At 47.5% G+C, this 71270-nt stretch overlaps 2 protein-coding genes and 1 long non-coding RNA gene across 9 annotated transcripts; 1 reads left to right on the forward strand and 2 right to left on the reverse strand.

Moving 5' to 3' along the window:
- Positions 1–5434: 5434 nt before the first annotated feature.
- On the reverse strand, positions 5435–18267 carry KCNN4 (potassium calcium-activated channel subfamily N member 4). 7 transcript variants are annotated; one of them, XM_023584902.3, is made up of 9 exons: positions 17508–18267; positions 14331–14426; positions 12707–13134; positions 10810–10941; positions 8503–8613; positions 8271–8389; positions 7801–7870; positions 6414–6575; positions 5435–5974 (listed from the first exon to the last, which is right to left on the reverse strand). In XM_023584902.3, exons 2-8 carry the CDS (start codon positions 14398–14400, stop codon positions 6417–6419), a joined length of 1089 nt encoding a protein of 362 aa, XP_023440670.1. In that variant the 5' UTR covers positions 14401–14426; positions 17508–18267; the 3' UTR covers positions 5435–5974; positions 6414–6416. The 7 variants fall into 7 exon arrangements, with proteins under 7 accessions (XP_023440670.1, XP_004479390.1, XP_071065396.1 ...); XM_004479333.3 differs by having other exon boundaries at positions 10810–10945; positions 17508–18262; XM_071209295.1 differs by lacking the exon at positions 17508–18267 and adding an exon at positions 15258–15281.
- Positions 18268–20742: 2475 nt separating this feature from the next.
- On the forward strand, positions 20743–44792 carry LOC111760805 (uncharacterized). Its single transcript, XR_011646370.1, has 3 exons — positions 20743–20880; positions 40420–40537; positions 41262–44792. It is a non-coding gene; the product is annotated as an uncharacterized lncRNA (long non-coding RNA).
- LYPD5 (LY6/PLAUR domain containing 5) lies at positions 22857–29495 on the reverse strand (the record flags this gene model as incomplete). The annotated part of the gene is made up of 4 exons (XM_058279129.2): positions 22857–27465; positions 27804–27950; positions 28545–28721; positions 29252–29495. Coding segments are annotated over 4 exons (828 nt in total), but the record flags the coding sequence as incomplete, so codon positions are not given.
- Positions 44793–71270: the final 26478 nt, after the last annotated feature.

Consider the following 71270-nt stretch of genomic DNA (forward strand, 5'->3'; position numbering starts at 1 on the left):
AGACTTGGCCCAATGGATAGGGCATCTGCCTACCACATGGTTGGTCCGTGGTTCAAACCCCGGGCCTCCTTGACCGTGTGGAGTTGGCCCATGCACAGTGCTGATGTGCGCAAGGAGTGCCCTGCCACGCAGGGATGTCCCTTCTATAGGGGACTCCCACACGCAAGGAATGTGCCCCGTAAGGAGAGAAGCGGTCACAGAAGAACACACAGTGAATAGACACAGAGAGCAGACAGCTGGGGGGGGGGGCGGGGGAGGGAGAGAGAAATAAATAAAAAATAAATCTTTAAAAAGAAAAAGAGGGAAACGGACTTGGCCCAGTGGTTAGGGCGTCCGTCTACCACATGGGAGGTCCGCGGTTCAAACCGCAGGCCTCCTTGACCCGTGTGCAGCTGGCCCATGCGCAGTGCTGATGCGCGCAAGGAGTGCCGTGCCATGCAGGGGTGTCCTCTGCGTAGGGGAGCCCCACTCACAAGGAGTGCACCCATAAGGAGAGCTGCCCAGCGCAAAAGAAAGAGCAGCCTGCCCAGGAATGGCGCCGCACACACTTCCCGTGCCGCTTACGACAACAGAAGCGGACAAAGAAACAAGATGCAGCAAATAGACACAGAGAACAGACAACCGGGGGAGGGGGCGGAATTAAATAAAGAAAGAAAGAAAGAAAGAAAAAGAAAAAGAGCCAGGACCTACTTTAAAGGTAGAGCTGAGAGGTGTGAGAGGAAGCATTAAGTTAGGCATGACTTAAAAGTTATCCTAATGGTTTAAGGCCTGCCAATCAAATAAAAGACTGGTGCCTTTTTACTAAGATAGTCTTGATGGGAAATTGACAAATTTTGAACTTCTTTCACCTTGAGATGCACATTGGACATCAAGTAAGTGGTCACAGTTCGTCAGAAAAGCCAGGGTTTGGAGATAAAGAATTTTTTCTGTCTTTTCATTATGGAATTTAAAAACCACACACAAAGTTCAAATGGTATTAAGAGCTCCCACATACCCATCACCTAGCTTTAACAGTCTTCTACAGCTTACCTGTTTCTTCTCTTTCCTCCCTCTCCCATCAAGCACACATTTTCCTGGAGTTGTTTTTCTAAGCAAATCCCAGATACTGTGTCATTTCATCCATATACAAGCATGCTGAATTTTGGGGTCATTAATGTGTAGCTGATCGTTAAAGCCCTGGGGTTTGCTGAGCTCATCCAGGCTGAAGGGTTGGAGAGAACAGAGACTAGGCCTTTGGGCCTCCCATATTTAGGGTCCCTGGGAAAGAGGGAGCATCCTAGAGAGCAGCTGAGGGGGAATGGCCAGTGAGGACACCAGGAAAGGCGGAAAATCTGGGAACCAAAGGATTCCCAGGAGAAGGTGATCGACCATGTCAGGTGCTCACGAGAAATTGAAAATCCTGAAGGGGATAGACTACTGGATGTGGCAACACGGAGGCCACTGGTGACTTGCCAACTGGATTTAGTGGAGCAATGGTGGGGTTGTAGAAGGTACAAGGAAAACGAGAGGAGAAGAAATACGTGTATAGACAATTCTTTTGAGAAGTTTTGTTCTAAAGGGGAATGGAGGGAAGGCTTTCTGCCCCCCAGTCTATTTAGGTTATGGAACCATATCAATATTGTATACAGATTTGGTAGGGAAAGTTTAAAAGAACTTATTTTTGTCTTTTTGTTGATATATAACTTAAATGCAGTAAAGTGCATAAAAGGCACAGATCTTAAGTATACAGGTCACTTTTTTTATTTTTATATATATTTTTAGGAGGTACTGGAGATTGATATAAGTGAAATGTTACAGCCTGGCCTATTTATTTATTTATTTATCTATCTATCTGTCTATCTAGCTATCTCCCCTTCTCTCCCCCCCGCCCCGCCCCAACAGCGGCACGGGAATCTGTGTTTCTTTTTTTGTTGCATTCATCTTGCTGTGTCAGCTCTCCATGTGTGCGGCACCATTCCTGGGCAGGCTGAACTTTGTTTCGCGCTGGGCGGCTCTCCTTACGGGGTGCACTCCTTGCGCGTGGGGCTACCCTTCACAGGGGACACCCCTGCGTGGCACGGCACTCCTTGCGCACATCAGCACTGTGCATGGGCCAGCTCCACACGGGTCAAGGAGGCCCGGGGTTTGAACCGCGGACCTCCCATGTGGTAGACGGACGCCCTAACCACTGGGCCAAGTCCACCGCCCTAGCCTGGCCTCTTGTGAGTCTGAATTCTTTAGCTCTTTATGTATGTGCAAGTCATCCAAGTTGCATGTAGCAGGAGTTCGTTCTAGAAGACCTTGCTTTTACAGGATTTCTGCATACTGGTTGCTTTACAGTATCTAAAAGATGCTGAATTTTAATTTGAGGATGTTTGGTGAAGAAATCTTGAACTTCAGGGATAATGGAGAATCAAAACTTTCTTAAAGTTCCAGGGGATGTTTTTAAGATGGGGAGAAATGACCGCGTGTTTGTATGGTAATGGGAATGATAGAGGGGAAATGTTTGTGACTTAGCAGCTGTGTTCTTGAGGTGACAAAGAATGGGAATAAGACCCAGGTAGAGAGAGGGGTTGGACTTGAATTGAAGAAGGGCCAGTTCATCCCTGGGAAAAGAAAGAAAGGTTTGACTGTTTAACACCCTCCCCAAATTGTCAGAACCACTCCTGGTTTTCTTATCTGTTGGCAGTTATTCTGTACAACATAAAAGCTCAAAGCTGTTCTTTGGACTGCTGTCTTGGTATTAATGATGATGGGGCCTCCTTTATAGACTGTAAAAAAGAACTGGGCGAATGGAGGTGGTTTGTTCAAAGTGATTAGGGTGAAAGAGGGAAGGGAGAGCAGGGAAAGTTCTGGCAAAGGACATTTGGGAGGGAAAAGGAGCCCAGTGTGGGGGGAACCGCCAGGGATGGGGGGTGTTAAAGAACCCCAAGGTGAGTCCTGTGGTGTATTGCCCTGGTGGAACCCTAACTCTGCAGGAAAAAGACCATGGGTGAATCGATTATGTGGCGCCCAAGACACAGATACACACAAGGGCGTGCAGCAGGGTTCCTTTTCCAGAAGCTCAAAACCAGGCAAAATGAATCAGTGGTGATAGAGGTCAGGATGGTGGTTCCCTGGGGCGAGGAGGGTCTTGACTGGGAAGGGCCTGGAGAGCTTTTGTAGCAACAAACATTCCAGCTTGAGCTGGGTGGTGATAACTCAGGTGAATCCATTTGCAAAAATTCATTGAGACTGAAGTATGCACTTTACTATATGTAAAATCTATCTCAATTATAGAGAAAAAGCTAGGCCTGGGGCTAGGCTTCGACCGGAGGCCAAGTGGGAGCCAAGGAAGGATTTTGAGCAAGGGAGGGTCCTGGTCAGGTCTACGTGCTAAGAAAGATCCTCAGGGGACGTGGGGGGTTCGTGAGCAGGGAGAGGCTAGACCCTGGCTCCAGTCTCAGCCCCTGACCAGCTGCATCACTCTGGGCAAGTCCCATCCTTCTCTGGGACCCCGGTTCCCCACCTATTCCGACCGTGGGAGTAGGGTAAGAGCAGAAGTAGTAGGAGAGAATTGTCACCAAGATTTCCCCGAGACTGGGCCCCTCAAGGACAGAGGCCCCTGGTTTGAGTTTGCAGCTGCAGAAGCACCTGGCGCAGGGCCTCCCGGAAATGTTGATTCAGTGAGAAAGGGAGTGTAAAAACGGCCGGAAAGGGGGTGTCGGATAGGAGTGCCTCAGAGGGGAATGGGGGTAGGGAGGCTGGGGCAGACCTGAGGTAATTTAGAAGGAATCTCGTGTGTTCACTTAGTTTCTTAGTCAAAAGCCCTAGAGGCTGATTCCTACCTTGTCTCAGCTGAAATCCACGAGTGTGGACGGTGAGGCGCTTCAGCCCACCCCAGGTGTTCAGGGTGCTTCTTAGCGAAGACACAAGAATGAGCAAAAAGTAAAACCTGGTGTGAGGATCTTGGTGTGCCTCAGTGGGCCAGTGGCCAAGTACGGGAGCTCAGCCAGGCTGCTTGAGTCCAATCCCAGCTCCCCCATCTCTCTCCTTGGCTTTGGGCAGGATTCTTATTTTCCCTGTGCCTCAGTTTCCTCATCTAAAATGGAACTTAACAATACCTCCTTGACCTCTTTTTGTGGGGCTTTCGTGAGATCATTGATATCAAGGGCTTTTAGCATGGTGCTTGGCCTGATAAATGTGATTGTGACGGGGACTGGCTTGTGGGACAGAGGGAGCCCATCTGAGGGCTTCCAAGAGGGCTTCCTTCCTGGAGGAGGTGACAGCTAAGCCAAGGCCTAGAGCAGGAGTAGGAAGGAGCTTGCCAGCTGAAGGGGCTGGGGCCAAGAAAAAGTGGTCCGGGAGGAGTGAGTTTGGTTGGGAATTTGGCACCACTGCTAGGAAGGCTTCCTGCTGTGGGAGGGTGCTGGCGAGGCCCTCACCTTTACTCCGTGGGGGGGCTGGCGTGGGGACAGCAAGGGCAGGAGCAAGTTTCCGGTGACAGTGGTAGAGGCCCCACTTTAGCTCCAGGGGCTGAGGGGCGAGGCCGCCTGTGGACTTTTAGGGAAATCCAAAGATAGCTCAGCAGAGGAGGATGACAGGCAGCCTGGGCTTCCCCGCCAAGCAGGGAAGTGAGGGTGAATCAGCCCCTCGTGCTGGAAAGAAGCCATCGTGGGAAGCCAGACCTGGGTTCGAGAGGCCCAAAGCCACTGTCGCTTCTGACTCAGCTCAGGCAGGCAGACAGGGAGGAGTCAGCAGTGGGCAGCTGGCTGTGAATCTGGGCCCTGCAGCTTCCCAGCTGGGGGGCCTCGGGCCAGGGCCGACTCCACTTGGAACCGCAGTTTCTCTATACAGTGGGGATGGGAGTGGGGTGGGGGAGTGGTTGTGGAGATTCATAAAAAGGGAGCACAGAGCTGGGTGCCCCTTCCCTTTCCCTTCTGAATTCCAGCAGACTCCTTGTGCCTGGATGTGAAATGGGTCCGCGGGATGCTTTGGGGCTCCTTTTAGTCTCTTGATGGGTGTGGTGTCATTTGGTGGCTGCACAAGTAGAGGGGAAAAGGGCATTAGAAGAAAAGGAAAAGGACAGCCAGGCATTGTATGTGAAAATCAATAACAGTAGTAAACATGATTATTGCTCACGTATTTGGTTCTTACTAAATGCCTGAACCTTTGTTACTTCCTGTTTTATTCTTCACAGCAGTTCTGTGGGGCTAGAGGCCCCATTTTACAGGTGAGGTTAAATGTTCAGAGTGGTGAAGCCCCTTGCCCAAGGGCACACAGACAGTGAGTAGCAGAGCCAGGATTTGGACCCCCGTCTGTCTGAATTAAGAGCCCTTGCTCTTAGCCTTAGAGCTGGGGCGGTGGGGGGATTGAGGAGGGGGTTGAGGTTCAGGGTTCAGAAAGGACAAGGTCCTCCCACTGGACCACCTACCTGTTGGGAATCTGGATGTATTTAGAAAGAAAAAGCAACGCCTGGCTTTGGTTTACTTTTATTACAAAGTATAAGAGCAGACAGAGACTGGTGGGCTGGACCCCTGACCCCCTACCAAATATTCTCTGCAGTTCTGGAAAATGGTGTCCTGCTTGCTCTCCCACCAGGGGGCGCTCCGTCCTGCTGCCTCAGGCCTGGTTCCTTCAGCTCTGCCGTCCAGCGGGGTAACTGAGGCTCTCCAGGCCTCTGGACTCTGGGCCTACAGCCCCCGCTTTCCCTGTGACCCAGGAAACACTGTCCCTAGGTACCCCACTTCTAACTGAAAGCTGGAGGTTGTCTTTAGCAGTGGCGAGTTTTTTTGATGGGGGTGTTTGTGACTGTTATTCCGTTTGGGGCCACAGGGTTGGGCCAAGGCTTCCCTCCTCTAGCAGCTGCCAGAGAGTCAGCGCGCCCCAAGGCGGGGCCCCTTCAGTCCTTGCACTTGAGGGTCTTTACTCCTGGAAAGGGCTGGGTCAGATGTGGCAGGGCGGGTTCCTTGACCTCACCACCTGGAGAAGTAGCCTGGTTCCTCTTCCATGGGTTCTGGAGAGAGAGAGACAGAATCATCTGGCAGGCCAGAAATCAGAGGGAGAGGGAGAGTGGGGACACGCCGAGGTGGGAGCAGAGAAGCCAGTGGGCAGAGGGGGAAGGAAGAGCGGGGGTATAGCCAGGCACCAAGGGACTGGGGTGCAGGTGGACATTCGGACAGAGGCTTAGGATGGATAGAGTCAGAGAGAGCACTCCCAGGAACACGCAGAGGCAGGGCAAGGAGAGAAAGGGGGAGAGGGCACCGAGGGTCTGGAGGAGAGAAGGAACCTTCCTTCATTGCACGCCCCACCAGAGCAGGGTCCTTTCCTCCAGACACAGCTGGAACGGAAGAGAAAGGGTGACCTTGTCTCCCCACACCGCTAGCCACGCAGGGTGCTGGCCATTGGCACTTCCTCCAGGATGTCTTCCTGCTCAAGTCCAGCCCCCCCCTCACCAGCTACGTGGCCTGCTGGCTGGGTTGTGGCCGTGGCCCCAGGGCAGCACTCAGCAGCTCCGACAGGGCGTCCAGCTTTCCTGCCAGTGCGTCAATCCGCTTTTCCAGGGCCTGGTGTGAGCTGCTTAGCCCCAACTGCAAGTCACACAGGATCATGTGCATCTGGGTGGCAAGAGAGGGTTGAGGTGTCAGGGGGCTGGGCTGGGACATGGGACCGACATTTACTAAGTCCCTCCAGGCCTGTGAGGATTATCCTTAATAGCACAATTTACCGACCATCTGCCATGTCTTAGCTACTTTGCCAGGTGCTTTTTCTTACATGGTTTATATTCCCCCCCACACACACACAAAGCCATAGGATGGGAATCCTGTTCCCATTTTACAGGTGAGGAAACAAGTCTGGAGCAGTTAAGTAACATGCCCAAGGCAGCGTCTAGGACAGAAGAGGGCCTGGAATGTCCTAGGTGCTCATTAAGTATTTGTGGCATCATGAATGCCTTATTACATTCTCAAACTAGATTCTGCCTCCTATGGGAAAGCTTTTGTATTTTTTTCTCTCTGGGAATTCTAGAATTCCCTGTTTTGGGCTTGATAATCTTCAGAGATTACAACTTGCTGCAGAACTGGGCCCCCACCTCCTCTGAGTCCTGGCATGCGATTTGGGGGCCTGCAGCTGTGGCTTGTTTACCATGTCATTGGTGCCAAGGGTCACTGTTTGAAGTGTCACGGACTAATGAGAAAAAGCAAAGGCCACTGGAAAAGCCAAAGGTGCTGTGAGCCAAACCAAGGTAGCATGGCATCCCTGCGCCTGAGTGCTGGTGGCACTGAGTGGTCCCAGGAGAAGAAAGGGGGGCAAGCTGAGTCATGCCAGCCTGCCTAGCAGAGAAGCACCTTTGGCTCTAGGCACCTTTTCACAAAGCAGCAGAGCTCCCCTTTCACTAAAACAATGTCCTCTCTCCCAGAATCACTGAATCACCTCACCAAATTGCCTCTGTTAATTTGAATTTTATTGGTTTAGCCATTTATATTTGAACTTGGTTTGTAAATTTGCTTTGGTTTTATTGTTGTGTGAGAGCCGTAGCTGGAAGGAATCTTATATCCGTTCACATGTAAGTAACTTGATAATAAAAATCCTTTAAAATCAAACACTAGGGTTCTTTGTGTAATTTTTTTTTTCAATTTAAAAGGTACCTTACCTGAGATAAACTCTGTAGTGCATCAATCATTCCCTCATTCATTTATTCCACCACATATATTTATGGAGTACCTATGTGTACCTGGCCTCTGCCAGTATTCCCCATTCTGGGGCCAGATTTTCGGACCAGATTTTCCTGCCAGCAGTCCCAACACCCTCCTTCCAGACCCCCTCCCACGGGATCGCTGGTACCTTGGAAATGTCCACCATGGAGTTCACTTGTTCCTGGAGCTTACGGTGTTTTAGCCGCACCCGGCGGAACCTGCGGGAAGAGAAAGCAGGGGTCAGTTCTCCTACAAGCCTGGTCCCCAGGTGTGGCCCTAGCTCAGGGGGAGAAGCAGGCATGGGAGACCCAAGCAGACACAGTGGGAAGAGTTGCCAGACAGCAGAAGAAGGGGTGGGAGGGGGAGACTGCACCCACAGTCCCATCTGCGGTGGGGACCCAAGGAGCCAGGCACACACAGCCGCACGGACCCACAGGCACGGGCACATGCCGAGTGACACCACCAGAGCCGCAGCGTCACCGTCAGGTCCAGGCGGACGTCTGTTCAGGGAGACCACACGGTCAGACCCACTGACGGTGTCCTGACCTGGGCCCGCAGCGGCGCGAGCGGGAGACGCGCACACAGGGCTACCGCGGGCGCGCGCGCAGTGGCCCTCACGCGCTGATGGCGGCCAGCAGGCTGCGCTGGTGCCTGCGGGCGGCCCCGGGCTCCTTCCGCCGCGTGTGTTTGTAGAACATCCAGGCCTCTTGCAGGACCCTGGCGGCCGACTCCTTCATCTGGAGGGGGTGGAGGGCGGCGTGTCAATGCAACTGGATCCCTAGGGCTCTGGGAGGAGGGGCCAGGGGCTGAGGAAGGGGCTGAGCTCTGGGTGCTGTGCGCCGGTCCTCACCTCTTTGGTGTACTGGATGTCCATCATGAAGTTGTGCACGTGCTTCTCTGCCTTGTTAAACTCCAGCTTCCGGGCCACCACGGCCACCAGCAGGGCTGTGCAGCAGACCCCCTATGGGCACAGTGGGTGCTGGGGCACGTGGGTTGGGGGACTCGGGGGGTTGGGGTCCAGGCCTGTGCACTACTTTCTCCTCCATCCCTCCCAGCAGCCGTGGAGGGCAGATGCAACCATCCCCCAGTTGACAGAGGAACAAACTGAGGCTCAGAGAGGGGAACCAGGGCCCCACAGCTAGTAAGCGGTGGGGCCAGGATCAGAAACCACCTATGTCTGAGTCCAAATCCTGTGGACAAAAAGTCTTCTTTCGTTAAGGGTGTGACTAGAGCAGAGCTGGCTCTGGGTAAGGGGCAGACCTCCAGCTCCAGCGGACCCCTTCCTCTCCACTGCTGTCATCTGGCTGGTCTTTAATTCCTGCCACTTTAATCGCCAAGGATATCCCTCCCCTCTCCCCACCCCAACGGCCTCTGCCCCAGCTCTGGCCCTGTCTTCTCCCTCCTGGACCATCTTCAGCCCCTACCCTGACCCCAGGCAGACCTAACACCCAGTTATAGACCCTGCGCCCCTCACTCTAATCTCCCTTTAGGCTCCCACTGGTTCAGTCTTCTTAGTCTGGTCTCCCAGGTCTAGGCCCCCCTCCCTGACAGCTCCTAACCCTGCCGAGCACCTTGGTCTGCAGGAGGCTTGGGAGGAGCCTGCCCCACGGACCTGACCTACATCACCTGCTCCCACTTAGGGGAACAGGGACTATCACCCCCCAGGTGACCAATGAGAAAATCGGGGATCCCTTCCTGCTCTCAAGGCCTTCAGTCCACCAAGGCCCCATCATATCCCCACTATCCTGCAACAGCAGCTCCCTCTTCCTCTGAGGCTCCCTCCTCCCCCGTGTTTCAGCTCTTGACTGCTCAGAACAGTTTACTAATTTCACGCATGGGCTCTGGGGAGCTCATAGGTTCCAGCTCTGAGCAAGTAATTTAATCTCTCAGGGCCTCAGTTTCTCATCTGTAAAATGGGCAGGCCCTCAGAACATTACTATATGGATTCCATGGGTTCACATCTGGAGTGCGTTTAGAACAGGAACCAGTAACAGAGACATGCTCAATAAACCTGGCTAGTATTCCATGACATCCAGGAGCCGACTGTGAGCTCTTGTGCAAACCGGCCCTGCTCTCTAGGGCTCAGTTCCTCCTTTTGTCAATTAAGGGAGGAGGCCACTGGTAGCCCTGAGGGTCCCTGACCCTTTGGGAGTATCCCCCAGACCTGGTCTCTACCCCTCTTCCCTAGCCCCAGAGACTCATCACTTTGGGGAGGTGGGAGTCACATTGCCCTGCCACCCATCCGTCACCTGTGGGCCCAGGGCTTGGGATTCAACATATCCTTTCTCTTTGGTTTTCCTGGGACAATATCAGGGCTGGGGGCTGGCACCTCAGGACCCTGAGGGAGAGGGCAACCAGATCTTGTGGGGAGGTAAAGGCCAAGGCATTAGGTCTGGGTCCTGGTGGGGGATAGAGGCTGGTTGGCAGGGGAGCTTGAGGCCTGGGTCTGTGGAGGGAAGGGGGTGGATGTCTGGATTCAGGAGGAAGCACTGTGGGGAGGAGGCTTGCGTCTAGTTCTAGGGACCCTCTGCTTCAATCCTTGAGGGCACAGGAACTGGGGTGGGTGTGACTGGATGCCTGAGACCAATACCAATAACAGCTCCCCAACCCCCCACTCACCGAGCACTTTCTATGTGCCACCTATTTTTTGAAGCCCTTCACATGGTTTAGTTCACTTAATCTTCTTAGCAACCCCAAAAGGAATTCACTAGTATTGTTTCCTCTACGAGGAAACTGAGGCACAAAGAGATTACGCAGCTTGCCAGTGAGGAAGAGGCAGATGCAGGATCGGAAGCCACGCAGGCTGGCCCCATGGACTCTATGGCCTTACAGGGGGTGGGGGTGGGAGACTGGATTCCTGGATCCTGGAGGAGCCCAGGCCTGGGAAACCAGGTGCCTGAGTCCTAGACGACGTCCAGGGTGGAAGACAGGGTGCTTGCGTCTTGATGGGGCTGGGGGCTAGATGCCTGGATTCTGGAAGGACATGGGCCTGGGAAGTCAGGGGCCTAGATCGCTGAGGAGGATGAGGGCTGGGGTCTCAGGTTCCAGAGAGAGCAAGGACGTGGGGGTCAGCTGCAGGAGTCTTGAAATGGGGCTAGTTGAATAGAGGGATGAGCAGTGGGGGCAGGCATGGGACCCCTGAGAGGCCTGTACTCACCATGACGCCAGTGCAGAGGCAGACAATTTTGCCCCACATCGTGCCCGGCACCACGTCCCCATAGCCAATGGTCAGGAATGTGATGGGGATCAGCCACAGTGTGTCAGAAAGGTGCCCGGTGGAATTAACTGTCTGCCTAGGGAGAAGGCGGAGTTAGTTATGCTTACTACTCTCTCCCTCCTCACAGCTTCAAGAAACACCCAGACAAAAAGCCAGTAAGTTCTGGGCTTTGGAGAGCCTGTCTGGCCTCCTCCCTTTGCTGTGTGACCTGGGCAAAATGCTCAACCTCTCTGGGCTGTGGGATTTGACTCTGAGTCTAACCAATTCCCAAGCTTAGCTGCTTTTGGCCCTGCCACGAAGGATGCTTCTTTCACAGTATGTGGTTAAGGGAATAAGAGGGCGCTGAAACCTAGTCTAAAGTCTGCTCGTCAAAAACAAACAAACAAAAAAACACCACCAACCCCCTTCCCCCAAAACAACAACAACAACAACAAAAAAAAACCAAAACCTAACAAAAGCCAAAGTCCACTTGTCAGACCCTGGCTTCTGTATCTATCCAGAGGAAGGGGTACCTTTTCCAATGTCCAAAAAGAGGTGGTCCTATCAGAACTAACACGGTGGGATTTTAAAAGGCTTGGTGGGAGTCTGCCTTCCTTTCCCCTCGCTTCATAGAAAGGAACATTAATTGCAGCCATGGAAGGAATTTAAGATCAATATTTGTCTAAATTCGGTCCACAGACTCCATACATCAGGATCTGCAGGGAAAGCTTCATTTCTGGGCCCCATTTCAGCCCCAATGATGTAGAATCTCTGAGCGTGGGGCCGGAATCTGCATTGTTTAGGACCCCCCACCACTCCCAGTTCTGAAGTCCATTCAGGTTTGAGGACTTCTGCCTTGGGATTGCAAACTTTCACTTCCTCCCCATTCTTCCATTTTTTCAGATGAGAACTTTAGTAAGGGGATCATTCATTGATCCTGATCCTGACCAATTTCCCAATTGGGGAAACTGAGGTTCTGGGAGGTGAAGGAGTTTAAAAATCACAGAAGATTAGACTTGCCAGGAAGATTTAAAGATGGTGACATTTGACATCCATTTTACAGATGAGTAAATGGAGGCTCAGAGAAGGTGAAGCAGTCACGCAGAGAGGTGGGAGAGAGATCTCAAGCCAGATCTTCTCATCCTCCCCTCAGGAACCCTTTGCCAGATGTGCTAACCCTCAGGTTCTCCAACTTGAGCAGGCCTCAGCATCATCTGGGGGGCTTGTTGAATCACGGCTGGGTCACCCCCTCTAGGGTTTCAGATTCAGTAGGTCTGGGTGGGACCTGAGAAACTGCATGTGCAACCTTTGCAGCAAGTTCCCAGGTGATGCTGCAGTCCCTGAACCGTACTCTGAGAACCACTGGTGAAGATTACCCCTATTTCTTTCTCTGCAACAGAGCGAAATTGAGGTCCTGAAAGGGCACGGGCCCAGCCCCCGGTCACACAGGGTCTAGCAGGAAACCTGGAATCCGGTCCCTATTCCCTGCGGCCCCGAACCACTCCCATCTTAGGGGGCACGGCTAGCACCTACAGCGCTGATGTGCTAAGTCTGAAAAGGTGCCCCTTCCTGGAAGGCAGATGCACCTCCTCCCAGGTCCCAGCCACTGGGTCTGAAGATTGAGCAAATGCAGGAGGGGCCCAGGACCCAGAAGGGAGGGGTCCTCCTGGGGTCTGTGTGTGCCAGACCCGAGGCTGCAGGTGGCGGGAGGGCTGGGGCTGCGCGGGTGGCTCCTTCCTCCCGGTGGGTGAGGTGTGAGCAAATCTCAGCCGGGAGGAAGAGGAGGGTGGAAGTGTGAGCTTTCTCGACCCGCGCACAGGGTCCGGCAGCTGGCTGGCTGCGTCTCCAGCACCCTCACCTTTCGGCCACGGACAGCACCCAGGCGGTGGTCAGCCAGAGGCCAAGAGTGAGGCTGAGCAGCAGGCGGCCGGGGTGCGTGTTCATGTACAGCTTGGCCACGAACCAGTGGCGGAAGCGGACCTGGTTGAGGGCGCCGATGCTGCGGTAGGACGCGTTGAGCAGGACGCCGCTGCGCAGGAGCACGGCGCGGGGCACCAGGTACAGGCGAAGCAGCATGGCCAGCGACAGCAGCGACTCGCCCTCGCCCAGGAAGCCGGGCCAGGACTGCGCCTCGCCGCGCGCCTGCCCCGAGCCCAGCGCGCACGGCGGGCCCCGCACCGGCGCGGGGTGCAGCCCGCACACCACCAGCTCCAGCACGATCTGCGCCGCCTGCCGCCGGGTCAGCGCCACGCGCCAGTCCTGCAGCCCGTTGTCGGTCATGAAGAGCTGCGGGGAGGGGGCCCAGGGGGCCCGGGGGACCGTCAGGCCGCCCCGGCCCGCGCGGGGAGATAGAGAGGGCGGGGCGCCCGCGGGCCGGGGGCGGGGAGGGAGATAGCGCAGCGGCAGGGGCGGGTGCCGAGATCCTCTAGCCCAGGAACACTTATTGAGCACCTACTGTGTCCCTGGCATTGTCCCCTAGGCTGAGGATGGGCAGTTAACAAAACAGAAAACCCTGCCCCGTGGAGCTCACATTTCACATCCTACTGCCATTTGGGGCCTGCCTAGGACTGGTAAGAAGGTTGGCAATACCAATAGCTGCCATTTATTGGGCCCTTTGGATGGGCCAGGAACTGCTGTGTCCTCTTCACATGGCGTGACTCAGTGAATGCTCACAACACAGACATTGACATTATTCTTACCCCCATTTTATAGACGAGAAAACCAAGGCCCAGAAAGGTTAAGAGCCTGGCTCCGGGGGGGCCGTGGCACAGCTGAGGTACACACCTCGGCCACCTAACTGCTGGAGTAACTGTTATTAATGAGGAGGGTAATGTGTACTTTTGCTGAGCGCCTCTTATCTGCCAGGCACCTGCTTGGTCAATATTCCCATTTTATGTGCGAAAGTATGAGGGGATGGGGCAAGGGGTGTGGGGCAGCGGGATCTGGAGAGATGGGAAATGGGAGATGGGGTGGGAGGGAAAGGTGTGGGGAGCTGAGTGTCTGGGTGAGACCAGGGCTATGGGTGGGAAGGGTTCTTGGGTGGAGGTGGGTATCGTCATGGAGGTGGAGGGCAGGAGTGGGGGGGGGGACCTGCGGGCACTTAGGCTGCTTGAATCTGGGGTGGGTGGAGACCCAGGGAGGGAGGACAGACCTGGGAGGCTGGGCCTGGCACGAGGCTGCCTGGGGGCCCAGTGGACAGATACCTGGGGTGGAAGCAGGGGAGCTGGAAGGACGGGGCAGTGTGCAAGGAGAAGCTGGGGGCTGCAGGTGGAAGAGAGACTGGGGCTGCTCCAGGGGGCCCTGTCTTTCTGTGGTTCGTCCCATCCAGGTGGGTGAGGGTGTGGGCACTATTTCGGGGTGGAGGAACCTCATTACTCAGCCCGAGAGGAGGAGGAGGATGGAAAGTGTGAGCTGATGGGGTGGGTTGGGGGCTGGTGGGGGGGGGGAGCAAGGAAGGGGCTCAAAAGTGGGGTCTCCCCTACCTGGACTTCTTTGGCGTGAAAGGCCACGATAAGGCAAAGGAGCAAGAAGGTGGAAATGCTGATCATACATTTAACCAGGAACAGGTAGAGCGCCCACTGTTGGGAGGGACAGAGAAAAGGAGTAAGAGCCCAGGTTTCCACCTGCTTGGTCCCCTCCACCTTCCTTCAAAACCTCTGGCCCTTCTCGAATGCCAGTTTCCTAGCCTCCTTCCCCATCGAAACCCTCCTGATGTCCCAGGTCTAAGTCTCAAAACCATCATCTGGTCCTCAAGGAGAGTGCCCTATTCCTCCCCACTCAGACAACACTGTCCCACGTGCCACCCTCCTCCTCAGCTCTTCTCGTGAGATCCACACCCCTCAAGGGAATCCTTGAAACTCCCATTTCTTCTCATTCCCAGTCTCCTTCCCCATTAAAAATAGTTACCAGGCAGGGGGCTGCCATCTTGAAGCAGACATCTGACCTCTGGAGGGTGCGCCCTTCCCTTCCCACCCAGATAACCCTGCCCTAGAAAACAACTTCCACCCACCCCGCCCCAATTCCAGGAGAGCCTGGACACCATCACTCAGCCCTCAGTGACACCCGTCCCTTGCTCTCATCTGGGGCTGCGCGCCTGAGCCGTCAGCCCGGCTCTGAGCAGACACCCCAGGCCTGCCTCCTGCGCCCCCTCCCCTCCCTTCTGCCTCTCTCCTAGCTCTAAGCCCAGGGCAGATCTGGCCGGAAACACAGGGCCTCCAGAAACCACGGAGAAATGTTTTTTTTCCTCCCTTTGTGTGGCAATACCTTGAAGGAATCTAGAATTCTCGAGGGAGGGATTTAGAAGGCCTGGGACTCCTGATTCCCCTAAGAAGAGGTGTGAAGGGGATCCCTGCCCAGGGGGTATTTTCAGGGGGTGGGGGCCGCCTGGGCTGCCAGGCTGAGTCCAGCACCTGTTTCTCCTAAGAGGCTGCCAGCTTCCCTGGCCAGGCCGGAGCCCCGCCTCTGAGCAGGGGAAGAGGGCCAGCTTCCTGTCCCAGGGGGCCGGCCCCCCTGCCCCCTCCGCGAACAATGCGCCTCTTGTCCCCAGCGCTCCCCCGGCCCTGCGTCCTTCTTTGGCTCCCCGTTCCCTGTCTCTTTCTCCATTCTGTCCCAACCTCAGCCCCTTAGACATGACCCCCTCCCCTCTTGCTTCTCCGGTGTCCCCTCTACTTTTCCAATCCCTCTTCTCCCAAGCCACAGACCTGTCTGCACTTGGGCACCCACTCCTGTCTGGGTTTCCCTGCTTCTGGGGGTGCTTCTGTTCATGTCTGTTTCTGTTCTCAGGGTCACTGCTCCTGCTGGACTTGCTCTCTGTGGACGTCTCTCTCGCTCTTTCTCTTTCTCCACGCCTGTGCCTCTGTCTCTCTGCCCCCTCAGTCTGCCTCCCTGTACCTCTCTCTCCCGCACGTGCTCGTGCCTGTATTTCTGTGCAAATCCCAGGGCTTGGGACCGGCCTTTCCTGCAGCCCCTCCCCCAGCGAGCAGGTATCTGGGTCCCTGAAAATGAGTCCAAGCCTGTATCTCTGTGTAAATCCCAGGGCTTGGGATCTGCCTCTCCTCCGGCCCCTCCCCCAGCAGGTATCTGGGTCCCTGAAAATGAGTCCATTAGGTTGGGATGGAGGCGGGGAGCGGGCACGGCTGTGATCAAAGCAGGCAGGGGAAGGAGGCTGAGAGGCACCCTTAGGCTCATGGATTTCAACCCTAGTTTATAGATGGGGAAACTGAGGCTCAGAAAGCTGCAGCAGCTCCCCCTAGATGCCACTGATGGAGGCAGTGACCTGGGAGGCAGTGGAGGGAAGGCAGAAATGAGAGGTGGGAAGGGGAGAGAGGGGAGAGGGGAGGGAGGGCCCTGGTCGCCCCTCTGCCCGCCAGGGCCCCCGTGTCCCCACCTTCCCCGCTGGGCGAGGTGCTAGAGCGTGGGAGCGGCGGGTCGGCCCGGCTCTGCTTCCTGTTGGCATGGGCTTCGGCGGCCCCACCCCCATGCCCGCTGCCCTCGCCTTGGCCGGCCTGGACAGAGGAAGCTGGAAGCTGGCCTGCCCTGACTCTCCATGTGGCTCCCGGTCACTTCAGGGCTGCCTGCCACCCCCAAATCCAAACCTAAGCCTCCCTCCTCCTGGAGTCTTCCCCACCGTCCTCAACCCAGGGCCCCCTCGGGCGCACTTCCCCGGGGAGGACTCCAACCCCTCCTTCCCTGTTGAGCAATTCTGTTCTCCCCTGGAGGCACTGAGCAGGACGCTTTTGGACGCTTGTCCTCCGTCTGCCCCATCATTGCCCTGCTCAGGGCCGGAACGTGCTGCGTGCCTGCCGGGACCTGCCCTGGCTCCACCTGTCCTGTCCCTCCCCACTCCCCACTGTACTCAAAGGCACCTTCCTCCCCCCCAAAGACCTGAGCCCCCTTCTCCCTCAGACCCAGGAGTCCGGACGCCCACTTCTGTCCTCCCCAAGGACACAGGAGTCCAGACCCCCCAATGCCCTCCTCCCTTGGGACACAGGAGTCTAGAGCACTATAAAGACCGCTACAGGAGAGCACATCGATTCTGGGGAGAGGGAGCTCCTTGATGATGGAGCTGGGGGCGGGGAGGCCTTCTTTCCCACTTCCTGCCCCCACCCCCAGCCGGTTTCTTCGGGCTCTGCCCTTTGCCTCGGCAGCAGTGGGTAAACGTTGGAGGCTAGATAAGGACCGAGGAGCCACCCGCCTAGCGAAAGAAGTTATCTTTTGCCCCTCCCTTCTTTCACCAAACTTGGGGCTCCCTCTCCCCTAGTCCACTCTTGGAAGACGCAAGTATCTGATCAACCAGCCCCTGGCCTTCAGATGTCTGATCGCAACACCTTCAAAGACCGAGGCACTGTGACCCTCTTCCCCTCTCCTAGTGTCTGCTCCCTCAGGCCGGGGGTCCCAGCCTCCAGCGTCTACTCGCTCAGGACCCAGGAGCCTAAGCCTCTGGCATTCAACTTCCTCAGGACTTAGAAGTCCGGACGCCCAGCCCCCTCCTGCCTCAGACCAGCAGCAGTCCCACCCCTGTCCCCTCTTCTGTCAGACCCCCTGGGTCCAGGTTCTCAGGCCCCTCCTCCCTCAGACCCAGCAGCCCCAGCCCCCTCCTCCCTCAGACCCAGCAGTCCCAGCCCCAGCCCCCTCCTCCCTCGGACCAGCGCTCCACTCACCGGGCACCCGCCGAACCACAGCATCTCCGCGTGCAGCACCATGAGTCCGATGCCAAGTCCCGCCAGCGCCAGCGCCCAGCCCGCCAACCACGTCTCCTGCTCCAGCAGGCGCTTTCGCCGCCGCAGGGCCCTGAGGCCCGGCACCAGCTCCACGCCCATGGCCCCCAGGGTCTTGGGGCTCAGCCAGCTTCCTGCCCAGGCTCCCCCACCTCGCAGCACACAAAGGGCAGCCACGGTGGCTTGCAGGTCGCCAGCCTGCCCTGCTCGCTCTGGGCTCTTGCTCGGAGGAACAGCGGAGCACCGTGCCCTCTGGAGGGTGGTGACGGCTGGGCAGGGCGGGGAGGGGCCGGGGAGGCCCCTGGGCAGGGGGGAGGCTCCCCAACCCCCCCGCCCAGGCTAAGGAGGGGCTGGGGTGTATCTTGGGGCAGAGCAAGGAAGCGGCATCCATCCACATGGACAGAGCCACACACAGACACACAACGGGCTTTGTCACACACAACGGCCCTGAGACACACCTACACTCAGCCACACCCAGACACCACACAACACCGAGTGATGCACCCTCACACTCATCATGGCAGGAATTGAGCCGAACACACACAGCCACACAACACAACCTACTCAGAGTGACTCACAACTCCCGGCAAGCTCTGAAACCGACAGCCACACCCAGACACCACACACATGGTGTGACACACGCGGGCACTCAGCAAGGCTGCCAGCATCCCGGGGCACACACGGCCACCTGAAGATTTCATTCAAAATTGGCACATTACACAGACAGCCACACCCAAACACCAAACACGGGATTGTATAAATCGTGGGCACACAAACACAACATATACCTAGTGATACGCAAATGTACAATATGCATTGACAGATAGATGCCCAAAGGACACGTGCGACACACCATGGAAACAACACATTCACGGTGTCCCGAGCACCACACACCCATGGCGTGATACCTGACACACGCAGACACGTGACATTTAGGCACACCTGTGACAGCAGTCTCAAAGCACCCAGCACAGGGTAATGCACAACAGCACAGGGCAGCTCAAGTAGTGATGCACGGAGAATGATTCACAACACACATTGATTACCCAGGCACACAACATACCCTGGTGCAAAACGCGATTCAGGTTTATAGTCATAGAACGATACAACCTCAGACACAACCAGAGACCTGTGATGTACGTGACACCCACGGAAACCCATGCAACACCTGCCCCAAGTAGGACATCCTAATGTATTGGTACGACTCACAGAACGTGGACCCCAATGTCCAAATGCAACACATGCAGAGTAAAACATGCCCTATCGCCCCCAACCCTCAAGCCACACCCCAACGCCAGGTACAAGACCCACACAGTATGGCACATTATGTGTTCCAACATGCATGGCCACACACATAACAGCATTATACACAAGGACGTGGTGACACAAAACACAACGTCTCCTAACACCACTCTCCGCAAACACCACGCCTCACATATCCAGCAGCTGTGGCCCGCTGACAGCTGACACTTGGCGCTGCAGTCACGCCACACTCAATGCGAGGGCACCCACCAGCACAATGTCACACAAACACACACCCCAGTGGTGGGCACCCAGACCTTCTTGGCAGGAAAGAGACATCCACCCCGGGTGGACAGCCACCCTGACGTGAGACTCAGGGTCACATCGCTGAGTGACACACACTACACAAAGAAGGGCCACCACACATGCTGACACAGAAAACAGCAAATGCGAAGCAGATGGCTGCACGGTGCCTCCCTGGGTGACACTACGCAGAAGGGGACGGCACGCTCCGACACAAAAGTAACACACTGATCTGTACACCATGCGTTTGGACACAAAACCCTCCTATAGCAACACACAGAAATGCACCGACACAAAATACCTCACAATCGAGAGCGACCCGCCCAGCCTCACACGCGAGTCTCATGATGCGGGGGGTGGTCTCACGGACAGCCCCCACCCCCCTGTCATATGTCATGCAGGAACGTGGACCCACCAGCCCCAAGGCAAGGAGACACGCACGGGCCTGGCAACACACCAACACAACCCAGAGACACCAAACCACACACCCAGTGTCACAAACAGTCACACCCAGTGACAAAAACACAACCAGTGTGGGGGCCCTGCCCCATGTCACACCCAGGACGTCCGGGTGAGATGGCGCAGAGTGATGGAGACCCGTGGGGCGTCCCCACACGTGCCAGCCCTGTGTCCACCTGAGAAGGCGCTGCCACCGGCGCCCACCCACTGCCCGCCTGGCGCCGCCTCTCTCTGCCCCTCTGGTTCTCTGGGCCTCGCCCTGGACTCCCTGCTCAGTCCCCATCTGTCTTTGTCTGCTTTTCTCTCCCTGAGCCCTTGTCTCTTCTGGGTCTCTCAGTCCACAGTTGTCTCTGTGTGTCTGCCTCTCGTTGGGTCTCCGTGTCTCTCTCACTGTCTTCTCCATCCTGTCGGGTTCCTGCTCTCCCTCTCTCCCTCCACTTCACTGCCTCTGCCTCCCTGTCTGTCTCTCTGTGTTCCTCCTCGCCCGCCTGTTTTCTTGTTTCTCTGTCGCTTGCTCTCTGGCTCTCTCCATCCTCTGCTCCCTTTTCTGTCTCATTCTCTCTCTCTAATGTGCTGTCCTTCTGTCTCTGGTTCTCTCTGGCTCTGTCTCATTCTTTCAGCATCCAGGTCTCCCTTAGGCTTTCTCTCTCTCTCTCTCTCTCTCCCGCTCTCTCGCTCTCTCGCTCTCTCTCTTACTCTCTCTCGCTCGTCTCTGCCCCACATTTGCTCCTCTGTCCCTCTCTCCTGCTCACTGTCTGAGGACACTCTTGCCCCATCCAGGTCTGCTCGGGGGGTGGGGCAGGACAGGAGGGCCGGGACGACACTGTGGAGGCCCCCACGACTCGTAGCCCTGCCACGGCGCCCCCAACCCGCGCTCCCAGCCCCGTGCCCAGGAGCCCTGCCACGGCGCCCCCAACCCGCGCTCCCAGCCCCGTGCCCAGGAGCCCTGCCACGGCGCCCCCAACCCGCGCTCCCAGCCCCATGCCCGGGAGCCCTGCTGCGGCGCCCCCTGACCCACGCCTCCAGCCCGGGAGCCCTGCCACGGTGCCCCCGGCCCCAGCTCCCAGCCTCGTGCCCAGGGCGAGCGCTGGGAGGAGCTGACCAGCTACTCGGAGAGGGCCAGGGGCAAACTGAGAGATCGTGAATGAGACCCAGAGGGAAAGAGGCAGGGAGACAGAGAGCGGGAAAGAGACGGTGAGAGGGAGTGAGGGAGCCAGGGGAGTGTGGAATGGGAGACAAAGATAATCAAAAAATCAGAGACGGAGAAAGAGAGCCAGAGGTGAAGGGAAAGCGGAAGACAGAATTCAGACATGTAAGTTAGAGCAGAGAGAATTTTTCTCTCCAAACACACCACAACTAAAAAAGAAAATGGGAGCGCAGGCTGGGGATGGCAGGTGCCGGGGGTGGAGTGGGGGGTGGGGGGTGACAGTGGGCACAGAGGGAAGGGCACCTGCCTCTGAACTGAGGTTCTGGGCTGTGGGGGTCAGTTGGTCGGGCAACGGCTCCAGAGCCAGCTCCCTCCAGCCCAGGGAGGGGCCGAGCCAGGGGTTGGGGGTGACTCAGGGCCCCGGAGCTTCCTGTGACTCAGCCTTGGTCTCAACCCCGCAGTGGGGGGCGGGGGGAGAGGGGCATCTGCAGAAGGGAGGCAGGGGGCTAGCCAAGGACCTCGGGCTGGGTCTGCCCCGGAGGAGGGGCTGCGGCCGCTGCTTGGGACTTGGGGGGAGGGGGGACTGGGGGCCTGGACTTCTGGGTCTGAAGGACAGAGGGGTGGGAGTCCTGGGGCTGGGAGAAGGGCCTGGGGGCTGCATTCCTGGGTCTGAGGGAGGAGGGACAGGGGATCAAGTCCTGGGTCCTGGGAGGCCAAAGGACTTGCTTCCAGAGTCCCTGGGGCTTCTCCCTGGCCTCATCCCAGCTGCCCCACCTTCGTCCCAGCCCCATCTCCGGGCCTGGAAAGGACCCAGGTGCCTTGGGGCCCCGCCAGAGGGGCCAAGGACAAAGGGTTGTTCAACTGGCCTGGGTGGTGGAGAGGAGTGAAGAAGGGGGTGTCTCAGGAGGAAAGGTCACTTGTCGCCCGGAGCTTGTTTGGGGGAAGGCGGGGCCGAGCCCTGGGGAAGACAACTTGTAAGTCTGTGGCAGCCAATTCTCCACTGCCTTCTCCTGGACCTGTGCGCGCAGCGGCTTCAGGCTTTGGGATACTGCCACCTAGTGGTGCCCTGGGGACCTGCAGTAACTGCTCATCTAGCCTAGTTTGCTGTCAATAATACATTTATTGAGCACCTACTGAGTGCTAGGCACTGCTCTGGGCCTGTGGACTTAGTAATGGGCAAAACAGACACTGATCTCTACCCCCATGGAGCTTCCACACATTTCGTGGTTCTGTTGGTCTCAACCTCTCTGAGTCTTTGCCTCTCTCTCTCTGTGTCTCACCGGCCTTGCTTGCTTCTATCTCTGGGACTTTATCTTTTTGTGTATGTCTTTCTCCTTTTTCTTTCTCTCTGTTTGTGTTTATTTTATCCTTTGTTCCCCACTGATTAAAATTTTAAAAATCATTATATTAAATTATATATTATGTATAATACACACACACACATATTTAAGCCACAATCTAGTCTAGAGACCTTGGCTCAAGTCTTGATGTAGTCACTGACTTTATTTTTGTGTGGACTATGCCAGATGCATAGCCTGATTTAGAGACAGACCTGAGTTCAAGTCTAGCTCGGCCATGCCTAGCTGTTGTGCCCTTGGGAGACCTGTAAAGTAGGGACAGAAATGTCTATGCCATGGGGTTGCCGTAAGGATCAGGGGAAGTAGGATATGTAAGCCCTCATGCATGACCTGGCATATGGCGGTACCTTTTCTCCCAACGTGCTGCCTCTGTACTCACACGAGGCTTCTCCCACCAAGAGGTAGAGTCTATTTCCCTTCTTCAACGTGGCTGGCTTGTGATTTGCACCAGAAGTGATGCTGGGTCAGTTTCTAGTTCAGTCCTTAGGAGAACCAGACGCTCCTGCTCTTGTGCTCTTAGGCCCCCAAGGCAACCATGCTGTGGGGAAGGCCAGGCTGGCTACATGGAGAGGTCGTGCAGTGGAGCAGAAAGGCACCCCGGCCAAGAACCCCAGCCTGAGCCCAGGCACGACCGATCCAACACCTGCCTGTCAACCTCAGGCTCACGAGAAAGAACACATTTTATTTTAAGACACGAAACTTTGAAGTGGTTTGTTATACAACCATAACAGATAGCTGTAATGGAACTTTATAAATTGTAAATTGTAACTAGTATCATCTTACTTCTTTTTGTCTCTGTTCTTTTTTTGACTAGTTTCTGCTTGTCTCATATTTTCCTGTCTCTTTCTCTGTGTCTACTTCTGTCCACCCAAAACTCTTCCTGTCACTTCCTCTCCATTTGCTTTGCTTCACCACATTGGCCTTCTTGTTGATCCTTAAGCATGCCAAGATCTTTCCTGCCTTACAACCTTGGCATTTGCTGTTCCCTCTACCTGAATGCTTTTCCCTTCAGTATCCTTATGGATTTCTATGAATCATTACCTACTCCATTCAGTTCTCTGCTCAAATATAGTCTCTTCCCTGACCACCTCTTAAAAATGGACTTGCCCCATATATCACAATGAATATTATTTCATTGCTTTATTTTTATCATGGCATTTATGACTATATAAAATGATGTTTCTTTTTAAATAATAATAAACTTTACTTTTAGAGAAGTTTTAGATTTACAGAAAAACGATACCAAAAGTATAGGGAGTTCCCATATAACTTCCCCCCACACATCGTTTCCCTATTGCTAACATCTCACATGAGTGTGGTACATTTGCTACAATTGAACCAATATTGAAACACTGCTACTAACTGAAGCCTACAGTTTACACTGTGGTTTACATTTTGTGCTGTACAGTTTTACAGGCTTTGGCAAATGTATAATGTCATGTTTCTGTGATTGTAGTATCATACAGAACAGTTTCACTGCCCTAAAAATGCCCTGTGTTCCACCCACTCATCCCTCCCCTTCCCCTCGGAGTCCCTGGCAACCACTGTCTTCATATCAATGCTACAAGTTACTCCGTTAACACAAGATAATAATTACAACAACAATAAATCTACTTCAGTCCGTGGTTACACTCTCCCCTTATGTTTGTTTGTTCCTCAGTCTTGAGGGATTTGGGATGGTGTCCAGTCTGACTGCTTCAGGCTGAGGGGACTTAGATATTATAGGGCAGAGGGATGGAATTGTTTTGCTTGCAGTTGTAGATACTCCTTGTTTTGGGGATGCGACTTTTCTATCATCACGATCCTGTTTTATTTGTATGATTGACTAAGGACAAGGTTTACCATCCCCAGGGTTTAGAACAGTGCTGGAGTTTAAGAGATGTTCAATTAATCTGTTGAAGGAATGTCCAGTGATTCTGCCTGGCTCCTCTTTGGCCCTAGTCTCTTTCCCTGTTCCACACTGTCCTGGAGGTGGGAAGGATGGCGTTTCCCAACTTCTCTGTCCTTTATTCTGCCTAATAAGTGAGTTGCTGCCTGTGTTTCTGAGACCCAATTCATGGACCTGTCCTTGGTGCTGATCTGGGTTCCAAGTGCCCAGTGGATGGTCAAGAACATAAGAGGTTCTCAGTGAATGACTGGAAACTGATGTGTATAAGTCCAAGTGTGGTAAATCAAATGCAAACAGAGGGAGTGAATGTTTTCCTCATGCTCCCCAATGCACATGAAAATCCCTCCCCAGGACCAGGGAATGCCATCTCCCTGGTGAATATTCCACAAAGCATTGTTTCTGGCCAGGGAATTTATTACCTAAAGAAATACAACATTGGCTCATACCTGTGGATTTCACTTGTTATACCTTGTACCCCATCACTTAGAAGCAGCTCACCAGTGGAATGACTCAGTTGTGGTGCCAGTTGGGAGCCAATACCCTGAAATGATGGGGTTCTGTCTTAAAAGATGCAGTATATACTTTGAGCTGATGACTAATATCACTCCCATAGCCTGAATTCATGGATCTGGGTATCAAGGAGTGGCAGGGACTCCTTTAACTATTACACCTAATACTCACAAATGTGTTACTTCCTGTGCCTACAATTTTGAGCTCTGCTGTTTTTGGGGGTCTTGATTCCCAAGAAAGTAATGCTTCCACCAAGGGACAAAGCAGTAGCTCCGCTGAATTGGAAGGTGAGACTGCCAGCTGGCCATTTTGACTCCTTATGCCACTGAACTAATGGGCAAAGAAGAGGATTACTCTATTAACTGGGGTGATTGGTCTCAATTACCAAGAGGAAATTAGTACTGATACCACTGGGATCAGGAAGGCCATGTCTGAAACCCAAGGCATTCTGTGGTGAAAGCAACCAAAAAAAAAAAAAAAAAAAAGGCAGGACCACTGAGGATTCGAAACCTTCAGGAATGAATTATTGGTCATTCCACAAGATAAAGAGCACTGGCAGGCTATAGGTTAAGAAAATGTGGAAGAAGGAAGTTATATACATCAACTATGACCTTGTGACAAATTATAGAAATGCGGACTGTAGCAGCTTTGCATGTTTGCTTTTGATTGTTCTTTCTTTCTTCTTTCTTTTCTTTCTTTCCTTTCTCTTTCTTACCGAAGTTTTACTCTTTTGCTTGTTAATTGTCATCAAATAGATAGATTTAGGAAAGGGGTAGGCATTTTATTCCCCTACTGATTGAATCAGGCCCATCCATTTTATCTAGGATAATCTCTCTTATTTAAAGTAGACTTTAAGCATGTATACAATATAGCTTCACAGCAACACCTGTATTAAGAGTTTGACTGAATAACTGGGGACTGTAGCCTATACATGCTGACACATAAAACTAACCATTACAGTTTTAAACCACATATGGAACAAAATCCAGATGTCTGCTTCTCTTACTAGAAAGGTCAGCTCCTTGAATGTCGGATTTTTGCCTGTTTTTTTTTTTTTTTAAAGATTTATTTTCATTTATTTAATTCCCCTCCCCTCCCCCGGTTGTCTGTTTTCTGTGTCTTTTTGCTGCGTCTTGTTTCTTTGTCCGCTTCTGTTGTCGTCAGCGGCACGGGAAGTGTGGGCGGCGCCATTCCTCGGCAGGCTGCTCCCTCCTTCGCGCTGGGCGGCTCTCCTTATGGGTGCACTCCTTGCGCGTGGGGCTCCCCTACGCGGGGGACACCCCTGCATGGCAGGGCACTCCTTGCGTGCATCAGCACTGCGCATGGGCCAGCTCCACACGGGTCAAGGAGGCCCGGGGCTTGAACCGCGGACCTCCCATGTGGTAGACCGACGCCCTAACCACTGGGCCAAAGTCGGTTTCCCTTGCCTGTTTTATTCACTGCTGTTTTCTCAGCAACTAGAACCATCCCTGACAAATAGTAGGTGATCAGTAAATATGTTGAATGAATGAATGAATAATGGCATCCAGTTTTCCCTTCTCTGTCTGGAACTCTTGTCCCCTTGGTCTCACAGGAGCTTAGGAGTGTAGGAGCATTTCTGAGATGCCTCCATCCCCACAAGGCTGCCCGTTGAGGAGGAGTTAGAAAATGTGCAGGTCCATCCGTGCTATGCCACCTACTCTGAAAAGTGCTCTCTCTCACTGTGCCTTGAGATGCAGCTCTCTGACTTGGGAGGATCACACAGGGTAGGGGCTGTGAAGGAACGTTAGAGAGCTCACGTAAGCATCCTGCGCACCCCATGAGCCTTTCCACCTCTGGGCCTTTGTTCAGGCTGTGTCCACCACTAGAATGGCCCTCCTCTTGCTCTTTGCCGAGTCCTATTGCTCCTTTAAGTTTTGCTCAAGGCTTTCATCCTCCAGGAAGTGACGTCATCTCTGATCTCCCCAGGGTGGAGAATTTGACTCGAGTATTTCTCTGTCAAGTTAATCAACACCCACCTGTGCGGGAGGCAGGGTTGCAGAGTGGTTCTGCCGTTTGTTAAATATATGAGCTCAAGCAAGCACCGCTCGGAGCCTCAGTTTGCTCATGTGTAATGTGGGAATTAGGACACCAGCCCACTTATAGTGAGGGACTGCCTTGCATCCATGCCCCCGAATCTCACCCACCACCAGCTGTGGTTATTTTTCAAACATTTCTTGTTGTTACTCTAGATTTTATTATCCCCACCTTACAGATGAGGAAACTGTGGCACAGAGAGGTGAAGTAACATGCCCAAGGCCACTCACAAGCTAAGTGGTAGAGCTGGGATTCGAACCCAGCTGCCTGGCTCGAGTGTGCACTACTGTAAGAATATATTGCCTTTCAGGATGATACTAATAAAGTCATCAGGTCGGGGGATGCATGTCTGGGGCTCAGTAGGTAACAGTTATTATCAGGATCGTTCTTCCTGCAGGGAAGGACATGACTGATTCTCCCCAGCCTGGGACACTGGTGACCTTGTCTGATTTCTCCCAGGCCTGTTGATCAGGTAGGGGCAGGGCGGTGGCAGGCAAGCAGGACAAAGAGGGCGGAGAGAGAGAGAGAGTTGGAAGGTCAGTGCCAGAGGGAAAGGAGCACAACTCATGTTTCGAAATCGTTTTCAATGAGTCGCATTACAGGGCCGGGGGCAGTGAGGAGAAGGGGTGCCCGTACCCCACCACCAGCAGCCTGCCTGTGAGGAGGCTGGAAGGGCTGGCTATGAGGAGAGCCCGAGGGGTCCTCCCAGAGCGCTGACCAGCAGGGCGGCCGTGAGGAGCACCGCCAAAAAGTGGGGTGCCTGGGGCGAGGCGGAGGCCGAAGCAGGGGCGAAGGCCTGGGTCAGCGAGTCCTTGTTGCAGAGGCTCCCCTTACAGCAGGAGCCCTGGAGGTCGATGCTCGTCCAGGGGCTGCTGGTGCCCACGGTGGTGCAGGAGGGCCGGTGGCAGGTTCTGATGTACACAGGGACCGTGTAATTATCTAGTGGGGGCAGTGAAGAGGGGTCAGCGCTGAGCAAGGCAGCTGCACCCGAACCTTCACCTCGGAGGCCAGGGCCAGGCCTCGCTACTCAGACTTCATTGATCCTTCCTCAGACCAGGGCCACGCCTCCGCCCTCAGAGCAGGGCCACGCCTCTTCCCTTGTTCTAGGGCCATTCTTCCTCCATCCTACTAAGGCCGTGCCTCCACCCTCAGACTAGGGTCGTGCCTCCTCCCTCAGAGCAGGGCCCCGCCTGGCTCGCTCTCCCTCAGGCCCTCAGAGGGGGACCACGTCCGCCCGACGGCGCGCCCAGGGCCCGCCCACGGGCCCAGCCGCTCACCGACGGTCATGCTGCCGTTGCCCTGGAAGCAGACGCTCTGGTCCTGGTGGCACTGGACCCGCCGCGACTTGTGGGGGTCGCAGTCCTCCGGGTGGACCCCCACGCACGAGTAGCACTCGGCGCCGCTCAGCGTGGGCGGGTCGGGGGCTGCGGGGCAGCAGCGCGCTCAGCACCCCGGCCCCGCTGCTGGGCGCCCCCGCGCCCCCGCGCCCAGGCGGCCCCGCGCCCCCCCGCGCCCCCCCGCCCCCCCGCGCCCCCCGCGCCCCCGCGTCCCCCGCGCCCCCCTCCGCCCCCCGCGCCCCCCCCCGCGCCCCCCGCGCCCCCCGCGCCCCCCGCGCCTCCGCGTCCCCCCCCGCCCCCCCCCGACCCCGCGGCCCCCGCGCCCCCCCGCGCTCCCCGCGCCCCCCCCGCCCCCCCCACCCCGCGGCCCCCGCGCCCCCCCGCCCCCCCCACCCCGCGGCCCCCGCGCCCCCCCCGCCCCCCCGACCCCGCGGCCCCCGCGCCCCCCGCGCCCCCCCCCCCGCCCCCCCGACCCCGCGCCCCCCGCGCCCCCGCGCCCCCCCCGACCCCCCCCGCGCCTCCGCGCCCCCCTCCGCCCCCCGCGCCCCCCGCGCCTCCGCGCCCCCCCGCCCCCCCCGACCCCGCGCCCCCCCGACCCCGCGCCCCCCGCGCCTCCGCGCCCCCCTCCGCCCCCCGCGCCTCCGCGCCCCCCCCGCCCCCCCCCCCGCCCCCGCCCCGCACCCGGGCTCAGGTTGGGGAGGCTGTCGTGGCTCCCGAGGTCCGTGTTGCACAGGTCGGTGGCGCAGCCGCGCACCAGCGAGTAGTCGGGCGGCAGCGAGCGCGCGTCGGCGTCCATGCGGCCGCGGTGCGGGCCGGCCCAGCAGCCCTTCTTCACCAGCGTGAGCGCCGCGCGGTAGCCTGCGGGCGGGGGGGTCGGCGGGCGCGGGGGGTCGGCGGGCGCGGGTGGCCGGCGGGCGGGGTGGCCGGCGGGCGCGGGGGGCCGGCGGGCGCGGGGGCCGGCGGGCGCGGGGGCCGGCGGGCGCGGGGGTCGGCGGGCGCGGGGGTCGGCCGCCGCGCTGCTCGCCCCGCTCCTGCGCGCCCCTGCCCCCGCGCGCTCCTCCTCCTCCCAGCCCTCCTCTCCCCCCGTCCCCCCTCCTCAAGCGCCTCGCCCGCCCCCCTCCCCTCTTCCCCTTCCCCACCTCCTCCTCTTTGCCCCCCTTGTCTCCTCCTCCCTCACCTCTTGTCCCTCACCCTCCCTTCCCCCCCTTCGCCCCTCACTTCGCCTCCTGCGCATCCTGCCCCTCCTTCTCTACCAGATTCCTCTCTGACCCCTTCTTTCCCGCTCCCGTCCCCTCTTCCTCCCTGATCTGTCCTCCCTGCCCCTCTCCCTGACCCCTGCCTCTCCCACAGCCCCCCACCCCTCGTCGCGTCCTCTTCGGGCCCCTCACCAGTGCTCAGCGAGCTGACAGCCTCAAAGCACGCGCTGGGACAGGAGACGACCGGGAGCTTCAGGGCACTGAGGTCAAAGGGGCTCGAGTAGGTGTGTTCAAAGCTGTAGCACCGCAGCGCCTGGGACTCTGCGGAGAGGAGCGTGGGTGCTGAGCAGGGCCCCGGCCACCTGTCCCAGGAACTCTGGGATGGGGGCGACTCGAGCTCTTTGCTCTGAGGGGGGTGGGTCTTGTTGCCTCGAGAGGACCAGGTCGATTACAGCGGCCCGGCATGCTGTTCCTGATCTCATCCATGGTAATGCCCTCTCTCCACCTGCCAGTCCAGTTTATTCCCTCCAGGATGTTCCGGATCTCCACCCTCCTCCAGGAAGCCCTCTAAGATTTAGATAAGGAAGGAAGTGACTCACTCCTGCTCTGCCCATCCCTCCATCTAAACTCTTGACGTGCAGTACCCCAGGGAAAACTCCAGCCACCATGGAAAGCAGACACTCCGGTGCAGGCAGAATTATACCCTGTCTTGTATTAATATCTGCAAATACACATATAGCATCAGAACTGGAGATAGACGTACAAAATTGACATAAACACTGACATAAGCACAAAATAAGAAAACCGACACAGATCTGTGACCCAAATCTCACAAATACACACACAATGGCCTGAACACATCTGCTGGGGATTGAATCGTGTCCGCCACAAAGGGCACGCTCGTGTTCCAGCCCCTGGTAAATAAGAGCTCTGAAGATGTTGTTAGTTACAGGCGGCACTCGGAAGGGGGCTTAATCCAGTGTGGCTCAAGTCCTTACAAGCAAAGGAAGTTGGACACAGAGAGAAACTGCAGAGCAGCCGGGTGATGGAAGTCAATGGGACCTGCAGGAGAAAGGAGAAGCCGTCTCCATGCACACTGCCGTGTGATGGCAAAGCCAAGGGAACCCCAGTGTTTGCTGGCCAGCCAGGGGGAAGCAGGCCTTCCAGCCTCTGAAATCACGAGCCACTAAATTCCTGCTGTTAAATCAACCCATTGCATGGTATTTGTTTTAGCAGCTGGGAAACTAAAACCACATCTGTGCAGAGTTCTACATTCATACACAAAACATGCCTGGACCCTCCAACACGAACCCCCAAACCAAGGCATGGTACCTCACATGGCAAAATCATATTCCATGGATGCAAAAACGTTGTCTATGGAAATGATAGCAGCACACAGAGAGAGTCAGGAACACATGAAATCTTACCCAGAGAGAGACAAACACAGACCCCAAAATCCTAGACACACAACTAAGAGACACACAATTATGCAAACTTAAAGAGGTAAAAAAAATGAACCACATAAAAATAGAATTTAAAATCATATACAGATTCAAGACACCTAGCAACACACAACACAAATATACAGAAAGACAAGCACACACCCAAATGCCTAAAAACATATATACAGAAATAATAAATGCAGATCCACAAATCACAGAGTTGCACAAACACAGAGATGGAGATAGGCAAAATTATACACACATTTCTTTTATGAAGATAGAGGAGCTCGGAGAGAAACAGACCCACAAAAGCCTTTGTTCAAACACCCAGATATGGGAACCTGGTGCAGAGGAACTCACACGAGCACAGAGACCCACAAAGACACACTGACGCATTGACACCCAGAAGCACCGTCTCTCATGGAGGGGCGGACACACACAAGGTCAGCTGAGGGAAGGCATGGCTCCCTCTCTACCCCTCTGGCTCCCCACCTTTGTAGCCACTTTGGTTCTGACCTGAGAATATTCCTGGGGCCTTTAGACTGAGGCCAAGATCCCTGATGGCTCTGGAAAAAGCCCCCTGGCTCCCTAGAAAAACTCGAATGGGGAGAGGCTGGGAGGATGGGAAAGACTGAGGGGCAAGAAGAGGGCTGCAGGAGAAGATGCCTGATGGGAAGGTCAGAGGAGGAGGGAAAGGAAGAGGGTACCTGCCCCAGCCCCACGAGTCCAGAACCCCGGTCTCCTCTTTCAGACCCAGGTGTCGGGGTCCCCAGCCCCATTGTCCCTCAGACCCGAGAGCCTGGGTCCCCAGGCCCTTCGTGCCAGGGCACAGAAGTTCAGGTACCTGTCAGGCAGAGCATAGCCCCAAAGAGGCCGAGCAGAGCGGCTCCCGGGACCCCCATGGCCGGAGCGCGGAGCGGAGCTGAGACACCCGCGGGTTGGCGCCTGCTGCTCTGCATCGCGCTGGCTGGTCTCCCCGCCGAGCCCCAGGCGTCCGGGCTGCCCAGCCTGCCCGGCTGCCCCCGCCCCGCCCCGCCCCAGCCTGGTCGCATCCCAGGCAATTGCGAAGGACCAGGGCGAGGCCTGGCTGCTGAGGAAGAGCCCAGGGCGTGGATGGCTTTTAGGGGATTTGCGTGTGGAGGTCTCCCCTGGCTCCCTTTCCCAAGTCAGAAGTTATTTCTCCCCTTAGACCCCTCCCTCCCACACCACGGGAGTCCAGGCCACCAGCTTCTCCCCCTGCCCTGCCTGGGATTGGACACCTGCAGCCTCTCAGGGACGGCCTCCCCTCCAGACACAAGACAGGGGAGGGCTGGGGGGCCTGGGCTCCTGGGTGGGAGGGAGGAGGGGCTAGGGGCTGCCACCCTTGGTTTGGGGAGGATTTGTGTTTTGCAGGCTCTTGTCTTAAACCTCCTCTCTACGTGCTGTTCTCATCTGAGGTGGCCCCTCTCTCCTCTTTCCCTACACCAGCCACACACCCAGCCACACGTGGCCCCCAACCCGGCTCTGTTCCCAGAGACACACCATCACCTTGTCCGTAATGCCGCCCCTGCCCCCCGCTCACCCACCCCCCCCAGCCTCGGCCCTCGACTCCATCTGCCCCGTGAGCTCCTCCTTACGGACCTCAGGAGAGGTTTGCAATGTTCAATGAATGAATGAATCAATGAGCCAGCAAAGGAACTAATAGAAAAGCACTGAGAAAAAGGCAGAGAGAAGAGAGACGAAGAGAGAGAAACAGAGTCTGAGAGAGACAGGGACATAGAGACCCCCAGAGAGGCAGTTATACATAGAGGTGCAGACAGACAGACACAGCTCGGTGGGGACAGATGAGAATATCACCCAGAGGTGAAGATGGACACCCTGAAGGAAAGGGCATGCTCACAGAAGGTGCATCATAAATGTTTACTAAATGACCGGATTGAAAACCAACCGGGAGAGAGAGGCACAGACAAGCCGAGGGAGGCACACTGGACCCCGGGGACACAGACGGACCCAAGTGGACCCTGAGACACCAGGCAGAGGAGGTCACCCAGCAGGCGCTCCAGCTGAGGCTGAGCCCCCAGGTCAGCACCTCCTGATCTGTCTCGCTTCCTGTGCTTAGAGGTGCCGCCTCCTGGGTTCAGACCCACCCCCCGTGTAGGGTGGGCACCTGGCGTGTGCAGACAACAGAGACCTAGAAGCACAGACCCACGAGCGCAGGTGATGGAGGCGACCTCCTGGCGGACACCCGGGCGCTGGGGACAGCGCCTCTTCCCAGCACAGCCTCCCTCTCCTCTTGTTGCCAAACCTCTGCCCCTCCCAGACAGGCCCAGAAACCTGTTTTGCGTTCACATTACTTCTCCGGCCTCTCCCTCTCCGGCATCTCCCTCCCCTGCTCCAGGCTCTCCGTGGGGAGCTGACCAGGTGGAGGCTGAGCAGAGCTAAGAATTCCACCCCAAAAGTGGAATCTGGCTGAGCAAGGAGCCTGGGTTTTCCGACGCCCCTCTGGAAGGTGGAGGGAGGTACTGGGGGGAGTAACAGCAGTTCGGCGTCAGGGACTGAGGCTTAGAGAGGAGAGAGCCCAGCCTGTCTGTGTATGAGTGTGAGTGTGTGTGGGTGTACAGTAGACTGAGTGTGCATGTGGTGGGAAAGTGTGTATGTGTGTAAGCGTGTGGCTGTGAGTGTATGATTTTGACTCTGGAGACCTTCAGGGACCTTTGGAGGCTGTGAACTATCAGGTAGGAGGCTCCCCATTTCAGGAGGGAATCAAGTGGAGACCCAGTGACCACATATTTGGGATTTGCTGGGGCTCTTGCATTCATAGAGGGCTGCAGGAGATGAACTCTGAGCTTCTTATGAACCCAGAGAGTCTTTATTTTTAAATCACTTTTTAGTAATTAAACTTAATTATGTAGGAGATTGGTTGAGGTGGAGGATGTTTTGTGGTAGCTATTAATGTGCTAATTAAAAAAAATTATTGTAGAAATTTTCAAACACATGCAAATATGGAGAGAATAATGTACCTGACTTCCAGCCTCAACAATTGTTAACATATTGCCCATCTGGTTTTGTCCTTTCTCCCATTGGGCTGTCTAAGGGCTTTAATATATTGAATTTGGTTCCTGCATTACTTTGTTCAAAATATTTCACTCAAAACACCATTTGAAAGTAGATAATTTTCAAAGGGTGACTTTAGCTTATGTTTTAGGATTTAAATCATCTTTATTAATGTCACAGACAATTCTAAAAGAGCATTGCCTGACATCTTGAACTGAATTCTTAGTGGTATGATGCCATCAAATCAACTTTCTCTTTGTGTATTGAACATTCACAAGAGGATTGATTTTTCTGAAGATTTATTTATTTATTCCCCCTTCCCATTGTTTGAGTTCACTGTCTGCTCTCCATGTCCGTGCATTGTGTGCTCTCTCTGTCTGCTTGTCTTTTTTAATTTTATTTTTTTAAAGATTTATTTTATTTATTTCTCTCTCCGCCCACCCCATTCCATTCCCCCCACTGTCTGCTCTCTGTGTCCACTCACTGTGTGTTCTTCTGTGTCTGCTTGTGTTCTCATTAGGCGGCTCCTGGAACTCATTAGGTGGGTCCTGGGACCTTCCGGAGTGGAAGAGAGGCGATTACTTTCTTGCACCATCTCAGCTCCCTGTTCTGCTACGTCTTCTCATTTTCTCTTCACTGTGTCTCTTGTTGTGTCATCTTGCTGCGCCTGCTCTCTGTGTTGGCCAGCACTCCTGCGCAGGGTGGCTTTCCCGTGCTGGGCAGCATTCCCACACAGGGGTCACTCCTGGGCAGGGTGGCATCCCAGCATGGGCTGGCACGCTGCGTGGGCCAGCTCGCCACATGGGCCAGCTTGCCCTCACAGGAGGCCCTGGGCATTGAACCCTGGACTTCCTATATGGTAGACGGGAGCTCATTTGGTTGAGCCACATCCATTTCCCTGCTTGTCTTCTTTTAGGAGGCACCAGGAACAGAAACTGGGACCTCCCATGTGGGAGGGAGGCACCCAATCACTTGAACCACACCTGCTCCCTGCTTGTTGATGTCTCGTTGTGTCTCCTAATTGCTTCATCTTGTTGCATCATCTCATTGCATCAGCTTGCTGCGTCAGCTCGTCGTGTCAGCTCGCTGTATTGCTCGTCTTCTTTGGGAGGCACCGGCAACCGAACCTGGGACCTCCCATGTGGGAGATGGGCACCTAACTGCTTGAGCCACATCTGCTCCTGGAGGATTGATTTTGGCAGGGTTCTAGTGTCCAGTGGTTTGGTCAAACACTAGTCCAGATGTTTCTGTGAAGATGTTTTGTGGATATGATTAACATCTACAATCAGTTGACTCTAAGGAAAAGAGATTACTTTTGATAATGTGGGTTGGTGTTATCCAATCAGCCAAAGGCCTTAAGAGCAAAAACTGGAGTTTCCCGGAGAAGAAGACATTCTGCTTCAAGACCACAATAGCAACTCTTACCTGAATTTCCAGGCTGCCAGCCTGCCCTACAAATTTCAGACTTGTCAACTCCCACAATCACATGAGCCAATTCCTTAAAATAAATCTTTTACTCTCTCTCTGTATATATATACATCCTATTGGTTCTGTTTCTCTGGAGAACCCTGACTGATACAAACAGATTCAAATTTATTTTTCATATAGTTTTCAATATATTCCAACATTTATTAGCAGCTGAAGTTACTTGTATAGTGCTTAGATTATATTTAAAACTTCAGTGGTGACAAAAGAAATTTTGGCTGCATTGTTCATTATCCAGTTTGACGAATGTGCAGAACAAGGCATAAGGAAGCCTGAGAATTTTTTCAAGGCTCTTCTGTTGCAATCCATTACACTTTCATGCATGTTTCCATTTCTAGGCATGTTTGCATATATCTAGCCTCTTACATTATTTTTTTTCAGATTGAGTTTTTATAAGCTGTTTACTAAATGTGTGTCTTCAGTATGCCATCTACTGGACAAAATCTTCAAAAGTGTTTCTATATAGAATAGGTGTAATATGGAAATCTGCCCCTGTAAAAATAATTGCTAACTGGTTTAGGGCTCGGTAGCTCAGAAAATCAAGAAAAACTTAGATAAAAAGATTTATTTTTTATTTATTTCTCTCCCCCTCCCCCCCCCCCTTTTCTGCTCTCTCTGTCCATTCGCCGTGTGTTCTTCTGTGTCTGCTTCCATTCTTGTCAGCGGCCCCAGGAATCTGTGTCTCTTTTTGTTGTGTCTTGGTGATCTTGGTGCGTCAGCTTTCCATGTGTGCGGTGCCACTCCTGGGCAGGCTGCGCTTTTTTTGCACAGGGCGGCTCTCCTTGTGGGGTGCACTCCTTGCACATGGGGCTCCTTTACGCAGGGAACACTCCTGTGTGGCATGGCACCCCTTGTGTGCATCAGTACCATGCGTGGGCCAGCTCACCACACAGGTCAGGAGGCCCTGGATTTGAACCCTGGACCTCCCATATGGCAGGTGGACACTCTACCAGTTGAGTCAAATCCACTTCCCAGTATTTTTTTCTTATTCAAAATGATGCCATTAATTTAAAATGCCATAATTGTAATGACTTTTTATTTTGTTTTGCTTTCCTTGGTTAGCTTTAAATTTTACTGGGGGCATTGAAGAAAACAGAAAACATAAATCATCAGTCAATTTTCATGTAATACAATTTTAAACTATAGGAAAATACGTAGGGTGAGTTGCCTGGATATTTATAGATTGCTCATAGCTAGTTACATTTCTAGATAAGAGATTCCAAAATCTCCTAAAAAAACAACAAAAGAAAACAAAATTAAAAACCCATCAGCTCGGAAAGATTTGTGTGAAACCATGTTCCTATCTACCTTTGTTGTCCTTTGGAAGCTAGAAATACTTATTTGAGGTGAAAATTTTCAAGAGTGTCATTGTTCAAAATACAAAATACATGGCTTGGTACCTGGATTGGCAGAATATTCAAAGGATTTTTCATTTTCCTCCTTCTTCCAGTAGTTTCTTGAAATTCTTATTTCAGGGTTTACATGGAGATAGAAGGTAAATTCATGTCCTGCTCTGCTCAGTCAGTAATGGAGCTGTGCTATACCCTTCTGAGATAGAAGCTGTGGAAGTCCTTTTCTTCTCCTGCCACTTAAATACTTTAAAAAATTTATTCAATGGTCAATTAGTTTTACAGTAGCTTTTATTTTCTGTTTTCTGAACCTGATTATTTTTTCCTTCTTGACATCTAGGGACAAGGAATATAGAGGGTTACTATTTTATTTAGAACTTGTAACATATTAAAATAATATGTAGGTAATAATCCATTAGATTTTAATAATAGTTAAAATAATTAAATTTTATACTGATGAACTTTCTAAAGCAACAATAAGCAATTGCTATAATAATATAATTTACTGATTATTAGTATCCATTCACCTACTGCTATTTTGCGTACTTTGGGGATTACTAATGGCAATTGGATATTAGTTATTAACCAGTGCAAATGAAGGAAATTTTAACTTAAAAAAAAAAGATTTATTTATTTCCCACCCTTCCCCTCCTCCCATCCCCCTTTCCTCCTCCTGCCCTGCTGTTTTTGCTGTCTGTGTTGTCTTCTCTTCTCATTTTCTCACCTCTAAGATTCACCAGGACTCAATCCTGGAGACCTCTGAATTGGAGAGAGGTTCCCTGTCAATTGTGCCGCCTCAGTTCCTGGTCTCTGATGCGCTTCACCTTGATTCTCCCCTTGTCTCTCTTTTGATGCATCACCATCTTGCTGCGTGACTCACTTGCGCGGGGCACTGGCTCACCGTGCAGGCATTTGCGCTGGCACTGGCTTGCTATGTGGGCACACTTTCTCTTCTTTTCTCACCTGGAGGCCCCAGGGATCGAACCCAGGTCCTCCCATGTGGTAGGCAGAAGCTCTATCACTCGAGCTACATCTATTTCCCAGAACTTTTAACTTTAAATTTGGAATTTGATAATTTCATCTAGGTACAGTGAACAATTAGCAAAAAATAGGACCCACACTATGAAATATCAGATGCAGCCAGCACACAAACACCAGCAGGGTTTTAAAAAAAGATACTGTTTTATCAGGTGGAAAAGCAGCTCTTTGTTGAGAAACACAGCTTTTTTAGATGACATTATCTCAACAAGGTCTTTCAATGGAACTGGATTCCAAACTGATTTTTCCTTTGAAAGCGCAAGTAGTACGGTCATTACCAATCCTGTTAGAACAAGACACTTTACTGCCATCTGCTGGAACATGTTGCAATGAATTAAGATGGACTGTGGTAAATAGTACAAATATGAGAATGTTCTCTCATGAACTAAAACAAATGTACAGAACTAACATCTGATGTTAATCATAATGGGTAAATGGAAAAAAATGTAACAAATGTACACTATGGACTATAGTTAGTGGTTATAGCCTGACGATGTTCTTTCATAATCTGTAACGAATGTTCCACAACAATGTAAGGTGTTGGTGGAGGAGTGATGTGTGGGAATTCTGCACATAATGCATTTTTGTTTCTTAACCTCACAGCTTCTCTAATAAAAAGTATATATTTAAAAAGAGAAAAGTGCAAAACCAAAACAAAATAATGTTTAAAGGTAAAACACAAATACAAAATAATAAAGAGGTACCGATATCTGGGGGAAAAAATCACTTCTCTTGCAGTCGGTAAAGGAATATAGCACAATACACAAATATCCCTCTTTCCCCCTAGAATATTTTCAAAATAATAAAGATGTCAGAGATGCAAATTTTACCTCCTTAGATATGGTGCTCTTGTGCAGTGCCCAACAGGAACAACTGTACTTGGTGATAGTGGAAGGCTGCTCACAGATGGGGCAGATGGGGATTGCAGAGAATCAGTTCAGGACAAAGTGGAAGACAGATGGCTTCTAGGAGTAGACCCACAGCCAGGAGTGGCAGGATTTGGGGATTAGATAAGAGTGGATTTTAGACCATGTAGAGGGGTGGTTGGGGTCAGAGGGAGGCAAATCAAGTTGGCAGGCTTTATTAGAAGGTCATCAGATGTGGGCCAGGAGACCCACAGTCTCTGTCCTGCAATCACCATGTGTCCTTGCAAGAGTTTCTCTCCTTCCCTGAGCTTCTTTTGCTCCTTCTGCATGTTGGGCAGGGCAGGTGCTGCTGAACCCTGGAAGCTCTGCCCTCTTTGACCTCCAAGCTTCGGCAAACGGAGCTGCATGTGTGGGTGGGTTGTCTCCAGGCGTGAGTCAGGATGGGAAAGGGGTGGAGACCACATGCTCTCATTGTGGGAGTTTTGGTCCCAGCAGTGGAAACGGGTGAACCTCAGGGAGAACTTGGTCACGTTCTGGCCCCTCCGGTGTCATCGCCTGCTCGTGGGCTGTGCTCGGGGAGGTGGTAGTGGGGGGCCTTAGATGCGTACTGGGAAGGACATTCCAGAGAGTCTCCCTTGACCCTGGGCTCTTTCCCTACTATCCACAACTTTCTGAATAGCTCCCTGTATAGTCTAACCTTTTCTTCCTTTCCGAGCATTTCCATTGCCTGCCTTTGCTCTCCTTCCACCTCTCCCCACCTCTTTTTGAGTCCTGGATCTCCTTCACTTCCTTACTTCCCTCCTCTCCTTCAGTCAATTCTTCTACCCCTACTTCTCCACTTCAAGCACTGTTTTCCCCAGCCTCTCTTCCAATCTCGCCCTCTTCTTCCTCCTCCTTCTCTTTGGTTTCCCCCAATTCCACCTCTTTCCCACCTCTCCTTCAGTTCGCCCGGCTTTCCCTCAGCCTCTCCTTTCCTTCCTCCTCACTTCCTCTCCCTTCTTTCCTCAGCCCATCCCACTTTTCTACCATCTAGGATTGTCAGCTAATACACAGGACAATAAGCTAAATTTGAATTTCAGATAAACAATGGATAATATTTTAGTGTATGTTGGAGAAAAGGGGGGTATTCACTGGGACGCAGAGAATGATTGCAGGCAGAAAGTTGATTGGGAAGCTCTCCTAACGGAGGGGATCTGAAGAATAGACTTCAGCCTACCTGCCGGCATGGGGGGTGGGGTGGGTCTGAAGAGAGACTTCTGCTCCCTTCTGGAAAGGGGGGATTTGAATTTATATAGTACATTCCTAGGTGGAGAAATGATAATCAGTGGGAGGCAGCTGAGGGACTGAGTGAGGTGCAGGGGCCAATAGGAAGCCCTGGAAGTGAAAATTTTCCCTTGTATGGCTAGAGGTAGTGGCTTAGGGAGTTAGGTTTTCTTGGAATGCTGGAGGAGCAGGTGGTGCTTTGATCTGCAGGAAATGAAGGTCTCTATCTCCCTTTACTCTCTTTTCCTCGTGGTTTCTTTGTTCAACCTTTGGGGAAGTGCTGTGCTTTTAGGCACAGGCTTATATGGGGGGGGGCTTGTCTTTCCTCAATGCATGTCAGGGGGAATTGAGTCACAGCTTGTTAATTGTTGCAAGCCCACTGAGAGGGAACCTCCAACAGTATACACATGTCCAAACTATTTCATGGTACACATATATTACAATGTTATTTGTTGTTCATCTGAAATTCAACTTTTTTTAGGGTTCTATGTTTTTATAACACATCTAGCAACTCTACTTCTGCCTCTCTCCCACCTCCCGGCCATGTTCACTCCATCCGGGCTGGTCTCCTTGGAGATCCTGCAGCTCTCAAGTAGGCAGTCCAGTGCGCTGCCCCTCTGTCCACCTTAGCTACTCACCGGCCACCCTGGGTCTCCTCCTGACCCAGCAACTAGAGGGTTATCACCAGGCAACGCGCCGGCTTCCAGGACTCGGCTCCCGTGCTCTAGCCAGTATTGGTTCTGCTTGGTTGGTGCATGGGCATATTCATTGTTATATGATTTACTCCACTGATTTACTTGTTTATTCTTAGGCTTTTACCACATTGACTTAATTACTATAGCTCTAGAGTAAGTCTTGAAATAAAGTTCTTCTTTTTCTTCAAGATTGTTGTGGCTATTCCAATTCCTTTTCATATACATTTTGGAATCATCTTGCCAATGTCTACAGAAAGAATCTGCTGGCATTCTGGTTGAGATTGTGTTGAACCTGTGGAGATATCTGGTAAGAATTGATAGGCAAACATACATGAATTACAATCCATGAATCCATGAGTGCAATATTGATCTCCATTTATGTCTTTAATTTCTCAAAGTCAGTATTTTGTAGCATTTGGTATAAGACTTACACATTTTCCCTTATGTTTCTCTCTAGGAATTTTATTTTATTTTTAAAATTTTTATTGTGGTAACATATATACATATATAACACTCCCCATTTTAACCACTTTCAAGTATACAATCAGTGGTGTTAATTACATTCACCACCATCCATTACCAAAACTTTTCTATCATCCCAGACGGAAACTCTGTACCCATTTAGCATTAACTTTCCATCCCCTATCCCACTCCTGCCCCTGGTAACTTGTAATTTGCATGTTCTGGTTATTTCATGCAAGTGAGACCGCACAGTTTTTGTCACTTTAGGTCTGGCATATTTCACTCACCATCATGTCCTGAAGGTTCACCCACGTTGTTGCATGTATCAGCACTTCTTTTTTTTTTATGGCAGCATAATATTACATTGTATGTACATTTTCTTTATCCATTCATCTGCTGAGGGACACGCGGGTTGCTTCCGCCTGTTTCTTATTATGGACATTCGAGTGAAGGTATCTGTCTGAGACCCTGAACTGAGAGTGCAGACTGGCCCCACGCGGAGCTGGGGAGGGGGTGGGAAAAGGCCCAGGAGGTTTGCCTGCCTTTTTAAGTTGCCTTTTTCTTTTTAGGAGGTACCAAGGATTGAACCCGGGACTTCGTACATGGGAAGTAGGCGCTCAGCCACTGAGCTGCATTTGTTCCCCAATGAAAATTGTTGTTTTGTTTTGTTTTGTTTTGTTTTCTTGTCTTTAGGCGGTACCAGGGGTCAAACCCAGGACCTCGTACAGGGGAAGCAGGTGCTCAACCACTTGATCTACATCCACTCCCCGACTTGCCTTTTTCTTGTTTTGGTGTTTGCACAGTTTACTGCAACCCTTTACATGTCTTCTGGAGCTCCAAGAAAGATGGTTCTGCCAACTTCTGGCAGTTGTTTAAAGATTCTATGGGTGAAGAACCCTTGAGCCTCTCACTCAGGCCTCTTGTTGCCTGCAAATTGAAATGTTGAATGTTTGAGACTGGAAATAAGGCTGGATTTACATAATAAATGATTCTATTCCATATCATACTGGATGTTCTAGTAATTGCAATAAGGTGAAATGAGAATGAATGGTTAGACCGGAAGGAAGAAAATAACCATAACTGTTCACAGATTTTTGTGATTGTATTCACAGAAAATTCAAATGGAATGATAGGCAAATTATTAGAGTTAATAAATGGATTTAGGAAGGTGATTGAGAACAGGGAAATTATTTTTAAAATTGTAACTATAGGTACCAATAATAAGTAATTAGAAAATAAAAATTAAAAACATACATTTTGCAAAATATCAAATACTTAGAAATAAAACTGATGAAAGGTAATATCTATACATAAAATATGAAAATTATTGAGGCAGATGAAGAGCTAAAACAAATGAAATGAGATAATGTATTCATGGACTTGATCATTCACTATTTTAAAGATGTCAATTCTTGGGAAGCAGATGTGGCTCAAGCGGTTGAGTGACTGCTTTCCACATGGGAAGTCCCAGGTTTGGTTCCCTGTGCCTCCTAAAAACAAACAAACAAAACAGCAAGCAAACATACAAAAAAAAACAACTTGGGGGGCTGATGTGCCGCAGTGGTTGAGCACAGGCTTCCTGCATACAAGGTCCCGGGTTCAATTTCTGGCTCCAGTACCTTAAAAAAGTCAGCTCTCCCTGAATTTAGATTTAGCATTAAATCTAATTTAAAAATTACTCCCAACTCCCTCTTCCTCCCAAAAAAGAATGGAAACCGATGAAGATTTTAGCAACAACAGTGGAGTTTTTCGGATCTTCCTACATTCCTTTTATAAACAGATATACAAATAGAATGAATGACATAAAATACCTTTTCTCCCATGGTAAAAAAGTAATAAAGACTTGGACAAAATAAAAGTCATTATTTACTATTATACTACTTAGGAGTGGTAGATGCAAATTAGCCTGGATGAGCTCAATTCCCAGTGGAAAGGAGCATTTGTCAGAGAGGAGTTTACATACCCAGGGACAAGCATCTAATCTGGTTATGGGTAGGCTTGCCATAGACAGGGAGACTTTGCAAAGATAAAGGGAAAATGATATTTGGAAAAAATGTGGGTTGATGGGATAGATTAGAGTCTGGAAGAGCTCCGAACTTAAAGACAGATTCCTTATCCCAACATTAGCCTCTTGCCCACACCATCAAAGTTTCTCTTAGAAACAGCAGTAAAGCAGAGAGAAATTGTGTCATCGGATTAGCCCTTGGGGTGATTAGATTCAATGTCATATCCAAATTGAATTCAAAGGAAATCTGAAACTTTATCCAATGCCCTCCTAATTCAATTACTGTCAAGATTAAAAAACGCTGCACTTGGAGGATTGGGAGCTGACACAATTACGGGTGAACTTGAATCTCGTCTTACTCTAAGAGAATCTAAAAAATAGGTCATTCTAAACACCAGGAAAAAAGCCATCCTCCCTGAAAAATAAACAAAAGAAAACAAAACATGTTATACATCAGCCTTGATTGTTCTTTTATACCCAATGCCCAGAATACAATACAAATTATGAGACGTGAAAAAGCAAGAAAATGTAATCCATAATGAGAAAAAAAAAACACACACACACACAGTTGAATGAAGCAGATTTGCAGATTATTCTATTATTGGAATAAGCAGATAAGGACTTTACAGTAACTATTTAAAATACATTAAGAATTTTACAGGGAAAGATGGAAATAATGAATGATAATATGGCATATTTCAACAGAGACATGGGTTCTAAAAATAAGCAAATAGAAATCATTGACCTAAAAATACAATATTTGAAGTACAAAAGAATACAATATTCTTTTGGTTTGGCATTGCAGAAGGAACAATTGCAGAACAAGAAAACAAGTCAATAGAAATGATTCAAACTGAAGTAGAGAGGAAATAAAGATTTGGATAAATGGACAGTGTATCAGTAAATTGTGGAATAGCTACTCATCCAATTTACAGGTCATTGGAATCCCAAAATGAAAGGAGAGAGATAACAGAGAAGAAAAAATATTTGAAAAAATAATGGCCCAAATTTGATGAAGATAACCTAGAAACCCAGGAAGTTTCAGTGATCACCAATCAGGATAAAAAAAGAAGATCACCCTGAAGAACATAGAGTCAAATTCATGTAAACAAAAGATAATCAGAGTAAAAAAGACATATTACATAATAGAGGAAAGTGATAAGAATTATTGCTAACTTCTCATCAGAAGTCATGCCAGCCAGAAAACAATTATCTCTACATCTTCAAAATGCTGAAAGAAAAAAGCTGCTCACCCAGAATTTATATCCAGGGAAGATGTCTTTCCAAAATGAAGACAAAATAAAGAAATTTTCAAATAAATGAATGCTGAGACAATTTTTAGCCAGCAGAAATGCTAAAGAAACTTTAGAGAAATGGTACTTGGTAGACATGCAGATCCACAAGAAGAAATGATGGGTGCTAGAAATGTTAAACATATGGGCAAATATGAAATTCATTTTCCCTCTTTAAATTTTTTCTTTAAAAGGTGACTTTTCAAAGGAAAAGTAATGACAGTGTATGGGGAGAGTTATAACATATTGAAATAAAACATAAGAAACAATAGGACAATGGATGGGCGGGGGAAGGGGAATATACTGCTATAATGTTCTTTTTTTTTTTAAGATTTATTTTATTTTATTTCTCTCCCCTTCCCCCCCTGCCCCAATTGTCTGTTCTTTGTGTCTATTTGCTGCGTCTTCTTCTTTGTCCGCTTCTGTTGTTGTCAGCGGCATGGGAATCTATGTTTCTTTTTGTTGCCTCATCTTGTTCTGTCAGTTCTCTGTGTGTGCGGCGCCATTCCTGGGCAGGCTGAACTTTCTTTGGCCCTGGGCGTCTCTCCTTACAGGGTGCACTCCTTGCGCGTGGGGCTCCCCTACGTGGGGGACACCCTGCATGGGACAGCACTCCTTGCGTGCATTAGCACTGCGCATGGGCCAGCTGCACATGGGTCAAGGAGGCCTGGGGTTTGAACTGCGGACCTCCCATGTAGTAGACGGACGCCCTAACCACTGGGCCAAGTCCGCTTCCCTATAATGTTCTTATATTTACCATGAAGTAGTATAGTATGAGAAACATTTCAAAATGATAAAAAAAAGTTGATTCATCAAGAAGACATAAACACCTTAAAATCTATGTATCTAATAATATATCTTCAATTGTATGAAGCAAAAATAGAACTAAACTGAGAAATAGACATATTCATACTTATACTTGGAGATTTTATAACTTCCTTTCAGGAATTAATAGAACAAACCACCAGCAAGTCAGTAAGTATAGAGAAGGATACAGAAAATTTAAAACACATGTCATCTTAACTGACATTTATAAAACATTAAAGCCAGCAATTATAGAACACACATCTTTTTAAGTGCAAGTGGAAAATTACAACAAATCTCAATAAATTACAAAGGAATTCAAATAATTGAAATCATGCATAGTAATTCCTGCTATCACAATGGAATTAAATTAGAAATCAATAATAGCAGCCTCTGATAGGGGGTGGAGGGCTGTGTTTGAGAACTACAGATTAGATTCCTGGATGTGTTGAGTGGGTATTGTACCAGTGGTCTTCAAACTGCATTTTAAAGGAATCAACATTCAGATCCTCAACATACATAATATTTTATCTTAATATTGACCTGTATGGGAATTCCTCTACAATTCTCATTCCCACATCTCCAAAGCTAATTTATCCACATCGAAAAGAAGGCACAACTATTAAAAAGACAGAAAACTACAAGTGTTGGAGAGGATGTGGAGAGATAGGAACATTTATTCACTGTTGGTGGGAATCTAGCATGGTACTGCTACTGTGGAGGACTGTTTGGCAGTTCCTAAAGAAGTTGAAAATAGACTTGCCAAGTGACCCTGCAATACCACTACTGGGTATATCCCCAGGAGAACTGAGAGCAGTGACGTGAACAGACATCTGCATAATGATGTTCGTCGTGGCGTTATTCATGATTGCCAAAAGATGGAAACAGCCCAGGTGTCCATCAACCGATGAATGGGTAAACAAACTGTGTGGTATATACATACGATGGGATATTATGTAGCTGTAATAAGAGATGAAGTTGTGAAGCACATGACAACATGGGTGAACCTGGAGTACATTTTATTGATGAAGCAAGCCAGACACAAAAGGACAAATACTGTATGAGTGTGCTATTATGAACTAAATATATTGTATAAACTCATGGAGTTAGTAACTAGAATACAGGTCATCAGAAATTAGAATGAGGTTAAAGAATGGAAAGCTGAGGGTTAATCTGTGCATTGGTAAAAATGTTGTTCATAAATCTTTGTAAATGAATAGAAATAGTGAAAGCACATTACAGTGTTTGTAACTAGCAGAGCCATTCTATAGGTATGATAGCTGTTGAAAGGGAAAGTCTAAGGTCATGTGTATTACTAGAAAGAAAGCTAAAAAATGTAACATGGGGCATGTGGCTCAAGTGATTGGGCCCCTGTGTACCATATGGGAGGTCCAGGGTTCAGTTCTGGGGGCCTCCTGGTGAAGGTGAGCAGGCCCACGTGTGAACCGGCCCAAGTGGAAAAACTGGCCATACAGAGCGCTGGCTCACATGGCAAGCTGGCCTGAGTGGAGAGTGGGCACAGCAAGATGATGCAACAAAAAGAGACAAAGAGGAGAGACAATAAGAGACGCAGCAGACCAGGTTGCTGAGGTGGCGCAAGAGACTGAGCACCTCTCTCCCACTCCAGAAGGTCCCAGGATTGGTTCCTGGTGCCGCCTAAAGAGAAGACAAGCAGACACAGGAGAATGCACAGCAAATGGACACAGAGAACAGACAACAGGGGGGTGGGTGGGAATAAATAAATAAATCTTTAAAAAAATGTAACATGGGACTATATAACATAGTGGAACTTCATGTGAAATATGAATATGGGTGTTATTGCATATATAAGACTGTTTTTCTTTGAAACTTAATAAACAAATGTACGTTTATATTACAATATGTTAATATTAGGCAAAAAAAACCCAGAGCAAATTATGGACAGTAGTGTAGAGTAATATAGTACTAACTTTCCATTAAACACAAAAAGGACATATACCAAGTGAAAGAAACCAGACAAAAGGTTTGACTCCATCTATACAAAATATAAATTCAAATAAATTAGATGGAAAGGAATAGTAACTATGTACAGCAGGAGAAGGATAGACAGATTGAGAGGTGATTATTAAGAGGTAGAAGTTTTTTAAAAAATTATTATTATTCTCATTAGAATGATGAAATGCTCTAATATTGATTGAAGTGATGAATGCACAATTCTGTGATTATACCAAATACCATTGATTGTACACTTTGGGTGGTTTGTATGCTTTACTAATATGTATCAACAAAATTGATTTTAAAAAATGGCATTATTTTCATCTGTTCAGAATCTTACTCTAGTGTTTTACCCAAAGGTGTAAACATTTCATAGTATTATAAAGTGATGATATAAAATATTCATGTCAATTAAGCCTCTTTGTTAAAGGGACATATTTCCCACATCCATTTCAGTGAGTCATATTTACAATATACCTTAATTTTTATGTTTATAATTTATTGATATATGTAATATACTTAAGTTGCTTTGTTCATTTGTATTAACTCAATAAAATAATTTTTAAACACTAAAAAATTATAGATACCAGAAATTTAATAAAGACAGCATTTGAACTATATACATATTCTTTTGCAAGGCATCAGAGGCTGATAAAGTCTTTCAGCATAAAAATATCAAATATCCAGAGCAGAGGTGGCTCAAGGGATTGGGCGTATCTGTCCCGCATCAGAGGCCCCGGGTTGCATTCCCGGTGCCTCCTAGAAGGGGGATGAGCAGACAGCAACGCAAACAATGGGGAGGGGGGAAAATAAATAAATAAAATAATAAATAAATCTTAAAAGAAATAAAATTCCTTGTGGGAACAGAAAAGAAAATACAATTTTAAGGATAAAAATAGCAACTATTCAATTCATTAATAGGATGCCCATTTAAAAATATTTTAACATCAATGAAAACACAATGTTTTGCAATCAATGGTGTTTTACAATTGCTATTGGCCAGCCAGAGGTCAAGACGTAATTGTCCTTGTTTTCATGCATAGACTGTATCAAATTTGGTCTCATTTTTATCATCTTAAATAAGTTATGAGCATTGTTGGTTCTGAGTTGAGTTTAATTGCTGAGTGAAATACACTGTGATCCCTTTTGTGAAGTTGTGTCAATGCCATCTTTCTTTCACTTTTTCCTTGATCAGATTTATCAAAGTCTAATCTAGATTAATGGTCTTTTTACACATTTTAAAAAGCATAATTTTTGTTTTCTAATCACTAATTCCACTTGTATTTGTACAAATCGCCTCCTTACATTGGTTCATAGTTTATTTAGCTATTATTATATTCTTGAATCGAATGCTTATTTATTCTTTCAACATTGCCAGCAAGTGTCTGCCATGTGACAGGCACTGAACAGGTGCTGGGGACAAAGAGGTAAGCAAAACAAAGTTCTGGCCCTTAATCTGAGTAGCGCTTTGGCCCACATCCCTCAAGTTTTGATATGTAGGTATCTCATTAGTATCTGTATTAGTCAGCCAAAGGGGTGCTGATGTTCCCTAATGATGTGGCCCAATCAAAGCTCTAATCATAACTTAATCATACCCAGGTACAGACCAGATTACAAACGTAATTCAATATCTATTTTTGGAATTCATAACCATATTAAACTGCTACAGTATCCATTCCTGAATAGGCTATACTTTCAAATTTTGTTTTTTCTTTGCTCCATGCGACTATACATTTCCAAAAGGAGGCAACAAAATAGCACTCCACAAATTACTTAGTAACTGTAAAGATGACAACAAATCCTTACAATGGAGACATCTAGCAGTCACCACTTTAAGTAATCAATCTTCTAGACTGAACTTCCATTTCCCAGAAAAAAAAGTGAGAGAGGCATGGGTTAAATAACAAACAAACAAATCCAGAATGTGGGAGCGTTCTGTATGACTCTTTGAAAAGTCAATGTCATGGGGGAAAAAAGATGGGGGATTGATCTAGACTAAAAAGACATAGCTACCAAATGCAATACAAGATACTACAGTGGCCCTTGGTTATAATATAAATAGATGTATAAGATGCTCTTGGGAAAAGGGGAAATTTGATGGTAGGTTGAACATTTAGAGGATATAATGGAAATGTTATTAATTTTTTTTTAGGTCTGATTGTGGCATTGTGATTATGTAGGAGACAGTCCTAGAAGATGCATGCTTTATATCAGGGTTGAAATGTTCAAATGGTTACAACTACTCTCAAATAGTACAGCTAGAAACTGTGTTTTTTGTGTGTTTATGAGGGAGAGAGGCAAAAATATTAATAACTGAATTTGTTTGGAGGGTATATGGTATTCATATCTCTAATCTTTTTCATTCTATATGGTTGAAAATTTTCATAACAAAAAGAAGATAGTTTTCTTTTTGCCATCTTTTTGTTAATTTCTAATATATCTTGAATTGTGGGCAGAGAATGTGAATAACAGGATACCAACTTTTTGGAATTTATTATGGAAAAATAGTTTCACAGCTCTCCCTGACTCTTCAACAGCTATATTCTCAACATCTTCACACTTACTAAATCTGCTAAATTTCTTTTCAACATTAATTTTTTTTTACCCCACCCCTTGTGGCTTTTTGCTTGCTGTCTGTTCTTTGTGTCCATTTGCTGTGTGTTCTTCTATGTCTGTATTTATTTTTATTAATCCTGCCATTGTGGCTTGCTTGCTGTCTGCTCTCTGTGTCCATTCACTGCACACTCTTCTGTGTTTTTGCTTGTCTCCCTTTTTGTTGCATCACCTCACTGTGTTGGCTCTCCACAGCGCTTGTGGGCCAGTGGCACTCCACAGTGCTTGGGCCAGTAGCTCTCCACAATGTGCAGGCGAGCCCGCCTTCACAAGGGGGCCCTGGGACGTGAACCCAGGGCCTCCCATATGGTAGACGGGAGCCCAACTATTGAGTCACAGCTGCTTCCCTTGACATTAAATTTTTTTTTAAATTTTTTATTGTCTTTTTTAAAAAAAGATTTATTTATTTATTTAATTCCCACCCCTCCCCGGGTTGTTTGTTCTCTGTGTCTATTTGCTGCATCTTGTTTCTTTGTCCGCTTCTGTTGTTGTCAGCGGCATGGGAAGTGTGGGCGGAGCCATTCCTGGGCAGGCTGCACTTTCCTTCGTGCTGGGTGGCTCTCCTTACGGGGCGCACTCCTTGCGCGTGGGGCTCCCCTACGTGGGGGACACCCCTGCGTGGCACTGCACTCCTTGTGCACATCAGCACTGCGCATGGGCCAGCTCCACATGGGTCAAGGAGGCCCAGGGGTTTGAACCGCAGACCTCCCATGTGGTAGACGGACGCCCTAACCACTGGGCCAAGTCCGTTTCCCTGTCTTTTTTTTAAAAAAAGATTTATTTATTTATTTAATTCCCCCCCTCCCCTGGTTGTTTGTTCTCTGTGTCTATTTGCTGCATCTTGTTTCTTTGTCTGCTTCTGTTGTTGTCAGCGGCATGGGAAGTGCGGGCGGCGCCATTCCTGGGCAGGCTGCACTTTCTTTCGTGCTGGGCGGCTCTCCTTATGGGTGCACTCCTTGTGCGTGGGGCTCCCCTATGCGGGGGACACCCCTGCATGGCACGGCACTCCTTGCACGCATCAGCACTGCGCATGGGCCAGCTCCACACGGTGACATTAATTTTTGATGCAACTTAAGGGATGAATGCCTAATGAAGATTTCCTAATTTTCTTTTATTCTACTAGATTCTATCCAGAATAAAATATCTGAAGTTCAATAAAAGATTAGTGATAAAAAGAGGCCTTTCCAAATTCGTTACACCCATTGGGTTTTCTTCACGATAGTTCACTAATAGTAGCATTAATGATGGTAATAATAATAGTTAATATTTATTGAGTTTGTGCTATATGTCAGATATAGTCCCAAGGACTCTCTATATATTAACTAATTTAGTTCATCCAAACAATGTTATCAAATAATGTTTTCATCATTTCACAAATGAGGCATTGAAGAGAATAAATAATTCAATGTTACATAGGAAGTAAAGAGAGAATAACTATGATGGGTAAGGTATGTGCAAAGGCTAAAATTTTTCCCAAATTTGTTACATTAATGAGGTGATGCTATAATTGGAACTTGTTGAAGATGAACAAGATTGAGTGCTTTTGGGAAACGGACTTTGGCCCAGTGGTTAGGGCGTCCGTCTACCATATGGGAGGTCCGCGGTTCAAACCCCGGGCCTCCTTGGCCCGTGTGGAGCTGGCCATGCGCAGTGCTGATGCGCGCAAGGAGTGCCGTGCCACGCAAGGGTGTCCCCGCGTGGGGGAGCCCCAAGCGCAAGGAGTGCGCCCGTGAGGAAAGCCGCCCAGCGTGAAAAGAAAGAAGCAGCCTGCCCAAGAATGGCGCCGCCCACACTTCCCGTGCCGCTGACGACAACAGAAGCGGACAAAGAAACAAGACGCAGCAAACAGACACCAAGAACAGACAACCAGGGGAGGGGGGGAAATTAAATAAATAAATAAATCTTTAAAAAAAAAAAAAAAAAAAAAAAAGATTGAGTGCTTTTGGAAGGCTTTTAAACATTTAATACAATTGAATATAATTATTATAAAATCTTTGACATAAACTATGAGCATGAAGAAAAAGATTCCTACATTCTTTGAACTTTCCTGTAGTATAAATATTCTAATAGTCTATAAACAGAGAAGTAACAAGTGAAAGTTTTCATAAATTTATTAAATTACATTATTAGTTTTCCAGTGGTGATACAATTTTGAATATCAAAAGGCTTTCCCACATTCCTGACATTAATAATAAGATTGTTCACTAGTATGTATGCTCTGATGCTGAGTAAGATAATCATGTATAGTAAAGGCCTTCCCACCATTCTAACATTCATAAGGTATTTTGCATGAATTCTGTGATAGTGGGTAAGTTGATAACCATAATGAAAGGCCTTCTCAAATTTCTTATGTTGATAGGATTTCTCACCAGTATGAATTCTCTGATGTCTAATAAAATAGGCATCAAGTCTAAAGCTGTTTTCACATTCTTCACATTTATAGGGTTTCTCACCAGTATGGATTCTCTGATGCCAAGCAAGTGGTTTACATGACCAAAGGCCCTCTCATTCACATTATATTAATGGTTTTTCATTAGTATGAATTCTCTGATGTCCAATAAGACAGGGACCAAGTCAAAAGCCATTTTCACCTTTCTCAAATTCACAGGATTTCTCACCAGTATGAATTCTCTGTTGTCAAGAAACTATTTATGTGACTAAAAGTCTTTTCACATTTATTATATTCATCATTTTTTTTATCAGTATGAGTTCTCTGATGTAAAGCTATCTACGCATACTAAAAACCCCTACATGTTCTTTATATTTATAGAGTATCTGCTTTATGAATTAACTGGTGTATTTGAAAGTTTCTATCATATCTACATACGTCTTTCACATTCAAGGGTTTAAACAAATGTTATTTCTCTGACATAAAGTGAGCTTGCCCATGTCCACTAAAGGCTTTCCCATCTGGCTTATAGATGTAGGGTTTTTTCCTTTGTTTTTTTAAAGATTTATTTATTTATTTATTTTTCTTCCCTTCCCTCTCCCTACCCCGGTTGTCTGTTCTCTGTGTCTATTTCCTGCGTCTTCTTTGTCTGCTTCTGTTGTTGTCAGCGGCACGGGAATCTGTGTTTCTTTTTGTTGCATCATCTTGCTGCATCAGCTCTCCATGTGTGCAGCACCACTCCTGGGCAAGCTGTGCTTTTTTCATGTGGAACAGCTCTCCTTGTGGGGTGCACTCCTTGTGCATGGGGCACCCCTAAGCAGGGCACCCCTGCATGGCACGCACTCCTTGCATGTGGCAGCACTGCACGTGGGCCAGCTTACCACATAGGCCAGGCGGCCCTGGGTATCGAACCCTGGACCTCCGATATGATAGGTGGACACTCTATCAGTTGAGCCACATCCACTTCCCCAATTATTTTAATTAATTAATTATTCTGGTTTTTCTTTTGCTTAAATATATCTTACTTAAGGCAGTTCAATCCCTAGCACATACAGATATTAAATAATTGTAGATTAAATGAATAATTGACTTAAAGAATCCAATTATTATCATGATGAGAATAAGAGAACAGTACACAAATAACCCACTGAAAAAGAAAGTTGAGTACTGTAATAATCATTTAACTTCCACAATTATGTAATAGTTATTAAACCTGTTTCCCAGTCTCTAATCCCTCAAACTTTACCAGAGTGATTAAATGTATTCTTTCCTGTACCATTCCCTAACAGAAGGGAACAAAAGCACATCTAAGCTAGCTAAGTGAAATATATGAATGGAAAAAGATTATTTATATTTAATAGTTTCTGAATTAACTTTTTCCTTAAGAATCTCTATCATTGTTGTTCATTCCATGCTGTTCACAGCCTTGTTTTTATTTGTTCCTCATGTCAGCTAAGGAACTGAGATGTATCTTTACTTAATTTCAGTTGCATTTTTACTATTGCTCATCTGTACCACAGATGGTCAACCTGTTTGTTTATGCCTACCCTCTCCCAGGTCTTTCCTTCTACTCTCTTACAGTCAAAGGCAGCCATTCTTATTCTCTCCAGATAATGATCCTAATTAATGACTTCCTCAGTCACAATAAGGTACATCTATTCTGAAAAACTCATGAAAATTTGAAAAGCTAAACTTAGCAATGCTGGGGAGAATAGAGTAATGGAATAATGTGGGGAAGGGTTTGGGGAGAACCAGAATGCCAGGGATCTTTTAAATAAAAAGATGTATTGACTGAGGGCAGGAGAATGACTAATCAATGAGGAAACAAGCCAAGTGTGTATCCATTTCCTAGGGCTGCTGTAACAAAGCATCACAAACTGGGTAGCTTAAAACAACAGAAATGTACTCTCACAGTCCTAGAGGCTAGAAGTCTGAAATCAAGACTTGTCCAGGGCCATGCTTCCTCCAAAGGCTCTAAGGAAGAGTCCTTTCTTGGATCTTCTAGCTTCTGGTAGTAGCTGGCAACCCTTGGCATTCCTTGGTTTGTAGATGCATCACTTCAATCTTTCCCTTAATCTTTACACGCACTTCTTCCCTGTGTGTCTGTCTCTGTGCCCACATTTCAATCTTCTTATAAGGACATCAATTATATTGGCTTTAGGGTCCATCCTAATCCAGTATGACTGCATCTTAACTTGACTATATCTACAAGGACACTATTTCCAAGTTAGATCACATTCACAGATTCTGGGGATTAAAACTTCATATCTTTTGGGAGGATACAATTCAACCGAAAACACCAAGGAAATCTAAAGTGTGAATGAGTTGTGTGTGATTTGGTATAAGAAAATTGTAAGATTAGAGTATATGTTTAAGAAAAGGTGAAAAATACAAAAATCATCCTATGATCCTTATAATAGACCTGAAAGTTTAATTACAATATTAGAAAACCAACAGTCATTATAACTGGAAATAAAAAGGCTCTTTACTAAATAAGCACAGGGTCTAATGAGAAAATAAAAAGTTGCAGAACTCTACAAATTGATGATAATGAAGCCATTATATACCAGAATCTATATCATATAATTAAAGTGCCCAGAGAAAAAGTGATAAACTTAAATGCTTATGTAAATAAAAATGCAAATGCAAATAACTTAAGCATATATTCAGAAAGTCAGAGAAAGAACAACAAAGTCAATCCAAGGAGAGCAGAAGGTAAGAATTAGTAAAGATCAAAGTGGACTATAATGTGTGAGAAAAAAAAAATAACACATAAGTTAAAAAGACTCTTCTTTTAAAAAAAATCAGGAAAACAGATAAAACATTAGTGAACTTAATAGAGAAAAAGGGGAGAAGGAACAAAAATAAAATAAGAAATAACAAGGAAGGAACTTAACTGGGTTGATTTTCTTCCAAAACAAAACCAACATTCTCCAGAGAATTTTTAAAAAGATTTATTTATTTATTTATTTCTCTCCCCATCCCCCCCCACCCCAATTGTCTGTTCTCTGTGTCTATTTGCTGCGTCGTCTTCTTTGTCTGCTTCTGTTGTTGTTAGCAGCACAGGAATCTGTGTTTCTTTTTGTTGCATCATCTTGCTGTGTCAGCTCTCCGCGTGGGCGGCACCATTCCTGGGCAGGCTGCACTTTCTTTCGCTCTGGGTGGCTCTCCTTATGGGGCACACTCCTTGCACATGGGGCTCCCCTACGCGGGGGGCACCTCTGTGTGGCAGAGCACTCCTTGAGCGCATCAGCACTGCACATGGGCCAGCTCCACATAGGTCAAGGAGGCCCGGGGTTTGAACCGCAGACCTCCCATGTGGTAGACGGATGCCCTAATCACTGGGCCAAGTCTGCTGCCATCTCCAGAGAATTTTAAGAGAACCCAAGTCTACACAGTATAATATTCTAATATATAGAATACAATCCAAAATTATGCAACAGAAAAAGAACCAGGAGCATCTTCACATTTCTTAAGGAAAAATTCAATTTACAAAAAAATCACATATTTAGGAATAAACTTAACCAAGAACATAAAGGACCTGTATTCAGAAAACACAAAACATTGCTAAAAGAAACCCAAGAAGACCTAAATAAGTGGAAGGAAATTCTGTGTTTATGGATTGAAAGACTAAATATCATTAAGATGTCAATTCTACTCAAAATACAGATTTAATGCAATCCCAATAAAAATTCTAACACCCTTCTTTGTATAATTATAAAAGTCAATTATCAAATTTATCTGGAAGGGTAAGGGCCCCCAAATAGCCAAAAATAATCATTAAAAAGAAGAACAAAGTAGGAGGACTCTCACTTTCTGACTTTAAAACATATTACTTAGCTACAGTGGTAAAAGATCATGGTACTGCCATAAAGATAGAGAGATTGACCAATGGAATAGAATTGAGAGTTCAGAAATAGACCCTCATATCTATGGTCAAGTGATTTTTTACAAGGCAGTCAAACCCACCCAGCTGTGTCAGAACAGTCTATTCAACAAATGGTGCTGGGAAACTGGATATTCATATCTAAAAGAAAGAGGACCCCTATCTCACACCTTATAAAAAATTAATTCAAAATAAAGAAAGGACCTAAATGACAAAGATAGAACCATAAAACTCCTAGAAGAAAATGTGCAGACACATCTTTAACATTTTGTAGTAAGAAGTGGTTCTTTGGACCTTGTACCTAAAGCACAGGCAATTAATGAAATATAGATAATGGGATAGTCTCTAAATCGAACACTTCTGTGCATCAAATGACTTTGTTATGGTGAAAAGGCAGCCTTCTCAGTGGGAGAAAATCTGAAACCACATATTCAACAAGGGTTTGATTTCGATGTTATATAAAAAGATTACACAACTCAACAACAAAAAGACAAGCAACCCCATTAAAAAATGGGCAAAAGACTTGAATAAACATTTTTTTCCAAATGGCCAAAAAAACACATGAGGGATGTGGATGTCGCATCCACCTACTATATAGGAGTTAAGGTTTGATACCCAGGGCCTCCCGGCTTGTGTGGTGAGCTGGCCCATGTGCAATGCTGCTGTGAGCAAGGAGTGCTGGCCCACAAAGGGATGCCCCCATGTAAGGGTACCCCCCAAGTGAGGAGTGGCCCTATGCAAGGAGAGCTGTCCTGTGCAAAACCTCAGCCCACCCAGGAGTGGCACCACACACGTGGAGAGCTGACATAGCAAAATGATGCAAAAAAAAGAGACACAGATCCCCAATGTCACCTGATGAAAATACAAGCGGACACAGAAGAGCACACAGTGAACGGATACAGAAAGCAGACAACGGGATGGGAGGTGGGGGATAAATAAATAAATCTTAAAAAAACACACACACACATGAAAAGACGCTCAACACCACAACTATTCAGGAAATGCAGATCAAAACTACAATGAGGGAAGCAGATGTGGTTCAACAGATAAAGCATCTGCCTACCATATAGGAGGTCCAGGTTTCGAACCCAGGGCCTCCTGGCCTGTGTGGTGAGCTGGCCCACATGCAGTGCTGCCACACACAATGAGTGCCCTGCCATGTAGGGGTGTCCCCCATGTAGGAGAGTCTCATGCGCAAGGAGTGCACCCCACAAGGAGAGCCACTCTACACAAAAAAAGCACAGTCCACCCAGGAGTGGTGCTGCACACATGGAGAGCTGATGCAGCAAGATGATGCAACAAAAAGAGACACAGATTCCCGGTTCTGCAGAGAATGCAAGTGGACACAGAAGAATACACAGTGAATGGACATAAGAGAGCAGACAACGAGGGAGGGGGGAGGGAGAGAGAAATAAATAAAAATAAATCTTAAAAAAAACTACAATGAGATATCATTTCATGTCTTACAGAATGGCCACTATTAAAAAAAAAAACAGAAAACTACAAGTGCTGAAGAGGATGTGAAGAAATAAGAACACTCCTTCACTGTTGGTAGGAAAGTAAAATGGTGCAGTCTCTGTAGAGAATAATTTATTGGTCACTCAGGAAACTACAGAATTGTCATATAATTCAGCAATCCCACTACTAAGAATATATTCCTAGTAGGAATATATTCAGAAGGACTGCAGGCAAGGACACAAACAGATACTTGAAAACTGATGTTCGTGGCAGCATTATTCACAGTTGCTAAAAGATGGAAACAACCTAAGTGTCCATCATTCCATGAATGGATAAACAAAATGTGGCATACACATATGATAGAATACTATTCAATTGTAAGAAGAAATGAACTGGGGAAACATATGACAACATGGATGAACCTTGAGTAAGATATTTTGTTGAATGAAATAAACCAGACGCAAAAGGATGTATGTTGTGTGGTCTCACTGATATGAATTAAATATGACGAGTAAACTCATGGAGGCAAACTGGAGAGTATAGGTTAGTAGAAGACGTTGTGGATTGAGAAGGAGGAGCTGATACTGATTGTATGTAGAATGTTTAATAAGGTCATTGTAAGTACGTGGAAATGGATAGAGTTGATGGTAGCACACTATAATGATTATAACTAATACTGGTGATGTGTAAATGTGATTGTGGCTGAAAGGGGTAGTCTAGGGAGGTTAATGTTAATTGAACGACAGCTAGAGGATAATCTAGGGACTGTATAACATGGCAATTTTGGTAGTAAATGAGGATGGAGGATAATAATACAAATACAAGAATGTTCCTTTAATACAAGGTGTTAAGAATATGATGATGTGTGGGAAAAATACAACTAATGTAACTCATAGACTATAGTTAACAGCAACATTGTAATGTTTTTGCAGTAAAGGTAAAGAAGGTACTATGTCAATGCCAAAGGTCAAAAGAAAAAAAAGAATATGGGATTTTGCTTTATGAAATATGAATATAACCAAGCATTTTCCCCTTCATTTTCCTCATTAACAAGGAGAATTTGGTCATGTTACTTAAACAATCTGAGCTCATTTATTTATCTTTCTGAACACTGGAGAAACAATTGAGTTTGTTTTCAGGGTTAAATAAGATAAATGTGCCTGGAAAGAACTTTAATGTAATGCTTCCATAATTTGTTAAGCTGCCATTTTCTGTTATTTTATTTTTTGAAGTTGAAATAAAGTCTACTTTAAAAGAAGAAAGAGAAAAGGGTAAAGAGACCTATATATTGCAGTGCTTCTATGTGTTTCTTGAAGTGGCAAAATAATAAATCTAAGGAGACTCTTAGTTATGTATTGCAGTGGTTCTGGATGAGGGCTATTCCCACTCCCCCCAACCCCCTCTCAGGAGAGGTTTGGTAAAGTCAGGGGACATTTTTGGCTTTCACACTCAGGAATAGGGTGTTACAGTCATCTAATGTGTAGAGGCCATGGATGCTGCTTAATACCCTACCTAAAAGCCAATAATTTATCTATTATTATATTAAAGTGATCCAAAAGAAGGCAGAAAAGGAGGAACAGAGGAACAAAAAAGGAGGGGACAAAACAGAAAACAAATTATGAAATGGTAAACCTAAATCCAGTCACATCAATAATTACATTAAATATATATGGTCTAATCACACCAACTAAAAGATAGAGATTGTCAGATTGAATAATAAAAAAGATTTAAGTATATGCTGTCTTCAAGAAACATATTTTAAATGTAACTAGATAGATGAGCTAAAAGTAAAAGGATGGAAATACACCAGGCAAATAATAATCAGAAGAAGCTGGAGTGGCTATGTTTATATCAGACTAACCAATTTCAGAACAAAGACTATTCTAGAGATAAAGAGGGACATTATATAATGATAAAAGGCTTAATTCACAAAGAAGACATAATTATCTTAAATATGTATGTTTCAAAGAACAAAACTTCAAACTACATGAAACAAAAACTAATAGAATTGAAAGGAGAAATAGATCAATACACAATTATACCTGGAGACTTCAAAACTCTTCTCTCAGTTATTGATAGAATAAGAAAATTGGTTAAGAAAAAACCCTGAGCAACACTACCAAGCAACCTGGATTAAATGACATTTTTTAGAACACTACACCACACAACAGGAGAATATACATTATTTTAAGTATAGATGGAATAGTCACCAATAGATACCATATTCTGGGTCATAAAACAAACCTTAGTGAATTTAAAAGAACTGAAGCCTTACATAGTGTTTTCTCTTACCTAATGGAATTAAGCTAGGAATCAATAATAAAAGATGTTGGAAAAATCTCCCAATATTTGGAAATTGAATAAGACACTTCTAAGTAATTCACGAGACAAATAAGTCATAAAGGAAATTGGCAAATCTTTTCAACTGAATGAAAATGAAAATACATAAAAATGAATGGGATGCAGTTAAAGCAGTACTTAAAAATAAATTTATATCATTAAATATTTACATTAGAAAGAAGGTCTGAAATCAATGGTCTAAGTTTCTACCTTAAGTTATTAGCAAAAGAAGAAAAAATTAAACCCAGAGCAAACAGAAGGCAGAAAATGATAAAGAAGAACAGAAATCATAAAAATTGGAAACAAACAGCAGGTAATGTCAATGACACTAAAAGCTGGTTCTTTTAATATTTCAGTATAATTCATTAGCCTCTCTCCTATGGGTTAACAAACTTTACTTTAAAGGTCAGATAGTAAAAGTTTTAGCTTTTGCAGGCCTAGAGGCAAAACAGAAGTTATTTTGTAAGTATTTATTTAACCATTCAAAATGTAATCATTAAAAAATGTTCAAAAAATTCTCAGGTCACAAACTATAAAAACACAGCCAGTAGGCTAGATCTGGCCCATGGGCCATAATTTGCTGTTCCTGCTCTAGCTGGATTGACCAAAATAAAAATGAGATAAGACATAAATATTAGGAATGAATGAAAGAACGACCTTCCAAATCTTCCAGACATTAAAAGGTTAATAAAGGAATATTACAAACAACTTTATAAAGAAAATTTAAAAAAATAAAAACAAACAACTTTATGCCCATGAATTTGACAACTTAGATAAAATGGTTCAATTCCTTGAATGATCCAAACTACCAAAGATCACTCAAGAATAAATTCATAACCAGGTAAGTAAAAATTGACCATGAGTATTAAATAAATTGTATTTACAGTTAAAACGTTTCAACAAAGAAAGCTCCAGACCCAGATGGAATCACTCAAATTTACCAAACATTTATGGAAGAAATTATATCTATCCTAAATAAATATCTCCTGAAAATAGAAGAGGCGGGAACACCTCTGAACTGATTTTGAGGCCAGCACTACCCTGATACTAAAACCAGACAACAAAGAGATTATAAGAAAATTACAGGGAAGTGGATGTGGCTCAAGCAATTGGGCTCCTGTCTACCACATAGGAGGTCCAGGGCTTGATGCCCAGGGTCTCCTGGTGAGGGCAGGCTGGCCTGTGTGGTGAGCTGACCCATGTGGAGTGCTGGCCTGCACAGAGTACTGCCCCATGCAGAAGTGCTGGCCCACGTGGAGAGCTGGCGCAGCAAGATGACGCAAAAAAAGAGACACAGAGGAGAGGCAATAAGAGATGCAGCAGATCAGGGAGCTGAGGTGGCACAAGAGAATGATCGCCTCTCTCGCACTCCAGAAGTTCCCAGGCTTTGTTCCCAGAGCCGCCTAATGAGAATACAAGCAGATACAGAAGAGCACACAGAGAATGGACGCAAGGAGCAGACAACGGAGGTGGGGTGGAGTGGGAGGGTGTATTAGTCAGCCAGAGGGGTGCTGATGCAAAATACTGGAAATTGGTTGGTTTTATAAAGGGTATTTATTTGGGGTAGGAGCTTATAGATACCAGGCCATAAAGCATAAGTTACTTCCCTCACCAAAGTTTACTTCCATGTGTTGGAGCAAGATGGCTGCTGATGTCTGTGAGGGTTCAGGCTTCCTGGGTTTCTCTCTTCCCAAGTCTTGCTTCTTTCCAGGCTCAGGGTTCCTCTCCTCTGGGGCTTGCTTCTCTTTCCTCTATGAGCTTACTTCTCAGGGCTCCAGCTTAAGGCTTCAGCATCACACTCCAACATCAAAACTCCAACATCAAAAATCCTCCAACTCTGCCCTTTGTCATGCCCTAATGACATGACCCAATCGAAGCCCTAATCATAAATTAATCATGCCCAGGTACAGATCAGATTACAAACATATTCCAATATCTATTTTTGGAATTCATAATCATATCAAACGGCTACATTCCACCCTCTGAATTCCAAAAAAAATTACAATATTTGAAAAAACCTTAAATCCGTAACAATGCAAGTACTAAATCATATCACAATCAATTTAAAGAAATACAGTTTATTTTGGGACAAAGTCCTGTCTGTTATAGACCTCTGAAACTTACCAAGCACTATATTTGTTTCCAACACACAAATGGATGGACAAGGATAAATATTTTCATTACAATAAGGAGAAATTGGGAGGGAAACATGAGTTAAGGGTCCTCTATAGTTCAGTAAACCTGCAGGGCATCCTCCATTAGATTTCAGTCTGAGAGTCATTCTTAAGATGATGGTTTCTTCTCCTTGGTGCCCTATGGGAACCCACCCTTTCCACATGCTTGCCTAACAGTCTTTTTCTTGGTTCCACCCTCATCAAGCGTCTAGGTGTTGACCAAGCTCCAGACCTCACCCTCCAAGAGTGTTGGGGTGATTGCCACAACTTACCCAATCTTTGGTTTAGAGTCTTAACTCCCCTAGTACAGTGACATGGAGACAACATTGCCCCTAACCTTTGGCATACAGGCTTAACCTTCTCAGAGCAATGAGTTGACCACCTGGCCTTCCCTAACCTTTGGGAGACAGGTCCACCCCTCTCAGATGTGTGGGGTGCTGACCTTAACTGCCATAATCCTTGGGGAATGTGCTCCACCCTCTCTGTGCCCTGGTGTGGCAAAGCTCTCCCAGAGCATTGGGTGGGAACATCCACCCTCTTCAACTGCTGGGGTAAACTCACCCTCTCTGTACACATGGCTGGGGTTCCTCTCTTGGCCCAAGGTGATGTCTTAATTTCAGATCTCAGCTTCTGTGGTTTTCCTCTTAAAGTTTTTTCTCCTTCAATCTCTCCTTTCCATGTCCCTTTTAGTCCAAGCTGACAGTGGTTTTGTTCATATAGTTCTCTCAAAAACCTTGTTGGTTTAGCATGCAAGAAGCAGGGGTCCAAGCCATCAGACAGTAAGACTTTCCACAAGTCTTTCCAAGATAACTGCATCTTCAATCCTGGTTTACAAGTTCCAAGTTTAGTTAAGTCCTTCAATGGGGCACTTTATTCTGAAAGCTTGATTTCTGGGCTTGGAATTTCCAGAATTATGATCTGTTTTCTTTGTGTCTAACGATTCAGTCCTCAGTATATCTCTCTCATCTAGCATTTTGCTATAAGCTGCAAGCAGAAGCCAAGCTGCATTCTCCAGGTTTACTTTGGAAATTTCTTCAGCTAAATGCCCAGGCTCGCCATTTTCAAATTCTGTCTTCCATGAAACACCAGGAATTAATCTTGCTAAGTTCTCTGCAACTTTGAAACATGGATTGCCTTTCCTCCAGTTTCTAACAATAGTTTCATCATTTACTTCTAAGGCATCATAAAAAGTCTCTTTAGCATTCATATTGCTATCAACAGTCTCTGCAAAGCAATCTAGGCCATTTCCATCAAGCATCTCACAATTCCTCCAAAAAATACCCCCTTACCCATTTTTAAAACCATTCCAGCATTTCGGTAATTGCAAAAGCACTTCCCTACTCCTCGGTACCAAATTCTGTATTAGTCAGCCAAAGGGGTGCTGATGCAAAATACTGGTATTTTATAAAGGGTATTTATTTGGGGTAGTTGCTTACAGATACCAGGCCATAAAGTGTAAGTTACTTCCCTCACCAAAGTCTATTTTCACGTGTTGGAGCAAGATGGCTGCCGATGTCTGCAAGGGTTCAGGCTTCCTGGGTTCCTCCCTTCCCAGGTCTTGCTTCCTTCCAGGCTCCAGGTTCCTCTCTTCCCAGGGCTTGCTTCTTTCCAGGCTCAGGGCTCCTTTCTTCCTGGGCTTGCTTCTCTTCCCTCTGTGAGCTTACTTCCCAGGGCTCCAGCTTAAGGCTTTGGCATCAAACTCCAGCATCAAAACTCCAACATCAAAAACCCTCCAACTCTGTCCTTCACCATGCTTTTTATCTGTGAGTCCCCACCCCTTGGTGGGGCCCTAATTACGTGGCCCAATCAAAGCTCCAACCATAACTTAATCATGCCCAGGTATAGACGAGATTACAAACATAATCCAATATCTATTTTTGAAATTCATACCCGTATCAAACTGCTACGGGGGGAAATAAATTAAAAAGAAATAAATCTTTAAAAAAAACTACAGACCATTATACTGTCTAAAGAGACACAATCATCCTCAATCAATATTAGCAAATCATTTTCAGCAATATCTAAAAAACACAGTCATGTCTAAATGGAATTTATTCTGGGAATGCAAGCCTGGTTCAGCATCCGAAAATCAATGGACATAACCCCCATAACAAGCAGACTTGTCGCAGGCAGCCTCTCACTGGCCCCACTGACCCTGCCTCCTGGCGCTCATGCCCATGTAATCCCCTCCCCTTGAGTGTGCGCTGGACTTACTGGTTCACTTACACAAATAGAATACGACAGTAGTGACGGGACATCACTTGCACGACTAGTTTTTTAACTGAGGTAAAATTCACATCTCATAAAATTAAGCATTTAATATTGTACAATTCAGTAGCATTTAGTACATTCACAATTTGTACAATCAGACATTTTCATCACTTCAAAAGAAACCCCATATCCACTAAGCAATCGCTCCCCATCCCCTTTTCTCCTCAGTCTCTGGAAACTACTAGTCTGCTTTCTGTATCTATGGATTCTGGATGTTTCATATATATGGAATTAAACACTATGTAACCTTTTGTGTGACTTCTTTCACTTAGCATGTTTTTGAGGTTCATTCACCTTGTAGCATACATCAATATTTTATTCCTTTTTACAGCTGAATATTCTACTGCATGGATATACTACATTCTGTTCATCCATTCACCAATTGATGGATATTTGAGGTTTTTTTTTCTTTTCTTTTTTTTTTTACCTTTCGGCTATTGTGAATAGTGTCACTATGAACAATTTTATACAGGTATTTGTTTGAACACTTGTTTTCAATTCTTCTGAGTATGTACTTTGGAGTGGAATTTCTGGGACATAACTTTTGAGGAACTGCCACAATGGCTACACCATTTTATATTCCTACCAGCAACCCTGGTATGAAGGTTCCAATTCCTCCATATCCTGGCCTACGCTTTTCCTTTTCTAAATTATTATTATGGTCAACCTCATGGGCGCCAAGTGGCATTTCACCAAGATGTTGGTGTGCATTTCCCTGTTGACTAATGGTGTTCAATAGCTTTTCATGTGCTCATTGCCTGTTTGTATCTCTTCTTTGGAAAAATGTCTATTCATGTGTCTTTTGCCCTTCTTTAAATGCATTTTCCCCATTTTTAAAATGGGTTGTTGTGTTGTAGGAGTTCTTTTTTTTTTTTTTAATGTTTACATTATATCTATGTAAATATTAGTCATTGTTTTTTTTTTTTTAAGATTTATTTATTTATTTAATTCCGCCCCCCCCCCTCCCCCGGTTGTCTGTTCTCTGTGTCTTTTTGCTGCGTCTTGTTTCTTTGTTTGTCCGCTTCTGTTGTCAGCGGCATGGGAAGTGTGGGCGGCGCCATTCCTGGGCAGGCTGCCCTTTCTTTCACGCTGGTCCTTACGGGTGCACTCCTTGCGCGTGGGTCTCCCCTACGCCGGGGACACCACTGTGTGGCAGAGCACTCCTTGCGCCCATTAGCGCTGCGCATGGGCCAGCTCCACACGGGTTAAGGAGGCCGGGGGTTTGAACCGCGGACCTCCCATGTGGTAGACGGATGCCCTAACCACTGGGCCAAGTCCGTTTCCCTGTAGGAGTTCTTTATATATCAAGATAAGGTTTTTAAAAAGACTGTGGCTTCCAAAGTAACAGTTGAGTACTTCAATACTCCACTTTCAGTAATGGATAGAAACACTAGACAGAAGCTCAACAAGGACATAGAAAACTTGAACAACAGTATAAACCAACTAGACCTAACAGATATCTTTAGAACACTCCACACAAGAACAGCAGAATACACATTCTGATGTTTGACCCAAAATTCTACTTCTAGGCTTTACAGTTATAAAACATAAGAAATAGCTATACAAGTACAGAAGATACATGCACAAGGACGTTCATCAGATAATTTATAATCAAAAATCAGAAACATAAATATCTAATGTTGGCAATATCTTAGGATCTGCTGTTTGAAGGCATGACATGCCATTATTAATAAGGAAGGACATCAGTCCATATTAATTGTTAAAGAAAGGCATTCATTATAAATTATTGAATGAGGTAGGCAGGCAAAAAAGGATACACAGCTTGAGAGGTCTGTTAAGAACACTGGTTCTGATGTCAGCCTTTTGGGATGTGAACCTGAGGTCTCCTAGGTAGTAAGAGGTCTCACTGCTCCTGTCTTCTCATCTATAAATAGAGATAATAACAAAACCTATCTAATATGGCTGACAGAAAATAAGTATGATAATCCATATAAAATACTTAATGGTATATAATAATTGCATAATATGACCTAGCTATTATTATTGAAGATATAGAACATGTCACATCCCTTAATCCATTATTATAAAAGAAGAAATTGTGACTTTTTTTTGGTATAGTAAAATTTATGTTTCTTAGTCCTGCTCATTCTTTTTTTTTTTTTTTAAAGATTTTATTTATTTATTTAATTTCCCCCCCTCCCCTGGTTGTCTGTTCTTGGTGTCTATTTGTTGCATCTTGTTTCTTTGTCTGCTTTTTTTGTTTCTTTGTCCGCTTCTGTTGTCGTCAGCGGCACAGGAAGTGTGGGCGGCGCCATTCCTGGGCAGGCTGCACTTTCTTTTTCACGCTGGGCGGCTTTCCTCACGGGCGCACTCCTTGCGCGTGGGGGCTCCCCCACGCGGGGGACACCCTTGCGTGGCACGGCACTCCTTGCGCGCATCAGCACTGCGCATGGCCAGCTCCACACGGGTCGAGGAGGCCCGGGTTTGAACCACGGACCTCCCATATGGTAGACGGACGCCCTAACCACTGGGCCAAAGTCCGTTTCCCTCATTCTTTTTTTTAAATTAAATTAAATTTTTTTCTTTCCCTCTCCTTCCCCCACCCTGTTGTTTTTGCTCTCTATGTCCATTTGCTGATCTTCTATATCTATTTCTCTTTTTGTCTTCTCTTCTCGCCTTTCTCCTCTAGGATTCACTGGGATTCGATCTTGGGGAACTCTGATGTGGAGAGAAGTTTCCTGTCAATTGCACCACCTCAATTCCTGGTCTCTGCTGTGCTTCACCTTGACTCTCCTCTTTGTCTCTTTTGTTGCATCATCATCTTGCTGCGTGACTCACTTGCACAGGCACTGGCTCACCGTGCTGGCGCTTGGCTTGCTGTGCGGAGCACTTGGCTCACCACATGGGCACTGGTTCACCACATGGGCACTCACGTGGGTATTCAGCTTGCTGCGCAGGCACTGGCTCACCACAAAGGCACACTTTCTCTTCTTCTTTTTCACCAGGAGGCCCCAGGGATTGAACTTGGGTCCTCCCATATGGTAGGTGAGGCCTTATCACTTGAGCCACATCCACTTCCCCCTGCTCATTCTTATAAAGCTAACTAAGAAATTCAGTGCCTAGCCTTGAGAACTCAATTCTTCTTAAATAATAACAGTAGCAAACAAAGCTTCTCTAGAAAGGCAAGGAGGAGCTATATGTCCTGTTCCCCCAACAGCTGTGGAAGAGACGTGATTTTGCTTCATAAAACCAGCTCAAAGAATCTCATCTAAGGTACCAAAATGAAGACTTTAGTAAGAGGTTCAATATTTGGGGGGGGGGGGAGCAACATAAATATTTATGGGAATATTTATGACTATTACCACTTTATTCCACTGTCTGCTATTTTAGAACTTGTCTTTGGAAGTGTTATTAGTAAGAAACCTGAAGATTGGAAATTATTCTATTCTGTAAGCTTAACATTTTAAAAGTCAGATTCTGAAAGGCTATCTTATTGGTAATTTGATGTGTTGGTACTTACATTTAAACTGACAACTTTATAATTCTAAAAGCTGAAGATGCTTGGAAGGATTGTTGAAACCGGAAGATCAAAAACTCTTTCCTTCTCTTCCGGCCTCTTTGGTCTCGGCTGCAGAAACGAGATGAGGAAGGGAATGTCATCGTTTGGAAAGCGTCGCAATAAGACGCACACCTTATGCCGCTGCTGCGGCTCTAAGGCCTACCGCCTTCAGAAGTCGACCTGTGGCAAATGTGGCTACCCTGCCAAGTGCAAGAGAACGTATAACTGGAGTGTCAAGGCTAAAAGGCGAAACACCACCGGTACAGGTCGAATGAGGCATCTAAAAATTGAATACCGCAGATTCAGGCATGGATTCCGTGAAGGAACTACACCTAAACCCAAGAGGGCAGCTGCTGCAGCAGCCAGTTCATCTTAAGGATTTCACTGATTAGGTGTGCAATAAATGTTCTGGTTTTAAAAAACAAAAACAAAAAAAACAAACAAAAAAACCCTCTTTCCTCTTTTCCCTGTGTGGACAAAAGTATAATGAAGCCCATAATTGGATTTATTTATTTATTTATTTATTTATTTTTTCTCTCCACTTCCCTCCCCGCTGCCACCCCCCCCTCCCCCCGCCCAGTTGACTTCTTTCTGTGTCCATTTGCTGTGTGTTCTATCCTTATCAGCGGCACCAGGAACCTGTGTTTCTTTTTGTTTCGTCATCTTGTGTCAGTTCTCCTGTGTGTGACGCCATTCTTGGGCAGGCTGCACTTTCTTTCGCACTGGGCGGCTCGCCTTACAGGGCGCACTCCTTGCGCGTGGGGCTCCCCTACATGGAGGACACCCCTACGTGGCACGGCACTCCTTGCGCACATCAGCACTGCGCATGGGCCAGCTGCACACGGGTCAAGGAGGCCCCGGGTTTGAACCTCGGACCTCCCATGTGGTAGGCGGATGCCCTATCCATTGGGCCAAGTCTGCTTCCCCCATAATTGGATTTTATTTATTTTCTAAACTAAGAATTAAGGAGTTTCTGTCTCCTTTAATGATCACTTAGTGTGATTCTATTTTTTTTTTAAGATTTATTTATTTATTTAATTTATTTATTTATTCTACCCCCCCTTGTGGCTTGCTTGCTGTCTGCTCTCTGTGCCCATTCACTGTGCATTCTTCTGTGTCTGCTTGTCTTCCTTTGTTGCATCATCTTGCTGTGCCAGCTCTCCACAGGCGCAGGCCATCAACTCTCCACAGGCTTGGGCCAGCTTGCCTTCACAATGAGGCCCTGGGACACTAACCCAGGGCCTCCCATATGACAGATGGGAGCCCAACTGATTGAGCCACAGCCGCATGCCAGTGTGATTCTATTTCGCAAAAACAAAACCACAAACCAAAATCATTACAAGAAAGAAGAATTACAGACCAATATCTTTCATGAAAATAGATGCAAAAATCCTCACCAAAATATTAGCAAATAGAAACTAAAAATGTATAAAAGGAATTATACTTCACCACCAAGTCAGGTTTATTCCAGGCATGCAAGGCTGATTCAAGTTTTGAAAATCAGCTAATATAATCCACAGGATAAAGAGAAATCACAATCATACCAATAAATGCAGAAAAAGCTTTGACAAAATCCAATACCCATTCATGATAAAACCTCCCAGCAAACTAGACACAGAAAGGAACATCTTCAGCTTGAGGAACATATACAAACACTTTACAGCAACATCATGATGGTGAAAAACTAGATGCTTTCCTCCTAAGATCAGGAACAAGACAAGATACCCCTCTCACCATTTCTATTCAACATCATAGTGCAAGTCCCAGCTAACACAATACAACAAGAAAAGGAAAGAAGAGGTACACAGATTGGAAAGGAAGAAAGAAATAAAACTGGGTCTTGTTGACAGATGATATGATCTTCTATGAAGGAAATCTCAAAGAATCGGCAGGGTACAAGGTTAATATACAAAAGCCAATTGCTTTCTTCTATACTAGCAGTGAACAATTGGAATTTGAAATTAAAAACACAACACAGGGGAAGTGGGTGTGGCTCAAGCATTTGAGCTCTCACCTACTACAAGGGAGGTCCCAGGTTCAGTTCCCAGTGCCTCTTGGAGAAGATGAGGAAGGATAGCAAGCTGGCATGGAGACCTGATGCAACAAGATGACACAACAAGGAGACATAAAGAGGAAACACAGTGAGAGACACAAAACAGGGAAAGGAGGTGGCTGAAGCGACTGAGAGCCTTCTCTCACATGGGAGGTCCTGGGTTTTGTTCCCCGTATCTCCTAAAGAGAAGACGAGCAGACACAGAGAGCACATAGCAAATGGACACAGAGAGCAACAGAGAGTGCAAAACAACGGGGGGCAGGGGGAAGGGGCTCCTAACAACCATGAGGTCCCTGTGGACCCCTTCCCAGTGTGGCCTGCTCTGGGCCTTTTGTGCCCCAGGAGCCCAGGGCCAGCTTCTCACAATCCGGCAGTGCAGGTCTAGATAAGAACAGAGTTCATGACGCAGAGCCTATCATGAAGCCTCAAGAAGGTGTTCCCACAAGAACTACACCTCCATTATTTCAAAATGCATGATTATGATGGCGATAATTTGCTTGACAGCTTAGACCTCTCTGCAACCATCTCTCCTGTCCATGAAGAGGAAGGGAGGGAAAAGGCACCACCAATGAGTGAAGATGAACTTATTCACTTAATATGGCATTTTGAGTGATGATGACAAGAACAATGGCAGATACATCGGCTGTGCTGAATTTGCAAATTCACTGCAGTAGACGTCATTTGACTTTCTTGTAGCTATATGCAAATGTGGCCCATTTATACGGGAACACTTTTAGTAATGCAAAATAATGTATTTCCAACTATTGCTGCAGCATTTTAGTCAAAACCTGTAGGAACTTTTCACACTGGAATGAGAAACAGAAATCAAGAGAAATAAAAAAGAGGAATAGGACATTCATAATACCTAAGTACTGTTAAACCTCTTATTAGACAAGAGTCTGATTAAAGAATCCTTTTAAGAAGCAGATGTGGCTCAAGCAGTTGAGCTCCCACCCCCCACATGGAAGGTCCGGGTTTTGGTTCCTGGTGCCTCCGGAAAAAATTAAAAACAAACAACAAGCAGAACAAGTGAAAAAGAAAAACAACTCCTGGGAAGTGGATGTGGCTCAAGTGATTGGGCTCCCATCTACCATAGGGGAGGTCCAGAGTTCGATTCCTGGGGTCTCCTGCTGAAGGCGAGCTGGCCAGTGTGGCGAGCTGGCCTGAGCAGAGAGCTGGCCCACATGAAATGCTGACCTGCATGGCATGCTGACCTGCAATGAGACCTGGAGCAGCAAGATGACAGAACAAAAAGAGACACAGAAGAGAGACAATAAGAGACGCAGCAGACCAGGGAGCTGAAGTGGTGCAAGAGATTTGAGCACCTCTCTTCCACTCCAGAAGGTCCCAAGATTGGTTCCTGGTGCCACCGAAAGAGAAGACAGGCAGACACAGAAGAAGGCACAGTGAATGGACACAGAGAGCAGACATCGAGGAGGGGGAATAAATAAATAAATCTTTAAAACAAAAAACAACCAACTCTAGGAAGCTGATGTGGTTCAGTGGTTGAGCACCCGCTTCCCACATAGAGTTGCTGGGTTCAATCCCCAGACCCTGGTACCTCAAACAAAACAAAAACAAACAAACAAACAAAAGGAATATTGGATAATTGGAGCTGAGCCCTCAGGAACTTGCATTTGGCTGTAGAATACTGGTAGTCTCTTGGTTTTAATTTGTGATACCTGAAAAGTAAGATAACAAGCTTTGCCAAGTGGACATTTTCACTTACAGAGAAGGAATGAAATGAATGTCAAATGTCCCTCCTTGTTACCTCTCTTAGGGTAAATGTGGTCAGGATT

The sequence above is a fragment of the Dasypus novemcinctus genome, chromosome 18 (assembly GCF_030445035.2).
Source record: "Dasypus novemcinctus isolate mDasNov1 chromosome 18, mDasNov1.1.hap2, whole genome shotgun sequence".
NCBI lineage: Eukaryota > Metazoa > Chordata > Mammalia > Cingulata > Dasypodidae > Dasypus > Dasypus novemcinctus.

Excerpts from the sequence above, each read along its gene's own strand:
- KCNN4 (XM_004479333.3), bottom strand. The coding sequence starts at position 17,666 with ATGGGCGTGGAGCTGGTGCCGGGCCTCAGGGCCCTGCGGCGGCGAAAG. Across the intron at positions 14,427-17,507 it reads TGTGGTTCGGCGGGTGCCCG|TGGGCGCTCTACCTGTTCCT; the intron begins GTGAGTGGAGCG and ends CCCTCCCAACAG. Across the intron at positions 7,871-8,270 it reads CTGCTGGCCGCCATCAGCGC|GTTCCGCCGGGTGCGGCTAA; the intron begins GTGAGGGCCACT and ends CTCTTCCCGCAG.